This window comes from Euprymna scolopes, chromosome 46, assembly GCF_053919585.1.
Source record: "Euprymna scolopes isolate OS-2025 chromosome 46, ASM5391958v1, whole genome shotgun sequence".
Classification (NCBI taxonomy): Eukaryota; Metazoa; Mollusca; class Cephalopoda; order Sepiida; family Sepiolidae; genus Euprymna; species Euprymna scolopes.
Window position 1 is genome coordinate 77,287,680 of NC_136527.1, and position 72,089 is coordinate 77,359,768.

A 72,089-nucleotide genomic window follows, 5' to 3' on the forward strand; every position below is an offset into this window, starting at 1 on the left:
CTCATAGAACATCGGACAAAACTACATAGGAAATACATCATGACACTAGTATTCTTAAGGAAATGTGTATAAAGGCATCTTAATGGGAACACTCAAAAATAGGCAAAACCCGACAGGTCCGTGTTCATAAGAAATTTCAATTTTTGCAATGTGTCAATATTCTCTTAGTTAAGGGTTTAACTCATAGAAAATCGGACAAAACTACATAGGAAATACATCATGACACTAGTATTCTTAAGGAAATGTGTATAAATGCATAAAAATCGGGAACCCTCAAAAATAGGCAAAACCCGACAGGTCCGTGTTCATGAGAAATTTCAATTTTTGCAATGTGTCAATATTCTCTTAGTTTAGGGTTTAACTCATAGAAAATCGAACAAAACTACATAGGAAATACATAACGACACTTGTATTCTTCAGGAAATGTGTATAAAGGCATCTTAATGGGAACCCTCCAAAATAGGCAAAACCCGACATGTCCGTGTTCATAAGAAATTTCAATTTTTGCAATGTGTCAATATTCTCTTAGTTTAGGGTTTAACTCATAGAAAATCGAACAAAACTACATAGGAAATACAAAACGACAATTGTATTCTAAAGGAAATGTGTAGAAATGCATCTTAATGGGAACCCTCCAAAATAGGCAAAACCCGACAGGTCCGTGTTCATAAGAAATTTCAATTTTTGCAATGTGTCAATATTCTCTTAGTTTAGGGTTTAACTCATAGAAAATCGGACAAAACTACATAGGAAATACATCATGACACTAGTATTCTTAAGGAAATGTGTATAAATGCATCAAAATCGGGAACCCTCAAAAATAGGCAAAACCCGACAGGTCCGTGTTCATAAGAAATTTCAATTTTTGCAATGTGTCAATATTCTCTTAGTTTAGGGCTTAAATCATAGAAAATCGGACAAAACTACATAGGAAATACATCATGACACTAGTATTCTTAAGGAAATGTGTATAAATGCATCTTAATGGGAACCCTCAAAAATAGGCAAAACCCGACAGGTCCGTGTTCATAAGAAATTTCAATTTTTGCAATGTGTCAATATTCTCTTAGTTTAGGGTTTAACTCATAGAAAATAGGACAAAACCACATAGGAAATACATCATGACACTAGTATTCTTAAGGAAATGTGTATAAAGGCATCAAAATCGGGAACCCTCAAAAATAGGCAAAACCCGACAGGTCCGTGTTCATAAGAAATTTCAATTTTTGCAATGTGTCAATATTCTCTTAGTTTAGGGTTTAACTCATAGAAAATAGGACAAAACTACGTAGGAAATACATCATGACACTAGTATTCTTAAGGAAATGTGTATAAATGCATCCTAATGGGAACCCTCCAAAATAGGCAAAACCCGACATGTCCGTGTTCATAAGAAATTTCAATTTTTGCAATGTGTCAATATTCTCTTAGTTAAGGGGTTAACTCATAGAACATCGGACAAAACTACATAGGAAATACATCATGACACTAGTATTCTTAAGGAAATGTGTATAAATGCATCAAAATCGGGAACCCTCAAAAATAGGCAAAACCCGACATGTCCGTGTTCATAAGAAATTTCAATTTTTGCAATGTGTCAATATTCTCTTTGTTAAGGGTTTAACTCATAGAAAATCGGACAAAACTACATAGGAAATACATCATGACACTAGTATTCTTAAGGAAATGTGTATAAATGCATCAAAATCGGGAACCCTCAAAAATAGGCAAAACCCGACAGGTCCGTGTTCATAAGAAATTTCAATTTTTGCAATGTGTCAATATTCTCTTAGTTTAGGGTTTAAATCATAGAAAATCGGACAAAACTACATAGGAAATACATCATGACACTAGTATTCTTAAGGAAATGTGTATAAAGGCATCTTAATGGGAACCCTCAAAAATAGGCAAAACCCGACAGGTCCGTGTTCATGAGAAATTTCAATTTTTGCAATGTGTCAATATTCTCTTAGTTTAGGGTTTAACTCATAGAAAATCGAACAAAACTACATAGGAAATACAAAACGCCAATTGTATTCTTAAGGAAATGTGTATAAAGGCATCTTAATGGGAACTATCAAAAATAGGCAAAACCCGACAGGTCCGTGTTCATAAGAAATTTCAATTTTTGCAATGTGGCAATATTCTCTTAGTTTAGGGTTTAACTCATAGAAAATAGGACAAAACCACATAGGAAATACATAACGACACTAGTATTCTTAAGGAAATGTGTATAAATGCATCAAAATCGGGAACCCTCAAAAATAGGCAAAACCCGACAGGTCCGTGTTCATAAGAAATTTCAATTTTTGCAATGTGTCAATATTCTCTTAGTTTAGGGTTTAACTCATAGAAAATAGGACAAAACTACGTAGGAAATACATCATGACACTAGTATTCTTAAGGAAATGTGTATAAATGCATCTTAATGGGAACCCTCAAAAATAGGCAAAACCCGACAGGTCCGTGTTCATAAGAAATTTCAATTTTTGCAATGTGTCAATATTCTCTTAGTTAAGGGGTTAACTCATAGAACATCGGACAAAACTACATAGGAAATACATCATGACACTAGTATTCTTAAGGAAATGTGTATAAATGCATCAAAATCGGGAACCCTCAAAAATAGGCAAAACCCGACATGTCCGTGTTCATAAGAAATTTCAATTTTTGCAATGTGTCAATATTCTCTTAGTTAAGGGTTTAACTCATAGAAAATCGGACAAAACTACATAGGAAATACATCATGACACTAGTATTCTTAAGGAAATGTGTATAAATGCATAAAAATCGGGAACCCTCAAAAATAGGCAAAACCCGACAGGTCCGTGTTCATAAGAAATTTCAATTTTTGCAATGTGTCAATATTCTCTTAGTTTAGGGTTTAAATCATAGAACATCGGACAAAACTACATAGGAAATACATCATGACACTAGTATTCTTAAGGAAATGTGTATAAAGGCATCTTAATGGGAACCCTCAAAAATAGGCAAAACCCGACAGGTCCGTGTTCATGAGAAATTTCAATTTTTGCAATGTGTCAATATTCTCTTAGTTTAGGGTTTAACTCATAGAAAATCGGACAAAACTACATAGGAAATACATAACGACACTTGTATTCTTAAGGAAATGTGTATAAATGCATCTTAATGGGAACCCTCAAAAATAGGCAAAACCCGACAGGTCCGTGTTCATATGAAATTTCAATTTTTGCAATGTGTCAATATTCTCTTAGTTTAGGGTTTAACTCATAGAAAATAGGACAAAACCACATAGGAAATACATCATGACACTAGTATTCTTAAGGAAATGTGTATAAAGGCATCAAAATCGGGAACCCTCAAAAATAGGCAAAACCCGACAGGTCCGTGTTCATAAGAAATTTCAATTTTTGCAATGTGTCAATATTCTCTTAGTTTAGTGTTTAACTCATAGAAAATAGGACAAAACTACGTAGGAAATACATCATGACACTAGTATTCTTAAGGAAATGTGTATAAATGCATCCTAATGGGAACCCTCCAAAATAGGCAAAACCCGACATGTCCGTGTTCATAAGAAATTTCAATTTTTGCAATGTGTCAATATTCTCTTAGTTAAGGGGTTAACTCATAGAACATCGGACAAAACTACATAGGAAATACATCATGACACTAGTATTCTTAAGGAAATGTGTATAAATGCATCAAAATCGGGCACCCTCAAAAATAGGCAAAACCCGACATGTCCGTGTTCATAAGAAATTTCAATTTTTGCAATGTGTCAATATTCTCTTAGTTAAGGGTTTAACTCATAGAAAATCGGACAAAACTACATAGGAAATACATCATGACACTAGTATTCTTAAGGAAATGTGTATAAATGCATCAAAATCGGGAACCCTACAAAAATAGGCAAAACCCGACAGGTCCGTGTTCATAAGAAATTTCAATTTTTGCAATGTGTCAATATTCTCTTAGTTTAGGGTTTAAATCATAGAAAATCGGACAAAACTACATAGGAAATACATCATGACACTAGTATTCTTAAGGAAATGTGTATAAAGGCATCTTAATGGGAACCCTCAAAAATAGGCAAAACCCGACAGGTCCGTGTTCATGAGAAATTTCAATTTTTGCAATGTGTCAATATTCTCTTAGTTTAAGGTTTAACTCATAGAAAATCGAACAAAACTACATAGGAAATACAAAACGACAATTGTATTCTTAAGGAAATGTGTATAAAGGCATCTTAATGGGAACTATCAAAAATAGGCAAAACCCGACAGGTCCGTGTTCATAAGAAATTTCAATTTTTGCAATGTGTCAATATTCTCTTAGTTTAGGGTTTAACTCATAGAAAATAGGACAAAACCACATAGGAAATACATAACGACACTAGTATTCTTAAGGAAATGTGTATAAATGCATCAAAATCGGGAACCCTCAAAAATAGGCAAAACCCGACAGGTCCGTGTTCATAAGAAATTTCAATTTTTGCAATGTGTCAATATTCTCTTAGTTTAGGGTTTAACTCATAGAAAATAGGACAAAACTACGTAGGAATACATCATGACACTAGTATTCTTAAGGAAATGTGTATAAATGCATCTTAATGGGAACCCTCAAAAATAGGCAAAACCCGACAGGTCCGTGTTCATAAGAAATTTCAATTTTTGCAATGTGTCAATATTCTCTTAGTTAAGGGGTTAACTCATAGAACATCGGACAAAACTACATAGGAAATACATCATGACACTAGTATTCTTAAGGAAATGTGTATAAATGCATCAAAATCGGGAACCCTCAAAAATAGGCAAAACCCGACATGTCCGTGTTCATAAGAAATTTCAATTTTTGCAATGTGTCAATATTCTCTTAGTTAAGGGTTTAACTCATAGAAAATCGGACAAAACTACATAGGAAATACATCATGACACTAGTATTCTTAAGGAAATGTGTATAAATGCATAAAAATCGGGAACCCTCAAAAATAGGCAAAACCCGACAGGTCCGTGTTCATAAGAAATTTCAATTTTTGCAATGTGTCAATATTCTCTTAGTTTAGGGTTTAAATCATAGAACATCGGACAAAACTACATAGGAAATACATCATGACACTAGTATTCTTAAGGAAATGTGTATAAAGGCATCTTAATGGGAACCCTCAAAAATAGGCAAAACCCGACAGGTCCGTGTTCATGAGAAATTTCAATTTTTGCAATGTGTCAATATTCTCTTAGTTTAGGGTTTAACTCATAGAAAATCGGACAAAACTACATAGGAAATACATAACGACACTTGTATTCTTAAGGAAATGTGTATAAATGCATCTTAATGGGAACCCTCAAAAATAGGCAAAACCCGACAGGTCCGTGTTCATATGAAATTTCAATTTTTGCAATGTGTCAATATTCTCTTAGTTTAGGGTTTAACTCATAGAAAATAGGACAAAACCACATAGGAAATACATCATGACACTAGTATTCTTAAGGAAATGTGTATAAAGGCATCAAAATCGGGAACCCTCAAAAATAGGCAAAACCCGACAGGTCCGTGTTCATAAGAAATTTCAATTTTTGCAATGTGTCAATATTCTCTTAGTTTAGTGTTTAACTCATAGAAAATAGGACAAAACTACGTAGGAAATACATCATGACACTAGTATTCTTAAGGAAATGTGTATAAATGCATCCTAATGGGAACCCTCCAAAATAGGCAAAACCCGACATGTCCGTGTTCATAAGAAATTTCAATTTTTGCAATGTGTCAATATTCTCTTAGTTAAGGGGTTAACTCATAGAACATCGGACAAAACTACATAGGAAATACATCATGACACTAGTATTCTTAAGGAAATGTGTATAAATGCATCAAAATCGGGCACCCTCAAAAATAGGCAAAACCCGACATGTCCGTGTTCATAAGAAATTTCAATTTTTGCAATGTGTCAATATTCTCTTAGTTAAGGGTTTAACTCATAGAAAATCGGACAAAACTACATAGGAAATACATCATGACACTAGTATTCTTAAGGAAATGTGTATAAATGCATCAAAATCGGGAACCCTACAAAAATAGGCAAAACCCGACAGGTCCGTGTTCATAAGAAATTTCAATTTTTGCAATGTGTCAATATTCTCTTAGTTTAGGGTTTAAATCATAGAAAATCGGACAAAACTACATAGGAAATACATCATGACACTAGTATTCTTAAGGAAATGTGTATAAAGGCATCTTAATGGGAACCCTCAAAAATAGGCAAAACCCGACAGGTCCGTGTTCATGAGAAATTTCAATTTTTGCAATGTGTCAATATTCTCTTAGTTTAAGGTTTAACTCATAGAAAATCGAACAAAACTACATAGGAAATACAAAACGACAATTGTATTCTTAAGGAAATGTGTATAAAGGCATCTTAATGGGAACTATCAAAAATAGGCAAAACCCGACAGGTCCGTGTTCATAAGAAATTTCAATTTTTGCAATGTGTCAATATTCTCTTAGTTTAGGGTTTAACTCATAGAAAATAGGACAAAACCACATAGGAAATACATAACGACACTAGTATTCTTAAGGAAATGTGTATAAATGCATCAAAATCGGGAACCCTCAAAAATAGGCAAAACCCGACAGGTCCGTGTTCATAAGAAATTTCAATTTTTGCAATGTGTCAATATTCTCTTAGTTTAGGGTTTAACTCATAGAAAATAGGACAAAACTACGTAGGAATACATCATGACACTAGTATTCTTAAGGAAATGTGTATAAATGCATCTTAATGGGAACCCTCAAAAATAGGCAAAACCCGACAGGTCCGTGTTCATAAGAAATTTCAATTTTTGCAATGTGTCAATATTCTCTTAGTTAAGGGGTTAACTCATAGAACATCGGACAAAACTACATAGGAAATACATCATGACACTAGTATTCTTAAGGAAATGTGTATAAATGCATCAAAATCGGGAACCCTCAAAAATAGGCAAAACCCGACATGTCCGTGTTCATAAGAAATTTCAATTTTTGCAATGTGTCAATATTCTCTTAGTTAAGGGTTTAACTCATAGAAAATCGGACAAAACTACATAGGAAATACATCATGACACTAGTATTCTTAAGGAAATGTGTATAAATGCATAAAAATCGGGAACCCTCAAAAATAGGCAAAACCCGACAGGTCCGTGTTCATAAGAAATTTCAATTTTTGCAATGTGTCAATATTCTCTTAGTTTAGGGTTTAAATCATAGAACATCGGACAAAACTACATAGGAAATACATCATGACACTAGTATTCTTAAGGAAATGTGTATAAAGGCATCTTAATGGGAACCCTCAAAAATAGGCAAAACCCGACAGGTCCGTGTTCATGAGAAATTTCAATTTTTGCAATGTGTCAATATTCTCTTAGTTTAGGGTTTAACTCATAGAAAATCGGACAAAACTACATAGGAAATACATAACGACACTTGTATTCTTAAGGAAATGTGTATAAATGCATCTTAATGGGAACCCTCAAAAATAGGCAAAACCCGACAGGTCCGTGTTCATATGAAATTTCAATTTTTGCAATGTGTCAATATTCTCTTAGTTTAGGGTTTAACTCATAGAAAATAGGACAAAACCACATAGGAAATACATCATGACACTAGTATTCTTAAGGAAATGTGTATAAAGGCATCAAAATCGGGAACCCTCAAAAATAGGCAAAACCCGACAGGTCCGTGTTCATAAGAAATTTCAATTTTTGCAATGTGTCAATATTCTCTTAGTTTAGTGTTTAACTCATAGAAAATAGGACAAAACTACGTAGGAAATACATCATGACACTAGTATTCTTAAGGAAATGTGTATAAATGCATCCTAATGGGAACCCTCCAAAATAGGCAAAACCCGACATGTCCGTGTTCATAAGAAATTTCAATTTTTGCAATGTGTCAATATTCTCTTAGTTAAGGGGTTAACTCATAGAACATCGGACAAAACTACATAGGAAATACATCATGACACTAGTATTCTTAAGGAAATGTGTATAAATGCATCAAAATCGGGCACCCTCAAAAATAGGCAAAACCCGACATGTCCGTGTTCATAAGAAATTTCAATTTTTGCAATGTGTCAATATTCTCTTAGTTAAGGGTTTAACTCATAGAAAATCGGACAAAACTACATAGGAAATACATCATGACACTAGTATTCTTAAGGAAATGTGTATAAATGCATCAAAATCGGGAACCCTACAAAAATAGGCAAAACCCGACAGGTCCGTGTTCATAAGAAATTTCAATTTTTGCAATGTGTCAATATTCTCTTAGTTTAGGGTTTAAATCATAGAAAATCGGACAAAACTACATAGGAAATACATCATGACACTAGTATTCTTAAGGAAATGTGTATAAAGGCATCTTAATGGGAACCCTCAAAAATAGGCAAAACCCGACAGGTCCGTGTTCATGAGAAATTTCAATTTTTGCAATGTGTCAATATTCTCTTAGTTTAAGGTTTAACTCATAGAAAATCGAACAAAACTACATAGGAAATACAAAACGACAATTGTATTCTTAAGGAAATGTGTATAAAGGCATCTTAATGGGAACTATCAAAAATAGGCAAAACCCGACAGGTCCGTGTTCATAAGAAATTTCAATTTTTGCAATGTGTCAATATTCTCTTAGTTTAGGGTTTAACTCATAGAAAATAGGACAAAACCACATAGGAAATACATAACGACACTAGTATTCTTAAGGAAATGTGTATAAATGCATCAAAATCGGGAACCCTCAAAAATAGGCAAAACCCGACAGGTCCGTGTTCATAAGAAATTTCAATTTTTGCAATGTGTCAATATTCTCTTAGTTTAGGGTTTAACTCATAGAAAATAGGACAAAACTACGTAGGAATACATCATGACACTAGTATTCTTAAGGAAATGTGTATAAAGGCATCTTAATGGGAACCCTCAAAAATAGGCAAAATCCGACAGGTCCGTGTTCATAAGAAATTTCAATTTTTGCAATGTGTCAATATTCTCTTAGTTAAGGGGTTAACTCATAGAACATCGGACAAAACTACATAGGAAATACATCATGACACTAGTATTCTTAAGGAAATGTGTATAAATGCATCAAAATCGGGAACCCTCAAAAATAGGCAAAACCCGACATGTCCGTGTTCATAAGAAATTTCAATTTTTGCAATGTGTCAATATTCTCTTAGTTAAGGGTTTAACTCATAGAAAATCGGACAAAACTACATAGGAAATACATCATGACACTAGTATTCTTAAGGAAATGTGTATAAATGCATAAAAATCGGGAACCCTCAAAAATAGGCAAAACCCGACAGGTCCGTGTTCATAAGAAATTTCAATTTTTGCAATGTGTCAATATTCTCTTAGTTTAGGGTTTAAATCATAGAAAATCGGACAAAACTACATAGGAAATACATCATGACACTAGTATTCTTAAGGAAATGTGTATAAAGGCATCTTAATGGGAACCCTCAAAAATAGGCAAAACCCGACAGGTCCGTGTTCATGAGAAATTTCAATTTTTGCAATGTGTCAATATTCTCTTAGTTTAGGGTTTAACTCATAGAAAATCGGACAAAACTACATAGGAAATACATAACGACACTTGTATTCTTAAGGAAATGTGTATAAAGGCATCTTAATGGGAACCCTCAAAAATAGGCAAAACCCGACATGTCCGTGTTCATAAGAAATTTCAATTTTTGCAATGTGTCAATATTCTCTTAGTTTAGGGTTTAACTCATAGAAAATCGGACAAAACTACATAGGAAATACAAAACGACAATTGTATTCTTAAGGAAATGTGTATAAAGGCATCTTAATGGGAACCCTCCAAAATAGGCAAAACCCGACATGTCCGTGTTCATAAGAAATTTCAATTTTTGCAATGTGTCAATTTTCTCTTAGTTTAGGGTTTAACTCATAGAAAATAGGACAAAACTACATAAGAAATACATAACGACACTAGTATTCTTAAGGAAATGTGTATAAATGCATCTTAATGGGAATCCTCCAAAATAGGCAAAACCCGACATGTCCGTGTTCATAAGAAATTTCAATTTTTGCAATGTGTCAATATTCTCTTAGTTTAGGGTTTAACTCATAGAAAATAGGACAAAACCACATAGGAAATACATAACGACACTAGTATTCTTAAGGAAATGTGTATAAATGCATAAAAATCGGGAACCCTCAAAAATAGGCAAAACCCGACAGGTCCGTGTTCATAAGAAATTTCAATTTTTGCAATGTGTCAATATTCTCTTAGTTTAGGGTTTAACTCATAGAAAATAGGACAAAACTACGTAGGAAATACATCATGACACTAGTATTCTTAAGGAAATGTGTATAAATGCATCTTAATGGGAACCCTCCAAAATAGGCAAAACCCGACATGTCCGTGTTCATAAGAAATTTCAATTTTTGCAATGTGTCAATATTCTCTTAGTTTAGGGTTTAACTCATAGAAAATAGGACAAAACTACATAGGAAATACATCATGACACTAGTATTCTTAAGGAAATGTGTATAAAGGCATCTTAATGGGAACCCTCCAAAATAGGCAAAACCCGACATGTCCGTGTTCATAAGAAATTTCAATTTTTGCAATGTGTCAATATTCTCTTAGTTTAGGGTTAAGCTCATAGAAAATAGGACAAAACCACATAGGAAATACATAACGACACTAGTATTCTTAAGGAAATGTGTATAAATGCATCAAAATCGGGAACCCTCAAAAATAGGCAAAACCCGACAGGTCCGTGTTCATGAGACATTTCAATTTTTGCAATGTGTCAATATTCTCTTAGTTTAGGGTTTAACTCATAGAAAATCGGACAAAACTACAAAGGAAATACATCATGACACTAGTATTCTTAAGGAAATGTGTATAAAGGCATCTTAATGGGAACTATCAAAAATAGGCAAAACCCGACAGGTCCGTGTTCATAAGAAATTTCAATTTTTGCAATGTGTCAATATTCTCTTAGTTTAGGGTTTAACTCATAGAAAATCGGACAAAACTACATAAGAAATACATCATGACACTAGTATTCTTAAGGAAATGTGTATAAATGCATCTTAATTGGAACCCTCAAAAATAGGCAAAACCCGACAGGTCCGTGTTCATAAGAAATTTCAATTTTTGCAATGTGTCAATATTCTCTTAGTTTAGGGTTTAACTCATAGAAAATCGGACAAAACTACATAGGAAATACATCATGACACTAGTATTCTTAAGGAAATGTGTATAAAGGCATCCTTATGGGAACCCTCAAAAATAGGCAAAACCCGACAGGTCCGTGTTCATAAGAAATTTCAATTTTTGCAATGTGTCAATATTCTCTTAGTTTAGGGTTTAACTCATAGAAAATCGGACAAAACTACAAAGGAAATACATCATGACACTAGTATTCTTAAGGAAATGTGTATAAATGCATCTTAATGGGAACCCTCAAAAATAGGCAAAACCCGACAGGTCCGTGTTCATAAGAAATTTCAATTTTTGCAATGTGTCAATATTCTCTTAGTTAAGGGTTTCACTCATAGAAAATCGGACAAAACTACATAGGAAATACATCATGACACTAGTATTCTTAAGGAAATGTGTATAAATGCATCTTAATGGGAACCCTCAAAAATAGGCAAAACCCGACAGGTCCGTGTTCATAAGAAATTTCAATGTTTGCAATGTGTCAATATTCTCTTAGTTTAGGGTTTAAATCATAGAAAATCGGACAAAACTACATAGGAAATACATCATGACACTAGTATTCTTAAGGAAATGCGTATAAAGGCATCTTAATGGAACCCTCAAAAATAGGCAAAACCCGACAGGTCCGTGTTCATAAGAAATTTCAATTTTTGCAATGTGTCAATATTCTCTTAGTTTAGGGTTTAAATCATAGAAAATCGGACAAAACTACATAGGAAATACATCATGACACTAGTATTCTTAAGGAAATGTGTATAAATGCATCAAAATCGGGAACCCTCTAAAATACTCAAAACCCGACAGGTCCATGTTCATAAGAAATTTCAATTTTTGCAATGTGTCAATATTCTCTTAGGTTAGGGTTTTAATCATAGAAAATCGGACAAAACTACATAGGAAATACATCATGACACTAGTATTCTTAAGGAAATGTGTATAAATGCATCTTAATGGGAACCCTCCAAAATAGGCAAAACCCGACATGTCCGTGTTCATAAGAAATTTCAATTTTTGCAATGTGTCAATATTCTCTTAGTTTAGGGTTTAACTCATAGAAAATAGGACAAAACTACATAGGAAATACATCATGACACTAGTATTCTTAAGGAAATGTGTATAAAGGCATCTTAATGGGAACCCTCCAAAATAGGCAAAACCCGACATGTCCGTGTTCATAAGAAATTTCAATTTTTGCAATGTGTCAATATTCTCTTAGTTTAGGGTTTAACTCATAGAAAATAGGACAAAACCACATAGGAAATACATAACGACACTAGTATTCTTAAGGAAATGTGTATAAATGCATCAAAATCGGGAACCCTCAAAAATAGGCAAAACCCGACAGGTCCGTGTTCATGAGACATTTCAATTTTTGCAATGTGTCAATATTCTCTTAGTTTAGGGTTTAACTCATAGAAAATCGAACAAAACTACATAGGAAATACAAAACGACAATTGTATTCTAAAGGAAATGTGTAGAAATGCATCTTAATGGGAACCCTCCAAAATAGGCAAAACCCGACAGGTCCGTGTTCATAAGAAATTTCAATTTTTGCAATGTGTCAATATTCTCTTAGTTTAGGGTTTAACTCATAGAAAATCGGACAAAACTACATAGGAAATACATCATGACACTAGTATTCTTAAGGAAATGTGTATAAATGCATCAAAATCGGGAACCCTCAAAAATAGGCAAAACCCGACAGGTCCGTGTTCATAAGAAATTTCAATTTTTGCAATGTGTCAATATTCTCTTAGTTTAGGGCTTAAATCATAGAAAATCGGACAAAACTACATAGGAAATACATCATGACACTAGTATTCTTAAGGAAATGTGTATAAATGCATCTTAATGGGAACCCTCAAAAATAGGCAAAACCCGACAGGTCCGTGTTCATAAGAAATTTCAATTTTTGCAATGTGTCAATATTCTCTTAGTTTAGGGTTTAACTCATAGAAAATAGGACAAAACCACATAGGAAATACATCATGACACTAGTATTCTTAAGGAAATGTGTATAAAGGCATCAAAATCGGGAACCCTCAAAAATAGGCAAAACCCGACAGGTCCGTGTTCATAAGAAATTTCAATTTTTGCAATGTGTCAATATTCTCTTAGTTTAGGGTTTAACTCATAGAAAATAGGACAAAACTACGTAGGAAATACATCATGACACTAGTATTCTTAAGGAAATGTGTATAAATGCATCCTAATGGGAACCCTCCAAAATAGGCAAAACCCGACATGTCCGTGTTCATAAGAAATTTCAATTTTTGCAATGTGTCAATATTCTCTTAGTTAAGGGGTTAACTCATAGAACATCGGACAAAACTACATAGGAAATACATCATGACACTAGTATTCTTAAGGAAATGTGTATAAATGCATCAAAATCGGGAACCCTCAAAAATAGGCAAAACCCGACATGTCCGTGTTCATAAGAAATTTCAATTTTTGCAATGTGTCAATATTCTCTTTGTTAAGGGTTTAACTCATAGAAAATCGGACAAAACTACATAGGAAATACATCATGACACTAGTATTCTTAAGGAAATGTGTATAAATGCATCAAAATCGGGAACCCTCAAAAATAGGCAAAACCCGACAGGTCCGTGTTCATAAGAAATTTCAATTTTTGCAATGTGTCAATATTCTCTTAGTTTAGGGTTTAAATCATAGAAAATCGGACAAAACTACATAGGAAATACATCATGACACTAGTATTCTTAAGGAAATGTGTATAAAGGCATCTTAATGGGAACCCTCAAAAATAGGCAAAACCCGACAGGTCCGTGTTCATGAGAAATTTCAATTTTTGCAATGTGTCAATATTCTCTTAGTTTAGGGTTTAACTCATAGAAAATCGAACAAAACTACATAGGAAATACAACACGCCAATTGTATTCTTAAGGAAATGTGTATAAATGCATCTTAATGGGAACTATCAAAAATAGGCAAAACCCGACAGGTCCGTGTTCATAAGAAATTTCAATTTTTGCAATGTGGCAATATTCTCTTAGTTTAGGGTTTAACTCATAGAAAATAGGACAAAACCACATAGGAAATACATAACGACACTAGTATTCTTAAGGAAATGTGTATAAATGCATCAAAATCGGGAACCCTCAAAAATAGGCAAAACCCGACAGGTCCGTGTTCATAAGAAATTTCAATTTTTGCAATGTGTCAATATTCTCTTAGTTTAGGGTTTAACTCATAGAAAATAGGACAAAACTACGTAGGAAATACATCATGACACTAGTATTCTTAAGGAAATGTGTATAAATGCATCTTAATGGGAACCCTCAAAAATAGGCAAAACCCGACAGGTCCGTGTTCATAAGAAATTTCAATTTTTGCAATGTGTCAATATTCTCTTAGTTAAGGGGTTAACTCATAGAACATCGGACAAAACTACATAGGAAATACATCATGACACTAGTATTCTTAAGGAAATGTGTATAAATGCATCAAAATCGGGAACCCTCAAAAATAGGCAAAACCCGACATGTCCGTGTTCATAAGAAATTTCAATTTTTGCAATGTGTCAATATTCTCTTAGTTAAGGGTTTAACTCATAGAAAATCGGACAAAACTACATAGGAAATACATCATGACACTAGTATTCTTAAGGAAATGTGTATAAATGCATAAAAATCGGGAACCCTCAAAAATAGGCAAAACCCGACAGGTCCGTGTTCATAAGAAATTTCAATTTTTGCAATGTGTCAATATTCTCTTAGTTTAGGGTTTAAATCATAGAACATCGGACAAAACTACATAGGAAATACATCATGACACTAGTATTCTTAAGGAAATGTGTATAAAGGCATCTTAATGGGAACCCTCAAAAATAGGCAAAACCCGACAGGTCCGTGTTCATGAGAAATTTCAATTTTTGCAATGTGTCAATATTCTCTTAGTTTAGGGTTTAACTCATAGAAAATCGGACAAAACTACATAGGAAATACATAACGACACTTGTATTCTTAAGGAAATGTGTATAAATGCATCTTAATGGGAACCCTCAAAAATAGGCAAAACCCGACAGGTCCGTGTTCATATGAAATTTCAATTTTTGCAATGTGTCAATATTCTCTTAGTTTAGGGTTTAACTCATAGAAAATAGGACAAAACCACATAGGAAATACATCATGACACTAGTATTCTTAAGGAAATGTGTATAAAGGCATCAAAATCGGGAACCCTCAAAAATAGGCAAAACCCGACAGGTCCGTGTTCATAAGAAATTTCAATTTTTGCAATGTGTCAATATTCTCTTAGTTTAGTGTTTAACTCATAGAAAATAGGACAAAACTACGTAGGAAATACATCATGACACTAGTATTCTTAAGGAAATGTGTATAAATGCATCCTAATGGGAACCCTCCAAAATAGGCAAAACCCGACATGTCCGTGTTCATAAGAAATTTCAATGTTTGCAATGTGTCAATATTCTCTTAGTTAAGGGGTTAACTCATAGAACATCGGACAAAACTACATAGGAAATACATCATGACACTAGTATTCTTAAGGAAATGTGTATAAATGCATCAAAATCGGGCACCCTCAAAAATAGGCAAAACCCGACATGTCCGTGTTCATAAGAAATTTCAATTTTTGCAATGTGTCAATATTCTCTTAGTTAAGGGTTTAACTCATAGAAAATCGGACAAAACTACATAGGAAATACATCATGACACTAGTATTCTTAAGGAAATGTGTATAAATGCATCAAAATCGGGAACACTCAAAAATAGGCAAAACCCGACAGGTCCGTGTTCATAAGAAATTTCAATTTTTGCAATGTGTCAATATTCTCTTAGTTTAGGGTTTAAATCATAGAAAATCGGACAAAACTACATAGGAAATACATCATGACACTAGTATTCTTAAGGAAATGTGTATAAAGGCATCTTAATGGGAACCCTCAAAAATAGGCAAAACCCGACAGGTCCGTGTTCATGAGAAATTTCAATTTTTGCAATGTGTCAATATTCTCTTAGTTTAAGGTTTAACTCATAGAAAATCGAACAAAACTACATAGGAAATACAAAACGACAATTGTATTCTTAAGGAAATGTGTATAAAGGCATCTTAATGGGAACTATCAAAAATAGGCAAAACCCGACAGGTCCGTGTTCATAAGAAATTTCAATTTTTGCAATGTGTCAATATTCTCTTAGTTTAGGGTTTAACTCATAGAAAATAGGACAAAACCACATAGGAAATACATAACGACACTAGTATTCTTAAGGAAATGTGTATAAATGCATCAAAATCGGGAACCCTCAAAAATAGGCAAAACCCCACAGGTCCGTGTTCATAAGAAATTTCAATTTTTGCAATGTGTCAATATTCTCTTAGTTTAGGGTTTAACTCATAGAAAATAGGACAAAACTACGTAGGAATACATCATGACACTAGTATTCTTAAGGAAATGTGTATAAAGGCATCTTAATGGGAACCCTCAAAAATAGGCAAAATCCGACAGGTCCGTGTTCATAAGAAATTTCAATTTTTGCAATGTGTCAATATTCTCTTAGTTAAGGGGTTAACTCATAGAACATCGGACAAAACTACATAGGAAATACATCATGACACTAGTATTCTTAAGGAAATGTGTATAAATGCATCAAAATCGGGAACCCTCAAAAATAGGCAAAACCCGACATGTCCGTGTTCATAAGAAATTTCAATTTTTGCAATGTGTCAATATTCTCTTAGTTAAGGGTTTAACTCATAGAAAATCGGACAAAACTACATAGGAAATACATCATGACACTAGTATTCTTAAGGAAATGTGTATAAATGCATAAAAATCGGGAACCCTCAAAAATAGGCAAAACCCGACAGGTCCGTGTTCATAAGAAATTTCAATTTTTGCAATGTGTCAATATTCTCTTAGTTTAGGGTTTAAATCATAGAAAATCGGACAAAACTACATAGGAAATACATCATGACACTAGTATTCTTAAGGAAATGTGTATAAAGGCATCTTAATGGGAACCCTCAAAAATAGGCAAAACCCGACAGGTCCGTGTTCATGAGAAATTTCAATTTTTGCAATGTGTCAATATTCTCTTAGTTTAGGGTTTAACTCATAGAAAATCGGACAAAACTACATAGGAAATACATAACGACACTTGTATTCTTAAGGAAATGTGTATAAAGGCATCTTAATGGGAACCCTCAAAAATAGGCAAAACCCGACATGTCCGTGTTCATAAGAAATTTCAATTTTTGCAATGTGTCAATATTCTCTTAGTTTAGGGTTTAACTCATAGAAAATCGGACAAAACTACATAGGAAATACAAAACGACAATTGTATTCTTAAGGAAATGTGTATAAAGGCATCTTAATGGGAACCCTCCAAAATAGGCAAAACCCGACATGTCCGTGTTCATAAGAAATTTCAATTTTTGCAATGTGTCAATTTTCTCTTAGTTTAGGGTTTAACTCATAGAAAATAGGACAAAACTACATAAGAAATACATAACGACACTAGTATTCTTAAGGAAATGTGTATAAATGCATCTTAATGGGAATCCTCCAAAATAGGCAAAACCCGACATGTCCGTGTTCATAAGAAATTTCAATTTTTGCAATGTGTCAATATTCTCTTAGTTTAGGGTTTAACTCATAGAAAATAGGACAAAACCACATAGGAAATACATAACGACACTAGTATTCTTAAGGAAATGTGTATAAATGCATAAAAATCGGGAACCCTCAAAAATAGGCAAAACCCGACAGGTCCGTGTTCATAAGAAATTTCAATTTTTGCAATGTGTCAATATTCTCTTAGTTTAGGGTTTAACTCATAGAAAATAGGACAAAACTACGTAGGAAATACATCATGACACTAGTATTCTTAAGGAAATGTGTATAAATGCATCTTAATGGGAACCCTCCAAAATAGGCAAAACCCGACATGTCCGTGTTCATAAGAAATTTCAATTTTTGCAATGTGTCAATATTCTCTTAGTTTAGGGTTTAACTCATAGAAAATAGGACAAAACTACATAGGAAATACATCATGACACTAGTATTCTTAAGGAAATGTGTATAAAGGCATCTTAATGGGAACCCTCCAAAATAGGCAAAACCCGACATGTCCGTGTTCATAAGAAATTTCAATTTTTGCAATGTGTCAATATTCTCTTAGTTTAGGGTTAAGCTCATAGAAAATAGGACAAAACCACATAGGAAATACATAACGACACTAGTATTCTTAAGGAAATGTGTATAAATGCATCAAAATCGGGAACCCTCAAAAATAGGCAAAACCCGACAGGTCCGTGTTCATGAGACATTTCAATTTTTGCAATGTGTCAATATTCTCTTAGTTTAGGGTTTAACTCATAGAAAATCGGACAAAACTACAAAGGAAATACATCATGACACTAGTATTCTTAAGGAAATGTGTATAAAGGCATCTTAATGGGAACTATCAAAAATAGGCAAAACCCGACAGGTCCGTGTTCATAAGAAATTTCAATTTTTGCAATGTGTCAATATTCTCTTAGTTTAGGGTTTAACTCATAGAAAATCGGACAAAACTACATAAGAAATACATCATGACACTAGTATTCTTAAGGAAATGTGTATAAATGCATCTTAATTGGAACCCTCAAAAATAGGCAAAACCCGACAGGTCCGTGTTCATAAGAAATTTCAATTTTTGCAATGTGTCAATATTCTCTTAGTTTAGGGTTTAACTCATAGAAAATCGGACAAAACTACATAGGAAATACATCATGACACTAGTATTCTTAAGGAAATGTGTATAAAGGCATCCTTATGGGAACCCTCAAAAATAGGCAAAACCCGACAGGTCCGTGTTCATAAGAAATTTCAATTTTTGCAATGTGTCAATATTCTCTTAGTTTAGGGTTTAACTCATAGAAAATCGGACAAAACTACAAAGGAAATACATCATGACACTAGTATTCTTAAGGAAATGTGTATAAATGCATCTTAATGGGAACCCTCAAAAATAGGCAAAACCCGACAGGTCCGTGTTCATAAGAAATTTCAATTTTTGCAATGTGTCAATATTCTCTTAGTTAAGGGTTTCACTCATAGAAAATCGGACAAAACTACATAGGAAATACATCATGACACTAGTATTCTTAAGGAAATGTGTATAAATGCATCTTAATGGGAACCCTCAAAAATAGGCAAAACCCGACAGGTCCGTGTTCATAAGAAATTTCAATGTTTGCAATGTGTCAATATTCTCTTAGTTTAGGGTTTAAATCATAGAAAATCGGACAAAACTACATAGGAAATACATCATGACACTAGTATTCTTAAGGAAATGCGTATAAAGGCATCTTAATGGAACCCTCAAAAATAGGCAAAACCCGACAGGTCCGTGTTCATAAGAAATTTCAATTTTTGCAATGTGTCAATATTCTCTTAGTTTAGGGTTTAAATCATAGAAAATCGGACAAAACTACATAGGAAATACATCATGACACTAGTATTCTTAAGGAAATGTGTATAAATGCATCAAAATCGGGAACCCTCTAAAATACTCAAAACCCGACAGGTCCGTGTTCATAAGAAATTTCAATTTTTGCAATGTGTCAATATTCTCTTAGGTTAGGGTTTAAATCATAGAAAATCGGACAAAACTACATAGGAAATACATCATGACACTAGTATTCTTAAGGAAATGCGTATAAAGGCATCTTAATGGAACCCTCAAAAATAGGCAAAACCCGACAGGTCCGTGTTCATAAGAAATTTCAATTTTTGCAATGTGTCAATATTCTCTTAGTTTAGGGTTTAAATCATAGAAAATCGGACAAAACTACATAGGAAATACATCATGACACTAGTATTCTTAAGGAAATGTGTATAAATGCATCAAAATCGGGAACCCTCTAAAATACTCAAAACCCGACAGGTCCGTGTTCATAAGAAATTTCAATTTTTGCAATGTGTCAATATTCTCTTAGGTTAGGGTTTAAATCATAGAAAATCGGACAAAACTACATAGGAAATACATCATGACACTAGTATTCTTAAGGAAATGTGTATAAATGCATCTTAATGGGAACCCTCCAAAATAGGCAAAACCCGACATGTCCGTGTTCATAAGAAATTTCAATTTTTGCAATGTGTCAATATTCTCTTAGTTTAGGGTTTAACTCATAGAAAATAGGACAAAACTACATAGGAAATACATCATGACACTAGTATTCTTAAGGAAATGTGTATAAAGGCATCTTAATGGGAACCCTCCAAAATAGGCAAAACCCGACATGTCCGTGTTCATAAGAAATTTCAATTTTTGCAATGTGTCAATATTCTCTTAGTTTAGGGTTTAACTCATAGAAAATAGGACAAAACCACATAGGAAATACATAACGACACTAGTATTCTTAAGGAAATGTGTATAAATGCATCAAAATCGGGAACCCTCAAAAATAGGCAAAACCCGACAGGTCCGTGTTCATGAGACATTTCAATTTTTGCAATGTGTCAATATTCTCTTAGTTTAGGGTTTAACTCATAGAAAATCGGACAAAACTACAAAGGAAATACATCATGAAACTAGTATTCTTAAGGAAATGTGTATAAAGGCATCTTAATGGGAACTATCAAAAATAGGCAAAACCCGACAGGTCCGTGTTCATAAGAAATTTCAATTTTTGCAATGTGTCAATATTCTCTTAGTTTAGGGTTTAACTCATAGAAAATCGGACAAAACTACATAAGAAATACATCATGACACTAGTATTCTTAAGGAAATGTGTATAAATGCATCTTAATTGGAACCCTCAAAAATAGGCAAAACCCGACAGGTCCGTGTTCATAAGAAATTTCAATTTTTGCAATGTGTCAATATTCTCTTAGTTTAGGGTTTAACTCATAGAAAATCGGACAAAACTACATAGGAAATACATCATGACACTAGTATTCTTAAGGAAATGTGTATAAAGGTATCTTAATGGGAACCCTCAAAAATAGGCAAAACCCGACAGGTCCGTGTTCATAAGAAATTTCAATTTTTGCAATGTGTCAATATTCTCTTAGTTTAGGGTTTAACTCATAGAAAATCGGACAAAACTACAAAGGAAATACATCATGACACTAGTATTCTTAAGGAAATGTGTATAAATGCATCTTAATGGGAACCCTCAAAAATAGGCAAAACCCGACAGGTCCGTGTTCATAAGAAATTTCAATTTTTGCAATGTGTCAATATTCTCTTAGTTAAGGGTTTCACTCATAGAAAATCGGACAAAACTACATAGGAAATACATCATGACACTAGTATTCTTAAGGAAATGTGTATAAAGGCATCTTAATGGGAACCCTCAAAAATAGGCAAAACCCGACAGGTCCGTGTTCATAAGAAATTTCAATGTTTGCAATGTGTCAATATTCTCTTAGTTTAGGGCTTAAATCATAGAAAATCGGACAAAACTACATAGGAAATACATCATGACACTAGTATTCTTAAGGAAATGCGTATAAAGGCATCTTAATGGAACCCTCAAAAATAGGCAAAACCCGACAGGTCCGTGTTCATAAGAAATTTCAATTTTTGCAATGTGTCAATATTCTCTTAGTTTAGGGTTTAAATCATAGAAAATCGGACAAAACTACATAGGAAATACATCATGACACTAGTATTCTTAAGGAAATGTGTATAAATGCATCAAAATCGGGAACCCTCAAAAATAGGCAAAACCCCACAGGTCCGTGTTCATAAGAAATTTCAATTTTTGCAATGTGTCAATATTCTCTTAGTTTAGGGTTTAACTCATAGAAAATAGGACAAAACTACGTAGGAATACATCATGACACTAGTATTCTTAAGGAAATGTGTATAAAGGCATCTTAATGGGAACCCTCAAAAATAGGCAAAATCCGACAGGTCCGTGTTCATAAGAAATTTCAATTTTTGCAATGTGTCAATATTCTCTTAGTTAAGGGGTTAACTCATAGAACATCGGACAAAACTACATAGGAAATACATCATGACACTAGTATTCTTAAGGAAATGTGTATAAATGCATCAAAATCGGGAACCCTCAAAAATAGGCAAAACCCGACATGTCCGTGTTCATAAGAAATTTCAATTTTTGCAATGTGTCAATATTCTCTTAGTTAAGGGTTTAACTCATAGAAAATCGGACAAAACTACATAGGAAATACATCATGACACTAGTATTCTTAAGGAAATGTGTATAAATGCATAAAAATCGGGAACCCTCAAAAATAGGCAAAACCCGACAGGTCCGTGTTCATAAGAAATTTCAATTTTTGCAATGTGTCAATATTCTCTTAGTTTAGGGTTTAAATCATAGAAAATCGGACAAAACTACATAGGAAATACATCATGACACTAGTATTCTTAAGGAAATGTGTATAAAGGCATCTTAATGGGAACCCTCAAAAATAGGCAAAACCCGACAGGTCCGTGTTCATGAGAAATTTCAATTTTTGCAATGTGTCAATATTCTCTTAGTTTAGGGTTTAACTCATAGAAAATCGGACAAAACTACATAGGAAATACATAACGACACTTGTATTCTTAAGGAAATGTGTATAAAGGCATCTTAATGGGAACCCTCAAAAATAGGCAAAACCCGACATGTCCGTGTTCATAAGAAATTTCAATTTTTGCAATGTGTCAATATTCTCTTAGTTTAGGGTTTAACTCATAGAAAATCGGACAAAACTACATAGGAAATACAAAACGACAATTGTATTCTTAAGGAAATGTGTATAAAGGCATCTTAATGGGAACCCTCCAAAATAGGCAAAACCCGACATGTCCGTGTTCATAAGAAATTTCAATTTTTGCAATGTGTCAATTTTCTCTTAGTTTAGGGTTTAACTCATAGAAAATAGGACAAAACTACATAAGAAATACATAACGACACTAGTATTCTTAAGGAAATGTGTATAAATGCATCTTAATGGGAATCCTCCAAAATAGGCAAAACCCGACATGTCCGTGTTCATAAGAAATTTCAATTTTTGCAATGTGTCAATATTCTCTTAGTTTAGGGTTTAACTCATAGAAAATAGGACAAAACCACATAGGAAATACATAACGACACTAGTATTCTTAAGGAAATGTGTATAAATGCATAAAAATCGGGAACCCTCAAAAATAGGCAAAACCCGACAGGTCCGTGTTCATAAGAAATTTCAATTTTTGCAATGTGTCAATATTCTCTTAGTTTAGGGTTTAACTCATAGAAAATAGGACAAAACTACGTAGGAAATACATCATGACACTAGTATTCTTAAGGAAATGTGTATAAATGCATCTTAATGGGAACCCTCCAAAATAGGCAAAACCCGACATGTCCGTGTTCATAAGAAATTTCAATTTTTGCAATGTGTCAATATTCTCTTAGTTTAGGGTTTAACTCATAGAAAATAGGACAAAACTACATAGGAAATACATCATGACACTAGTATTCTTAAGGAAATGTGTATAAAGGCATCTTAATGGGAACCCTCCAAAATAGGCAAAACCCGACATGTCCGTGTTCATAAGAAATTTCAATTTTTGCAATGTGTCAATATTCTCTTAGTTTAGGGTTAAGCTCATAGAAAATAGGACAAAACCACATAGGAAATACATAACGACACTAGTATTCTTAAGGAAATGTGTATAAATGCATCAAAATCGGGAACCCTCAAAAATAGGCAAAACCCGACAGGTCCGTGTTCATGAGACATTTCAATTTTTGCAATGTGTCAATATTCTCTTAGTTTAGGGTTTAACTCATAGAAAATCGGACAAAACTACAAAGGAAATACATCATGACACTAGTATTCTTAAGGAAATGTGTATAAAGGCATCTTAATGGGAACCCTCAAAAATAGGCAAAACCCGACAGGTCCGTGTTCATAAGAAATTTCAATTTTTGCAATGTGTCAATATTCTCTTAGTTTAGGGTTTAACTCATAGAAAATCGGACAAAACTACATAAGAAATACATCATGACACTAGTATTCTTAAGGAAATGTGTATAAATGCATCTTAATTGGAACCCTCAAAAATAGGCAAAACCCGACAGGTCCGTGTTCATAAGAAATTTCAATTTTTGCAATGTGTCAATATTCTCTTAGTTTAGGGTTTAACTCATAGAAAATCGGACAAAACTACATAGGAAATACATCATGACACTAGTATTCTTAAGGAAATGTGTATAAAGGCATCCTTATGGGAACCCTCAAAAATAGGCAAAACCCGACAGGTCCGTGTTCATAAGAAATTTCAATTTTTGCAATGTGTCAATATTCTCTTAGTTTAGGGTTTAACTCATAGAAAATCGGACAAAACTACAAAGGAAATACATCATGACACTAGTATTCTTAAGGAAATGTGTATAAATGCATCTTAATGGGAACCCTCAAAAATAGGCAAAACCCGACATGTCCGTGTTCATAAGAAATTTCAATTTTTGCAATGTGTCAATATTCTCTTAGTTAAGGGTTTCACTCATAGAAAATCGGACAAAACTACATAGGAAATACATCATGACACTAGTATTCTTAAGGAAATGTGTATAAATGCATCTTAATGGGAACCCTCAAAAATAGGCAAAACCCGACAGGTCCGTGTTCATAAGAAATTTCAATGTTTGCAATGTGTCAATATTCTCTTAGTTTAGGGTTTAAATCATAGAAAATCGGACAAAACTACATAGGAAATACATCATGACACTAGTATTCTTAAGGAAATGCGTATAAAGGCATCTTAATGGAACCCTCAAAAATAGGCAAAACCCGACAGGTCCGTGTTCATAAGAAATTTCAATTTTTGCAATGTGTCAATATTCTCTTAGTTTAGGGTTTAAATCATAGAAAATCGGACAAAACTACATAGGAAATACATCATGACACTAGTATTCTTAAGGAAATGTGTATAAATGCATCAAAATCGGGAACCCTCTAAAATACTCAAAACCCGACAGGTCCGTGTTCATAAGAAATTTCAATTTTTGCAATGTGTCAATATTCTCTTAGGTTAGGGTTTAAATCATAGAAAATCGGACAAAACTACATAGGAAATACATCATGACACTAGTATTCTTAAGGAAATGTGTATAAATGCATCTTAATGGGAACCCTCCAAAATAGGCAAAACCCGACATGTCCGTGTTCATAAGAAATTTCAATTTTTGCAATGTGTCAATATTCTCTTAGTTTAGGGTTTAACTCATAGAAAATAGGACAAAACTACATAGGAAATACATCATGACACTAGTATTCTTAAGGAAATGTGTATAAAGGCATCTTAATGGGAACCCTCCAAAATAGGCAAAACCCGACATGTCCGTGTTCATAAGAAATTTCAATTTTTGCAATGTGTCAATATTCTCTTAGTTTAGGGTTTAACTCATAGAAAATAGGACAAAACCACATAGGAAATACATAACGACACTAGTATTCTTAAGGAAATGTGTATAAATGCATCAAAATCGGGAACCCTCAAAAATAGGCAAAACCCGACAGGTCCGTGTTCATGAGACATTTCAATTTTTGCAATGTGTCAATATTCTCTTAGTTTAGGGTTTAACTCATAGAAAATCGGACAAAACTACAAAGGAAATACATCATGAAACTAGTATTCTTAAGGAAATGTGTATAAAGGCATCTTAATGGGAACTATCAAAAATAGGCAAAACCCGACAGGTCCGTGTTCATAAGAAATTTCAATTTTTGCAATGTGTCAATATTCTCTTAGTTTAGGGTTTAACTCATAGAAAATCGGACAAAACTACATAAGAAATACATCATGACACTAGTATTCTTAAGGAAATGTGTATAAATGCATCTTAATTGGAACCCTCAAAAATAGGCAAAACCCGACAGGTCCGTGTTCATAAGAAATTTCAATTTTTGCAATGTGTCAATATTCTCTTAGTTTAGGGTTTAACTCATAGAAAATCGGACAAAACTACATAGGAAATACATCATGACACTAGTATTCTTAAGGAAATGTGTATAAAGGTATCTTAATGGGAACCCTCAAAAATAGGCAAAACCCGACAGGTCCGTGTTCATAAGAAATTTCAATTTTTGCAATGTGTCAATATTCTCTTAGTTTAGGGTTTAACTCATAGAAAATCGGACAAAACTACAAAGGAAATACATCATGACACTAGTATTCTTAAGGAAATGTGTATAAATGCATCTTAATGGGAACCCTCAAAAATAGGCAAAACCCGACAGGTCCGTGTTCATAAGAAATTTCAATTTTTGCAATGTGTCAATATTCTCTTAGTTAAGGGTTTCACTCATAGAAAATCGGACAAAACTACATAGGAAATACATCATGACACTAGTATTCTTAAGGAAATGTGTATAAAGGCATCTTAATGGGAACCCTCAAAAATAGGCAAAACCCGACAGGTCCGTGTTCATAAGAAATTTCAATGTTTGCAATGTGTCAATATTCTCTTAGTTTAGGGTTTAAATCATAGAAAATCGGACAAAACTACATAGGAAATACATCATGACACTAGTATTCTTAAGGAAATGCGTATAAAGGCATCTTAATGGAACCCTCAAAAATAGGCAAAACCCGACAGGTCCGTGTTCATAAGAAATTTCAATTTTTGCAATGTGTCAATATTCTCTTAGTTTAGGGTTTAAATCATAGAAAATCGGACAAAACTACATAGGAAATACATCATGACACTAGTATTCTTAAGGAAATGTGTATAAATGCATCAAAATCGGGAACCCTCTAAAATAGTCAAAACCCGACAGGTCCGTGTTCATAAGAAATTTCAATTTTTGCAATGTGTCAATATTCTCTTAGGTTAGGGTTTAAATCATAGAAAATCGGACAAAACTACATAGGAAATACATCATGACACTAGTATTCTTAAGGAAATGTGTATAAAGGCATCTTAATGGGAACCCTCAAAAATAGGCAAAACCCGACAGATCCGTGTTCATAAGAAATTTCAATTTTTGCAATGTGTCAATATTCTCTTAGTTAAGGGTTTAACTCATAGAACATCGGACAAAACTACATAGGAAATACATCATGACACTAGTATTCTTAAGGAAATGTGTATAAAGGCATCTTAATGGGAACTATCAAAAATAGGCAAAACCCGACAGGTCCGTGTTCATAAGAAATTTCAATTTTTGCAATGTGTCAATATTCTCTTAGTTTAGGGTTTAACTCATAGAAAATCGGACAAAACTACATAAGAAATACATCATGACACTAGTATTCTTAAGGAAATGTGTATAAATGCATCTTAATTGGAACCCTCAAAAATAGGCAAAACCCGACAGGTCCGTGTTCATAAGAAATTTCAATTTTTGCAATGTGTCAATATTCTCTTAGTTTAGGGTTTAACTCATAGAAAATCGGACAAAACTACATAGGAAATACATCATGACACTAGTATTCTTAAGGAAATGTGTATAAAGGCATCTTAATGGGAACCCTCAAAAATAGGCAAAACCCGACAGGTCCGTGTTCATAAGAAATTTCAATTTTTGCAATGTGTCAATATTCTCTTAGTTTAGGGTTTAACTCATAGAAAATCGGACAAAACTACAAAGGAAATACATCATGACACTAGTATTCTTAAGGAAATGTGTATAAATGCATCTTAATGGGAACCCTCAAAAATAGGCAAAACCCGACAGGTCCGTGTTCATAAGAAATTTCAATTTTTGCAATGTGTCAATATTCTCTTAGTTAAGGGTTTCACTCATAGAAAATCGGACAAAACTACATAGGAAATACATCATGACACTAGTATTCTTAAGGAAATGTGTATAAAGGCATCTTAATGGGAACCCTCAAAAATAGGCAAAACCCGACAGGTCCGTGTTCATAAGAAATTTCAATGTTTGCAATGTGTCAATATTCTCTTAGTTTAGGGTTTAAATCATAGAAAATCGGACAAAACTACATAGGAAATACATCATGACACTAGTATTCTTAAGGAAATGCGTATAAAGGCATCTTAATGGAACCCTCAAAAATAGGCAAAACCCGACAGGTCCGTGTTCATAAGAAATTTCAATTTTTGCAATGTGTCAATATTCTCTTAGTTTAGGGTTTAAATCATAGAAAATCGGACAAAACTACATAGGAAATACATCATGACACTAGTATTCTTAAGGAAATGTGTATAAATGCATCAAAATCGGGAACCCTCTAAAATAGTCAAAACCCGACAGGTCCGTGTTCATAAGAAATTTCAATTTTTGCAATGTGTCAATATTCTCTTAGGTTAGGGTTTAAATCATAGAAAATCGGACAAAACTACATAGGAAATACATCATGACACTAGTATTCTTAAGGAAATGTGTATAAAGGCATCTTAATGGGAACCCTCAAAAATAGGCAAAACCCGACAGATCCGTGTTCATAAGAAATTTCAATTTTTGCAATGTGTCAATATTCTCTTAGTTAAGGGTTTAACTCATAGAACATCGGACAAAACTACATAGGAAATACATCATGACACTAGTATTCTTAAGGAAATGTGTATAAAGGCATCTTAATGGGAACCCTCAAAAATAGGCAAAACCCGACAGGTCCGTGTTCATAAGAAATTTCAATTTTTGCAATGTGTCAATATTCTCTTAGTTAAGGGTTTAACTCATAGAAAATCGGACAAAACTACATAGGAAATACATCATGACACTAGTATTCTTAAGGAAATGTGTATAAAGGCATCTTAATGGGAACCCTCAAAAATAGGCAAAACCCGAGAGGTCCGTGTTCATAAGAAATTTCAATTTTTGCAATGTGTCAATATTCTCTTAGTTTAGGGTTTAAATCATAGAAAATCGGACAAAACTACATAGGAAATACATCATGACACTAGTATTCTTAAGGAAATGTGTATAAAGGCATCTTAATGGGAACCCTCAAAAATAGGCAAAACCCGACAGGTCCGTGTTCATGAGAAATTTCAATTTTTGCAATGTGTCAATATTCTCTTAGTTTAGGGTTTAACTCATAGAAAATCGGACAAAACTACATAGGAAATACATAACGACACTTGTATTCTTAAGGAAATGTGTATAAAGGCATCTTAATGGGAACCCTCAAAAATAGGCAAAACCCGACATGTCCGTGTTCATAAGAAATTTCAATTTTTGCAATGTGTCAATATTCTCTTAGTTTAGGGTTTAACTCATAGAAAATCGGACAAAACTACATAGGAAATACAAAACGACAATTGTATTCTTAAGGAAATGTGTATAAAGGCATCTTAATGGGAACCCTCCAAAATAGGCAAAACCCGACATGTCCGTGTTCATAAGAAATTTCAATTTTTGCAATGTGTCAATATTCTCTTAGTTTAGGGTTTAACTCATAGAAAATAGGACAAAACCACATAGGAAATACATAACGACACTAGTATTCTTAAGGAAATGTGTATAAATGCATCTTAATGGGAATCCTCCAAAATAGGCAAAACCCGACATGTCCGTGTTCATAAGAAATTTCAATTTTTGCAATGTGTCAATATTCTCTTAGTTTAGGGTTTAACTCATAGAAAATAGGACAAAACCACATAGGAAATACATAACGACACTAGTATTCTTAAGGAAATGTGTATAAATGCATCAAAATCGGGAACCCTCAAAAATAGGCAAAACCCGACAGGTCCGTGTTCATAAGAAATTTCAATTTTTGCAATGTGTCAATATTCTCTTAGTTTAGGGTTTAACTCATAGAAAATAGGACAAAACTACGTAGGAAATACATCATGACACTAGTATTCTTAAGGAAATGTGTATAAATGCATCTTAATGGGAACCCTCCAAAATAGGAAAAACCCGACATGTCCGTGTTCATAAGAAATTTCAATTTTTGCAATGTGTCAATATTCTCTTAGTTTAGGGTTTAACTCATAGAAAATAGGACAAAACTACATAGGAAATACATCATGACACTAGTATTCTTAAGGAAATGTGTATAAAGGCATCTTAATGGGAACCCTCCAAAATAGGCAAAACCCGACATGTCCGTGTTCATAAGAAATTTCAATTTTTGCAATGTGTCAATATTCTCTTAGTTTAGGGTTAAGCTCATAGAAAATAGGACAAAACCACATAGGAAATACATAACGACACTAGTATTCTTAAGGAAATGTGTATAAATGCATCAAAATCGGGAACCCTCAAAAATAGGCAAAACCCGACAGGTCCGTGTTCATGAGACATTTCAATTTTTGCAATGTGTCAATATTCTCTTAGTTTAGGGTTTAACTCATAGAAAATCGGACAAAACTACAAAGGAAATACATCATGACACTAGTATTCTTAAGGAAATGTGTATAAAGGCATCTTAATGGGAACTATCAAAAATAGGCAAAACCCGACAGGTCCGTGTTCATAAGAAATTTCAATTTTTGCAATGTGTCAATATTCTCTTAGTTTAGGGTTTAACTCATAGAAAATCGGACAAAACTACATAAGAAATACATCATGACACTAGTATTCTTAAGGAAATGTGTATAAATGCATCTTAATTGGAACCCTCAAAAATAGGCAAAACCCGACATGTCCGTGTTCATAAGAAATTTCAATTTTTGCAATGTGTCAATATTCTCTTAGTTTAGGGTTTAACTCATAGAAAATCGGACAAAACTACATAGGAAATACATCATGACACTAGTATTCTTAAGGAAATGTGTATAAAGGCATCTTAATGGGAACCCTCAAAAATAGGCAAAACCCGACAGGTCCGTGTTCATAAAAAATTTCAATTTTTGCAATGTGTCAATATTCTCTTAGTTTAGGGTTTAACTCATAGAAAATCGGACAAAACTACAAAGGAAATACATCATGACACTAGTATTCTTAAGGAAATGTGTATAAATGCATCTTAATGGGAACCCTCAAAAATAGGCAAAACCCGACAGGTCCGTGTTCATAAGAAATTTCAATTTTTGCAATGTGTCAATATTCTCTTAGTTAAGGGTTTCACTCATAGAAAATCGGACAAAACTACATAGGAAATACATCATGACACTAGTATTCTTAAGGAAATGTGTATAAAGGCATCTTAATGGGAACCCTCAAAAATAGGCAAAACCCGACAGGTCCGTGTTCATAAGAAATTTCAATGTTTGCAATGTGTCAATATTCTCTTAGTTTAGGGTTTAAATCATAGAAAATCGGACAAAACTACATAAGAAATACATCATGACACTAGTATTCTTAAGGAAATGCGTATAAAGGCATCTTAATGGAACCCTCAAAAATAGGCAAAACCCGACAGGTCCGTGTTCATAAGAAATTTCAATTTTTGCAATGTGTCAATATTCTCTTAGTTTAGGGTTTAACTCATAGAAAATCGGACAAAACTACATAGGAAATACATCATGACACTAGTATTCTTAAGGAAATGTGTATAAAGGCATCTTAATGGGAACCCTCAAAAATAGGCAAAACCCGACAGGTCCGTGTTCATAAGAAATTTCAATGTTTGCAATGTGTCAATATTCTCTTAGTTTAGGGTTTAAATCATAGAAAATCGGACAAAACTACATAGGAAATACATCATGACACTAGTATTCTTAAGGAAATGCGTATAAAGGCATCTTAATGGAACCCTCAAAAATAGGCAAAACCCGACAGGTCCGTGTTCATAAGAAATTTCAATTTTTGCAATGTGTCAATATTCTCTTAGTTTAGGGTTTAAATCATAGAAAATCGGACAAAACTACATAGGAAATACATCATGACACTAGTATTCTTAAGGAAATGTGTATAAATGCATCAAAATCGGGAACCCTCTAAAATAGTCAAAACCCGACAGGTCCGTGTTCATAAGAAATTTCAATTTTTACAATGTTACAATATTCTCTTAGGTTAGGGTTTAAATCATAGAAAATCGGACAAAACTACATAGGAAATACATCATGACACTAGTATTCTTAAGGAAATGTGTATAAATGCATCTTAATGGGAACCCTCCAAAATAGGCAAAACCCGACATGTCCGTGTTCATAAGAAATTTCAATTTTTGCAATGTGTCAATATTCTCTTAGTTTAGGGTTTAACTCATAGAAAATAGGACAAAACTACATAGGAAATACATCATGACACTAGTATTCTTAAGGAAATGTGTATAAAGGCATCTTAATGGGAACCCTCCAAAATAGGCAAAACCCGACATGTCCGTGTTCATAAGAAATTTCAATTTTTGCAATGTGTCAATATTCTCTTAGTTTAGGGTTAAGCTCATAGAAAATAGGACAAAACCACATAGGAAATACATAATGACACTAGTATTCTTAAGGAAATGTGTATAAATGCATCAAAATCGGGAACCCTCAAAAATAGGCAAAACCCGACAGGTCCGTGTTCATGAGACATTTCAATTTTTGCAATGTGTCAATATTCTCTTAGTTTAGGGTTTAACTCATAGAAAATCGGACAAAACTACAAAGGAAATACATCATGACACTAGTATTCTTAAGGAAATGTGTATAAAGGCATCTTAATGGGAACTATCAAAAATAGGCAAAACCCGACAGGTCCGTGTTCATAAGAAATTTCAATTTTTGCAATGTGTCAATATTCTCTTAGTTTAGGGTTTAACTCATAGAAAATCGGACAAAACTACATAAGAAATACATCATGACACTAGTATTCTTAAGGAAATGTGTATAAATGCATCTTAATTGGAACCCTCAAAAATAGGCAAAACCCGACAGGTCCGTGTTCATAAGAAATTTCAATTTTTGCAATGTGTCAATATTCTCTTAGTTTAGGGTTTAACTCATAGAAAATCGGACAAAACTACATAGGAAATACATCATGACACTAGTATTCTTAAGGAAATGTGTATAAAGGCATCTTAATGGGAACCCTCAAAAATAGGCAACACCCGACAGGTCCGTGTTCATAAGAAATTTCAATTTTTGCAATGTGTCAATATTCTCTTAGTTTAGGGTTTAACTCATAGAAAATCGGACAAAACTACAAAGGAAATACATCATGACACTAGTATTCTTAAGGAAATGTGTATAAATGCATCTTAATGGGAACCCTCAAAAATAGGCAAAACCCGACAGGTCCGTGTTCATAAGAAATTTCAATTTTTGCAATGTGTCAATATTCTCTTAGTTAAGGGTTTCACTCATAGAAAATCGGACAAAACTACATAGGAAATACATCATGACACTAGTATTCTTAAGGAAATGTGTATAAAGGCATCTTAATGGGAACCCTCAAAAATAGGCAAAACCCGACAGGTCCGTGTTCATAAGAAATTTCAATGTTTGCAATGTGTCAATATTCTCTTAGTTTAGGGTTTAAATCATAGAAAATCGGACAAAACTACATAGGAAATACATCATGACACTAGTATTCTTAAGGAAATGCGTATAAAGGCATCTTAATGGAACCCTCAAAAATAGGCAAAACCCGACAGGTCCGTGTTCATAAGAAATTTCAATTTTTGCAATGTGTCAATATTCTCTTAGTTTAGGGTTTAAATCATAGAAAATCGGACAAAACTACATAGGAAATACATCATGACACTAGTATTCTTAAGGAAATGTGTATAAATGCATCAAAATCGGGAACCCTCTAAAATAGTCAAAACCCGACAGGTCCGTGTTCATAAGAAATTTCAATTTTTGCAATGTGTCAATATTCTCTTAGGTTAGGGTTTAAATCATAGAAAATCGGACAAAACTACATAGGAAATACATCATGACACTAGTATTCTTAAGGAAATGTGTATAAAGGCATCTTAATGGGAACCCTCAAAAATAGGCAAAACCCGACAGATCCGTGTTCATAAGAAATTTCAATTTTTGCAATGTGTCAATATTCTCTTAGTTAAGGGTTTAACTCATAGAACATCGGACAAAACTACATAGGAAATACATCATGACACTAGTATTCTTAAGGAAATGTGTATAAAGGCATCTTAATGGGAACCCTCAAAAATAGGCAAAACCCGACAGGTCCGTGTTCATAAGAAATTTCAATTTTTGCAATGTGTCAATATTCTCTTAGTTAAGGGTTTAACTCATAGAAAATCGGACAAAACTACATAGGAAATACATCATGACACTAGTATTCTTAAGGAAATGTGTATAAAGGCATCTTAATGGGAACCCTCAAAAATAGGCAAAACCCGACAGGTCCGTGTTCATAAGAAATTTCAATTTTTGCAATGTGTCAATATTCTCTTAGTTTAGGGTTTAAATCATAGAAAATCGGACAAAACTACATAGGAAATACATCATGACACTAGTATTCTTAAGGAAATGTGTATAAAGGCATCTTAATGGGAACCCTCAAAAATAGGCAAAACCCGACAGGTCCGTGTTCATGAGAAATTTCAATTTTTGCAATGTGTCAATATTCTCTTAGTTTAGGGTTTAACTCATAGAAAATCGGACAAAACTACATAGGAAATACATAACGACACTTGTATTCTTAAGGAAATGTGTATAAAGGCATCTTAATGGGAACCCTCAAAAATAGGCAAAACCCGACATGTCCGTGTTCATAAGAAATTTCAATTTTTGCAATGTGTCAATATTCTCTTAGTTTAGGGTTTAACTCATAGAAAATCGGACAAAACTACATAGGAAATACAAAACGACAATTGTATTCTTAAGGAAATGTGTATAAAGGCATCTTAATGGGAACCCTCCAAAATAGGCAAAACCCGACATGTCCGTGTTCATAAGAAATTTCAATTTTTGCAATGTGTCAATATTCTCTTAGTTTAGGGTTTAACTCATAGAAAATAGGACAAAACCACATAGGAAATACATAACGACACTAGTATTCTTAAGGAAATGTGTATAAATGCATCTTAATGGGAATCCTCCAAAATAGGCAAAACCCGACATGTCCGTGTTCATAAGAAATTTCAATTTTTGCAATGTGTCAATATTCTCTTAGTTTAGGGTTTAACTCATAGAAAATAGGACAAAACCACATAGGAAATACATAACGACACTAGTATTCTTAAGGAAATGTGTATAAATGCATCAAAATCGGGAACCCTCAAAAATAGGCAAAACCCGACAGGTCCGTGTTCATAAGAAATTTCAATTTTTGCAATGTGTCAATATTCTCTTAGTTTAGGGTTTAACTCATAGAAAATAGGACAAAACTACGTAGGAAATACATCATGACACTAGTATTCTTAAGGAAATGTGTATAAATGCATCTTAATGGGAACCCTCCAAAATAGGCAAAACCCGACATGTCCGTGTTCATAAGAAATTTCAATTTTTGCAATGTGTCAATATTCTCTTAGTTTAGGGTTTAACTCATAGAAAATAGGACAAAACTACATAGGAAATACATCATGACACTAGTATTCTTAAGGAAATGTGTATAAAGGCATCTTAATGGGAACCCTCCAAAATAGGCAAAACCCGACATGTCCGTGTTCATAAGAAATTTCAATTTTTGCAATGTGTCAATATTCTCTTAGTTTAGGGTTAAGCTCATAGAAAATAGGACAAAACCACATAGGAAATACATAACGACACTAGTATTCTTAAGGAAATGTGTATAAATTCATCAAAATCGGGAACCCTCAAAAATAGGCAAAACCCGACAGGTCCGTGTTCATGAGACATTTCAATTTTTGCAATGTGTCAATATTCTCTTAGTTTAGGGTTTAACTCATAGAAAATCGGACAAAACTACATAAGAAATACATCATGACACTAGTATTCTTAAGGAAATGTGTATAAATGCATCTTAATTGGAACCCTCAAAAATAGGCAAAACCCGACAGGTCCGTGTTCATAAGAAATTTCAATTTTTGCAATGTGTCAATATTCTCTTAGTTTAGGGTTTAACTCATAGAAAATCGGACAAAACTACATAGGAAATACATCATGACACTAGTATTCTTAAGGAAATGTGTATAAAGGCATCTTAATGGGAACCCTCAAAAATAGGCAAAACCCGACAGGTCCGTGTTCATAAGAAATTTCAATTTTTGCAATGTGTCAATATTCTCTTAGTTTAGGGTTTAACTCATAGAAAATCGGACAAAACTACAAAGGAAATACATCATGACACTAGTATTCTTAAGGAAATGTGTATAAATGCATCTTAATGGGAACCCTCAAAAATAGGCAAAACCCGACAGGTCCGTGTTCATAAGAAATTTCAATTTTTGCAATGTGTCAATATTCTCTTAGTTAAGGGTTTCCCTCATAGAAAATCGGACAAAACTACATAGGAAATACATCATGACACTAGTATTCTTAAGGAAATGTGTATAAAGGCATCTTAATGGGAACCCTCAAAAATAGGCAAAACCCGACAGGTCCGTGTTCATAAGAAATTTCAATGTTTGCAATGTGTCAATATTCTCTTAGTTTAGGGTTTAAATCATAGAAAATCGGACAAAACTACATAGGAAATACATCATGACACTAGTATTCTTAAGGAAATGTGTATAAATGCATCAAAATCGGGAACCCTCTAAAATAGTCAAAACCCGACAGGTCCGTGTTCATAAGAAATTTCAATTTTTGCAATGTGTCAATATTCTCTTAGTTTAGGGTTTAAATCATAGAAAATCGGACAAAACTACATAGGAAATACATCATGACACTAGTATTCTTAAGGAAATGCGTATAAAGGCATCTTAATGGAACCCTCAAAAATAGGCAAAACCCGACAGGTCCGTGTTCATAAGAAATTTCAATTTTTGCAATGTGTCAATATTCTCTTAGTTTAGGGTTTAAATCATAGAAAATCGGACAAAACTACATAGGAAACACATCATGACACTAGTATTCTTAAGGAAATGTGTATAAATGCATCAAAATCGGGAACCCTCTAAAATAGTCAAAACCCGACAGGTCCGTGTTCATAAGAAATTTCAATTTTTGCAATGTGTCAATATTCTCTTAGGTTAGGGTTTAAATCATAGAAAATCGGACAAAACTACATAGGAAATACATCATGACACTAGTATTCTTAAGGAAATGTGTATAAAGGCATCTTAATGGGAACCCTCAAAAATAGGCAAAACCCGACAGATCCGTGTTCATAAGAAATTTCAATTTTTGCAATGTGTCAATATTCTCTTAGTTAAGGGTTTAACTCATAGAACATCGGACAAAACTACATAGGAAATACATCATGACACTAGTATTTTTAAGGAAATGTGTATAAAGGCATCTTAATGGGAACCCTCAAAAATAGGCAAAACCCGACAGGTCCGTGTTCATAAGAAATTTCAATTTTTGCAATGTGTCAATATTCTCTTAGTTAAGGGTTTAACTCATAGAAAATCGGACAAAACTACATAGGAAATACATCATGACACTAGTATTCTTAAGGAAATGTGTATAAAGGCATCTTAATGGGAACCCTCAAAAATAGGCAAAACCCGACAGGTCCGTGTTCATAAGAAATTTTAATTTTTGCAATGTGTCAATATTCTCTTAGTTTAGGGTTTAACTCATAGAAAATCGGACAAAACTACAAAGGAAATACATCATGACACTAGTATTCTTAAGGAAATGTGTATAAATGCATCTTAATGGGAACCCTCAAAAATAGGCAAAACCCGACAGGTCCGTGTTCATAAGAAATTTCAATTTTTGCAATGTGTCAATATTCTCTTAGTTAAGGGTTTCACTCATAGAAAATCGGACAAAACTACATAGGAAATACATCATGACACTAGTATTCTTAAGGAAATGTGTATAAAGGCATCTTAATGGGAACCCTCAAAAATAGGCAAAACCCGACAGGTCCGTGTTCATAAGAAATTTCAATTTTTGCAATGTGTCAATATTCTCTTAGTTTAGGGTTTAACTCATAGAAAATCGAACAAAACTACATAGGAAATACAAAACGACAATTGTATTCTTAAGGAAATGTGTATAAAGGCATCTTAATGGGAACCCTCCAAAATAGGCAAAACCCGACATGTCCGTGTTCATAAGAAATTTCAATTTTTGCAATGTGTCAATATTCTCTTAGTTTAGTGTTTAACTCATAGAAAATCGGACAAAACTACATAGGAAATACATCATGACACTAGTATTCTTAAGGAAATGTGTATAAAGGCATCTTAATGGGAACCCTCAAAAATAGGCAAAACCCGACAGGTCCGTGTTCATAAGAAATTTCAATTTTTGCAATGTGTCAATATTCTCTTAGTTTAGGGTTTAACTCATAGAAAATCGGACAAAACTACATAGGAAATACATCATGACACTAGTATTCTTAAGGAAATGTGTATAAAGGCATCTGAAGGGGAACCCTCAAAAATAGGCAAAACCCGACATGTCCGTGTTCATGAGAAATTTCAGTTTTTGCAATGTGTCAATATTCTCTTAGTTTAGGGTATAAATCAAAGTAAATCGGACAAAACTACATAGGAAATACATCATGACACTAGTATTCTTAAGAAAATGTGTATAAAGGCATCTTAATGGGAACCTCAAAAATAGGCAAAACCCGACATGTCCGTGTTCATGAGAAATTTCAGTTTTTGCAATGTGTCAATATTCTCTTAGTTTAGGGTATAAATCAAAGTAAATCGGACAAAACTACATAGGAAATACATCATGACACTAGTATTCTTAAGGAAATGTGTATAAAGGCATCTTAATGGGAACCCTCAAAAATAGGCAAAACCCGACAGGTCCGTGTTCATGAGAAATTTCAATTTTTGCAATGTGTCAATATTCTCTTAGTTTAGGGTATAAATCATAGAAATTCGGACAAAACTACATAGGAAATACATCATGACACTAGTATTCTTAAGGAAATGTGTATAAAGGCATCTTAATGGGAACCCTCAAAAATAGGCAAAACCCGACATGTCCGTGTTCATGAGAAATTTCAGTTTTTGCAATGTGTCAATATTCTCTTAGTTTAGGGTATAAATCAAAGTAAATCGGACAAAACTACATAGGAAATACATCATGAAACTAGTATTCTTAAGGAAATGTGTATAAAGGCATCTTAATGGGAACCCTCAAAAATAGGCAAAACCCGACATGTCCGTGTTCATGAGAAATTTCAGTTTTTGCAATGTGTCAATATTCTCTTAGTTTAGGGTATAAATCAAAGAAAATCGGACAAAACTACAAAGGAAATACATCATGACACTAGTATTCTTAAGGAAATGTGTATAAAGGCATCTTAATGGGAACCCTCAAAAATAGGCAAAACCCGACAGGTCCGTGTTCATGAGAAATTTCAGTTTTTGCAATGTGTCAATATTCTCTTAGTTTAGGGTATAAATCAAAGTAAATCGGACAAAACTACATAGGAAATACATCATGACACTAGTATTCTTAAGGAAATGTGTATAAAGGCATCTTAATGGGAACCCTCAAAAATAGGCAAAACCCGACATGTCCGTGTTCATAAGAAATTTCAATTTTTGCAATGTGTCAATATTCTCTTAGTTTAGGGTTAAGCTCATAGAAAATAGGACAAAACCACATAGGAAATACATAACGACACTAGTATTCTTAAGGAAATGTGTATAAATGCATCAAAATAGGGAACCCTCAAAAATAGGCAAAACCCGACAGGTCCGTGTTCATAAGAAATTTCAATTTTTGCAATGTGTCAATATTCTCTTAGTTAAGGGTTTCACTCATAGAAAATCGGACAAAACTACATAGGAAATACATCATGACACTAGTATTCTTAAGGAAATGTGTATAAGGGCATCTTAATGGGAACCCTCAAAAATAGGCAAAACCCGACAGGTCCGTGTTCATAAGAAATTTCAATTTTTGCAATGTGTCAATATTCTCTTAGTTTAGGGTTTAAATCATAGAAAATCGGACAAAACTACATAGGAAATACATCATGACACTAGTATTCTTAAGGAAATGTGTATAAATGCATCAAAATGGGAACCCTCAAAAATAGGCAAAACCCGACAGGTCCGTGTTCATAAGAAATTTCAATTTTTGCAATGTGTCAATATTCTCTTAGTTTAGGGTTTAACTCATAGAAAATCGGACAAAACTACATAGGAAATACATCATGACACTAGTATTCTTAAGGAAATGTGTATAAATGCATCAAAATCGGGAACCCTCAAAAATAGGCAAAACCCGACAGGTCCGTGTTCATAAGAAATTTCAATTTTTGCAATGTGTCAATATTCTCTTAGGTTAGGGTTTAAATCATAGAAAATCGGACAAAACTACATAGGAAATACATCATGACACTAGTATTCTTAAGGAAATGTGTATAAAGGCATCTTAATGGGAACCCTCAAAAATAGGCAAAACCCGACAGGTCCGTGTTCATAAGAAATTTCAATTTTTGCAATGTGTCAATATTCTCTTAGTTAAGGGTTTAACTCATAGAACATCGGACAAAACTACATAGGAAATACATCATGACACTAGTATTCTTAAGGAAATGTGTATAAAGGCATCTTACTGGGAACCCTCAAAAATAGGCAAAACCCGACAGGTCCGTGTTCATAAGAAATTTCAGTTTTTGCAATGTGTCAATATTCTCTTAGTTAAGGGTTTAACTCATAGAAAATCGGACAAAACTACATAGGAAATACATCATGACACTAGTATTCTTAAGGAAATGTGTATAAATGCATAAAAATCGGGAACCCTCAAAAATAGGCAAAACCCGACAGGTCCGTGTTCATAAGAAATTTCAATTTTTGCAATGTGTCAATATTCTCTTAGTTAAGGGTTTAACTCATAGAACATCGGACAAAACTACATAGGAAATACATCATGACACTAGTATTCTTAAGGAAATGTGTATAAAGGCATCTTAATGGGAACCCTCAAAAATAGGCAAAACCCGACAGGTCCGTGTTCATAAGAAATTTCAATTTTTGCAATGTGTCAATATTCTCTTAGTTAAGGGTTTAACTCATAGAAAATCGGACAAAACTACATAGGAAATACATCATTACACTAGTATTCTTAGGGAAATGTGTATAAATGCATCAAAATCGGGAACCCTCAAAAATAGGCAAAACCCGACAGGTCCGTGTTCATAAAAAATTTCAATTTTTGCAATGTGTCAATATTCTCTTAGGTTAGGGCTAAAATCATAGAAAATCGGACAAAACTACATAGGAAATACATCATGACACTAGTATTCTTAAGGAAATGTGTATAAAGGCATCTTAATGGGAACCCTCAAAAATAGGCAAAACCCGACAGGTCCGTGTTCATAAGAAATTTCAATTTTTGCAATGTGTCAATATTCTCTTAGTTAAGGGTTTTACTCATAGAACATCGGACAAAACTACATAGGAAATACATCATGACACTAGTATTCTTAAGGAAATGTGTATAAAGGCATCTTAATGGGAACACTCAAAAATAGGCAAAACCCGACAGGTCCGTGTTCATAAGAAATTTCAATTTTTGCAATGTGTCAATATTCTCTTAGTTAAGGGTTTAACTCATAGAAAATCGGACAAAACTACATAGGAAATACATCATGACACTAGTATTCTTAAGGAAATGTGTATAAATGCATAAAAATCGGGAACCCTCAAAAATAGGCAAAACCCGACAGGTCCGTGTTCATGAGAAATTTCAATTTTTGCAATGTGTCAATATTCTCTTAGTTTAGGGTTTAACTCATAGAAAATCGAACAAAACTACATAGGAAATACATAACGACACTTGTATTCTTCAGGAAATGTGTATAAAGGCATCTTAATGGGAACCCTCCAAAATAGGCAAAACCCGACATGTCCGTGTTCATAAGAAATTTCAATTTTTGCAATGTGTCAATATTCTCTTAGTTTAGGGTTTAACTCATAGAAAATCGAACAAAACTACATAGGAAATACAAAACGACAATTGTATTCTTAAGGAAATGTGTAGAAATGCATCTTAATGGAAACCCTCCAAAATAGGCAAAACCCGACAGGTCCGTGTTCATAAGAAATTTCAATTTTTGCAATGTGTCAATATTCTCTTAGTTTAGGGTTTAACTCATAGAAAATCGGACAAAACTACATAGGAAATACATCATGACACTAGTATTCTTAAGGAAATGTGTATAAATGCATCAAAATCGGGAACCCTCAAAAATAGGCAAAACCCGACAGGTCCGTGTTCATAAGAAATTTCAATTTTTGCAATGTGTCAATATTCTCTTAGTTTAGGGCTTAAATCATAGAAAATCGGACAAAACTACATAGGAAATACATCATGACACTAGTATTCTTAAGGAAATGTGTATAAATGCATCTTAATGGGAACCCTCAAAAATAGGCAAAACCCGACAGGTCCGTGTTCATAAGAAATTTCAATTTTTGCAATGTGTCAATATTCTCTTAGTTTAGGGTTTAACTCATAGAAAATAGGACAAAACCACATAGGAAATACATAACGACACTAGTATTCTTAAGGAAATGTGTATAAATGCATCAAAATCGGGAACCCTCAAAAATAGGCAAAACCCGACAGGTCCGTGTTCATAAGAAATTTCAATTTTTGCAATGTGTCAATATTCTCTTAGTTTAGTGTTTAACTCATAGAAAATAGGACAAAACTACGTAGGAAATACATCATGACACTAGTATTCTTAAGGAAATGTGTATAAATGCATCCTAATGGGAACCCTCCAAAATAGGCAAAACCCGACATGTCCGTGTTCATAAGAAATTTCAATTTTTGCAATGTGTCAATATTCTCTTAGTTAAGGGGTTAACTCATAGAACATCGGACAAAACTACATAGGAAATACATCATGACACTAGTATTCTTAAGGAAATGTGTATAAATGCATCAAAATCGGGAACCCTCAAAAATAGGCAAAACCCGACATGTCCGTGTTCATAAGAAATTTCAATTTTTGCAATGTGTCAATATTCTCTTAGTTAAGGGTTTAACTCATAGAAAATCGGACAAAACTACATAGGAAATACATCATGACACTAGTATTCTTAAGGAAATGTGTATAAATGCATCAAAATCGGGAACCCTCAAAAATAGGCAAAACCCGACAGGTCCGTGTTCATAAGAAATTTCAATTTTTGCAATGTGTCAATATTCTCTTAGTTTAGGGTTTAAATCATAGAAAATCGGACAAAACTACATAGGAAATACATCATGACACTAGTATTCTTAAGGAAATGTGTATAAAGGCATCTTAATGGGAACCCTCAAAAATAGGCAAAACCCGACAGGTCCGTGTTCATGAGAAATTTCAATTTTTGCAATGTGTCAATATTCTCTTAGTTTAGGGTTTAACTCATAGAAAATCGAACAAAACTACATAGGAAATACAAAACGACAATTGTATTCTTAAGGAAATGTGTATAAAGGCATCTTAATGGGAACTATCAAAAATAGGCAAAACCCGACAGGTCCGTGTTCATAAGAAATTTCAATTTTTGCAATGTGTCAATATTCTCTTAGTTTAGGGTTTAACTCATAGAAAATAGGACAAAACCACATAGGAAATACATAACGACACTAGTATTCTTAAGGAAGTGTGTATAAATGCATCAAAATAGGAACCCTCAAAAATAGGCAAAACCCGACAGGTCCGTGTTCATAAGAAATTTCAATTTTTGCAATGTGTCAATATTCTCTTAGTTTAGGGTTTAACTCATAGAAAATAGGACAAAACTACGTAGGAAATACATCATGACACTAGTATTCTTAAGGAAATGTGTATAAATGCATCTTAATGGGAACCCTCAAAAATAGGCAAAACCCGACAGGTCCGTGTTCATAAGAAATTTCAATTTTTGCAATGTGTCAATATTCTCTTAGTTAAGGGGTTAACTCATAGAACATCGGACAAAACTACATAGGAAATACATCATGACACTAGTATTCTTAAGGAAATGTGTATAAATGCATCAAAATCGGGAACCCTCAAAAATAGGCAAAACCCGACATGTCCGTGTTCATAAGAAATTTCAATTTTTGCAATGTGTCAATATTCTCTTAGTTAAGGGTTTAACTCATAGAAAATCGGACAAAACTACATAGGAAATACATCATGACACTAGTATTCTTAAGGAAATGTGTATAAAGGCATCAAAATCGGGAACCCTCAAAAATAGGCAAAACCCGACAGGTCCGTGTTCATGAGAAATTTCAATTTTTGCAATGTGTCAATATTCTCTTAGTTTAGGGTTTAACTCATAGAAAATCGGACAAAACTACATAGGAAATACATAACGACACTTGTATTCTTAAGGAAATGTGTATAAAGGCATCTTAATGGGAACCCTCAAAAATAGGCAAAACCCGACATGTCCGTGTTCATAAGAAATTTCAATTTTTGCAATGTGTCAATATTCTCTTAGTTTAGGGTTTAACTCATAGAAAATCGGACAAAACTACATAGGAAATACAAAACGACAATTGTATTCTTAAGGAAATGTGTATAAAGGCATCTTAATGGGAATCCTCCAAAATAGGCAAAACCCGACATGTCCGTGTTCATAAGAAATTTCAATTTTTGCAATGTGTCAATATTCTCTTAGTTTAGGGTTTAACTCATAGAAAATAGGACAAAACCACATAGGAAATACATAACGACACTAGTATTCTTAAGGAAATGTGTATAAATGCATCAAAATCGGGAACCCTCAAAAATAGGCAAAACCCGACAGGTCCGTGTTCATAAGAAATTTCAATTTTGCAATGTGTCAATATTCTCTTAGTTTAGGGTTTAACTCATAGAAAATAGGACAAAACTACGTAGGAAATACATCATGACACTAGTATTCTTAAGGAAATGTGTATAAATGCATCTTAATGGGAACCCTCCAAAATAGGCAAAACCCGACATGTCCGTGTTCATAAGAAATTTCAATTTTTGCAATGTGTCAATATTCTCTTAGTTTATGGTTTAACTCATAGAAAATAGGACAAAACTACATAGGAAATACATCATGACACTAGTATTCTTAAGGAAATGTGTATAAAGGCATCTTAATGGGAACCCTCCAAAATAGGCAAAACCCGACAGGTCCGTGTTCATAAGAAATTTCAATTTTTGCAATGTGTCAATATTCTCTTAGTTTAGGGTTTAAATCATAGAAAATCGGACAAAACTACATAGGAAATACATCATGACACTAGTATTCTTAAGGAAATGTGTATAAAGGCATCTTAATGGGAACCCTCAAAAATAGGCAAAACCCGACAGGTCCGTGTTCATGAGAAATTTCAATTTTTGCAATGTGTCAATATTCTCTTAGTTTAGGGTTTAACTCATAGAAAATCGAACAAAACTACATAGGAAATACAAAACGACAATTGTATTCTTAAGGAAATGTGAATAAAGGCATCTTAATGGGAACTATCAAAAATAGGCAAAACCCGACAGGTCCGTGTTCATAAGAAATTTCAATTTTTGCAATGTGTCAATATTCTCTTAGTTTAGGGTTTAACTCATAGAAAATAGGACAAAACCACATAGGAAATACATAACGACACTAGTATTCTTAAGGAAATGTGTATAAATGCATCAAAATAGGAACCCTCAAAAATAGGCAAAACCCAACAGGTCCGTGTTCATAAGAAATTTCAATTTTTGCAATGTGTCAATATTCTCTTAGTTTAGGGTTTAACTCATAGAAAATAGGACAAAACTACGTAGGAAATACATCATGACACTAGTATTCTTAAGGAAATGTGTATAAATGCATCTTAATGGGAACCCTCAAAAATAGGCAAAACCCGACAGGTCCGTGTTCATAAGAAATTTCAATTTTTGCAATGTGTCAATATTCTCTTAGTTAAGGGGTTAACTCATAGAACATCGGACAAAACTACATAGGAAATACATCATGACACTAGTATTCTTAAGGAAATGTGTATAAATGCATCAAAATCGGGAACCCTCAAAAATAGGCAAAACCCGACATGTCCGTGTTCATAAGAAATTTCAATTTTTGCAATGTGTCAATATTCTCTTAGTTAAGGGTTTAACTCATAGAAAATCGGACAAAACTACATAGGAAATACATCATGACACTAGTATTCTTAAGGAAATGTGTATAAAGGCATCAAAATCGGGAACCCTCAAAAATAGGCAAAACCCGACAGGTCCGTGTTCATAAGAAATTTCAATTTTTGCAATGTGTCAATATTCTCTTAGTTTAGGGTTTAAATAATAGAAAATCGGACAAAACTACATAGGAAATACATCATGACACTAGTATTCTTAAGGAAATGTGTATAAAGGCATCTTAATGGGAACCCTCAAAAATAGGCAAAACCCGACAGGTCCGTGTTCATGAGAAATTTCAATTTTTGCAATGTGTCAATATTCTCTTAGTTTAGGGTTTAACTCATAAAAAATCGGACAAAACTACATAGGAAATACATAACGACACTTGTATTCTTAAGGAAATGTGTATAAAGGCATCTTAATGGGAACCCTCCAAAATAGGCAAAACCCGACATGTCCGTGTTCATAAGAAATTTCAATTTTTGCAATGTGTCAATATTCTCTTAGTTTAGGGTTTAACTCATAGAAAATAGGACAAAACCACATAGGAAATACATAACGACACTAGTATTCTTAAGGAAATGTGTATAAATGCATCTTAATGGGAATCCTCCAAAATAGGCAAAACCCGACATGTCCGTGTTCATAAGAAATTTCAATTTTTGCAATGTGTCAATATTCTCTTAGTTTAGGGTTTAACTCATAGAAAATAGGACAAAACCACATAGGAAATACATAACGACACTAGTATTCTTAAGGAAATGTGTATAAATGCATCAAAATCGGGAACCCTCAAAAATAGGCAAAACCCGACAGGTCCGTGTTCATAAGAAATTTCAATTTTGCAATGTGTCAATATTCTCTTAGTTTAGGGTTTAACTCATAGAAAATAGGACAAAACTACGTAGGAAATACATCATGACACTAGTATTCTTAAGGAAATGTGTATAAATGCATCTTAATGGGAACCCTCCAAAATAGGCAAAACCCGACATGTCCGTGTTCATAAGAAATTTCAATTTTTGCAATGTGTCAATATTCTCTTAGTTTAGGGTTTAACTCATAGAAAATAGGACAAAACTACATAGGAAATACATCATGACACTAGTATTCTTAAGGAAATGTGTATAAAGGCATCTTAATGGGAACCCTCCAAAATAGGCAAAACCCGACATGTCCGTGTTCATAAGAAATTTTAATTTTTGCAATGTGTCAATATTCTCTTAGTTAAGGTTTTAACTCATAGAACATCGGACAAAACTACAAAGGAAATACATCATGACACTAGTATTCTTAAGGAAATGTGTATAAAGGCATCTTAATGGGAACCCTCAAAAATAGGCAAAACCCGACAGGTCCGTGTTCATAAGAAATTTCAATTTTTGCAATGTGTCAATATTCTCTTAGTTAAGGGTTTAACTCATAGAAAATCGGACAAAACTACATAGGAAATACATCATGACACTAGTATTCTTAAGGAAATGTGTATAAAGGCATCTTAATGGGAACCCTCAAAAATAGGCAAAACCCGACAGGTCCGTGTTCATAAGAAATTTCAATTTTTGCAATGTGTCAATATTCTCTTAGTTTAGGGTTTAACTCATAGAAAATCGGACAAAACTACAAAGGAAATACATCATGACACTAGTATTCTTAAGGAAATGTGTATAAATGCATCTTAATGGGAACCCTCAAAAATAGGCAAAACCCAGCAGGTCCGTGTTCATAAGAAATTTCAATTTTTGCAATGTGTCAATATTCTCTTAGTTAAGGGTTTCACTCATAGAAAATCGGACAAAACTACATAGGAAATACATCATGACACTAGTATTCTTAAGGAAATGTGTATAAAGGCATCTTAATGGGAACCCTCAAAAATAGGCAAAACCCGACAGGTCCGTGTTCATAAGAAATTTCAATTTTTGCAATGTGTCAATATTCTCTTAGTTTAGCGTTTAACTCATAGAAAATCGAACAAAACTACATAGGAAATACAAAACGACAATTGTATTCTTAAGGAAATGTGTATAAAGGCATCTTAATGGGAACCCTCCAAAATAGGCAAAACCCGACATGTCCGTGTTCATAAGAAATTTCAATTTTTGCAATGTGTCAATATTCTCTTAGTTTAGTGTTTAACTCATAGAAAATCGGACAAAACTACATAGGAAATACATCATGACACTAGTATTCTTAAGGAAATGTGTATAAAGGCATCTTAATGGGAACCCTCAAAAATAGGCAAAACCCGACAGGTCCGTGTTCATAAGAAATTTCAATTTTTGCAATGTGTCAATATTCTCTTAGTTTAGGGTTTAACTCATAGAAAATAGGACAAAACTACATAGGAAATACATCATGACACTAGTATTCTTAAGGAAATGTGTATAAAGGCATCTTAATGGGAACCCTCCAAAATAGGCAAAACCCGACATGTCCGTGTTCATAAGAAATTTTAATTTTTGCAATGTGTCAATATTCTCTTAGTTAAGGTTTTAACTCATAGAACATCGGACAAAACTACAAAGGAAATACATCATGACACTAGTATTCTTAAGGAAATGTGTATAAAGGCATCTTAATGGGAACCCTCAAAAATAGGCAAAACCCGACAGGTCCGTGTTCATAAGAAATTTCAATTTTTGCAATGTGTCAATATTCTCTTAGTTAAGGGTTTAACTCATAGAAAATCGGACAAAACTACATAGGAAATACATCATGACACTAGTATTCTTAAGGAAATGTGTATAAAGGCATCTTAATGGGAACCCTCAAAAATAGGCAAAACCCGACAGGTCCGTGTTCATAAGAAATTTCAATTTTTGCAATGTGTCAATATTCTCTTAGTTTAGGGTTTAACTCATAGAAAATCGGACAAAACTACAAAGGAAATACATCATGACACTAGTATTCTTAAGGAAATGTGTATAAATGCATCTTAATGGGAACCCTCAAAAATAGGCAAAACCCGACAGGTCCGTGTTCATAAGAAATTTCAATTTTTGCAATGTGTCAATATTCTCTTAGTTAAGGGTTTCACTCATAGAAAATCGGACAAAACTACATAGGAAATACATCATGACACTAGTATTCTTAAGGAAATGTGTATAAAGGCATCTTAATGGGAACCCTCAAAAATAGGCAAAACCCGACAGGTCCGTGTTCATAAGAAATTTCAATTTTTGCAATGTGTCAATATTCTCTTAGTTTAGCGTTTAACTCATAGAAAATCGAACAAAACTACATAGGAAATACAAAACGACAATTGTATTCTTAAGGAAATGTGTATAAAGGCATCTTAATGGGAACCCTCCAAAATAGGCAAAACCCGACATGTCCGTGTTCATAAGAAATTTCAATTTTTGCAATGTGTCAATATTCTCTTAGTTTAGTGTTTAACTCATAGAAAATCGGACAAAACTACATAGGAAATACATCATGACACTAGTATTCTTAAGGAAATGTGTATAAAGGCATCTTAATGGGAACCCTCAAAAATAGGCAAAACCCGACAGGTCCGTGTTCATAAGAAATTTCAATTTTTGCAATGTGTCAATATTCTCTTAGTTTAGGGTTTAACTCATAGAAAATCGGACAAAACTACATAGGAAATACATCATGACACTAGTATTCTTAAGGAAATGTGTATAAAGGCATCTGAAGGGGAACCCTCAAAAATAGGCAAAACCCGACATGTGCGTGTTCATGAGAAATTTCAGTTTTTGCAATGTGTCAATATTCTCTTAGTTTAGGGTATAAATCAAAGTAAATCGGACAAAACTACATAGGAAATACATCATGACACTAGTATTCTTAAGGAAATGTGTATAAAGGCATCTTAATGGGAACCCTCAAAAATAGGCAAAACCCGACATGTCCGTGTTCATGAGAAATTTCAGTTTTTGCAATGTGTCAATATTCTCTTAGTTTAGGGTATAAATCAAAGTAAATCGGACAAAACTACATAGGAAATACATCATGACACTAGTATTCTTAAGGAAATGTGTATAAAGGCATCTTAATGGGAACCCTCAAAAATAGGCAAAACCCGACATGTCCGTGTTCATGAGAAATTTCAGTTTTTGCAATGTGTCAATATTCTCTTAGTTTAGGGTATAAATCAAAGTAAATCGGACAAAACTACATAGGAAATACATCATGACACTAGTATTCTTAAGGAAATGTGTATAAAGGCATCTTAATGGGAACCCTCAAAAATAGGCAAAACCCGACATGTCCGTGTTCATGAGAAATTTCAGTTTTTGCAATGTGTCAATATTCTCTTAGTTTAGGGTATAAATCAAAGAAAATCGGACAAAACTACAAAGGAAATACATCATGACACTAGTATTCTTAAGGAAATGTGTATAAAGGCATCTTAATGGGAACCCTCAAAAATAGGCAAAACCCGACATGTCCGTGTTCATGAGAAATTTCAGTTTTTGCAATGTGTCAATATTCTCTTATTTTAGGGTATAAATCAAAGTAAATCGGACAAAACTACATAGGAAATACATCATGACACTAGTATTCTTAAGGAAATGTGTATAAAGGCATCTTAATGGGAACCCTCAAAAATAGGCAAAACCCGACATGTCCGTGTTCATAAGAAATTTCAATTTTTGCAATGTGTCAATATTCTCTTAGTTTAGGGTATAAATCATAGAAATTCGGACAAAACTACATAGGAAATACATCATGACACTAGTATTCTTAAGGAAATGTGTATAAAGGCATCTTAATGGGAACCCTCAAAAATAGGCAAAACCCGACATGTCCGTGTTCATGAGAAATTTCAGTTTTTGCAATGTGTCAATATTCTCTTAGTTTAGGGTATAAATCAAAGAAAATCGGACAAAACTACAAAGGAAATACATCATGACACTAGTATTCTTAAGGAAATGTGTATAAAGGCATCTTAATGGGAACCCTCAAAAATAGGCAAAACCCGACATGTCCGTGTTCATGAGAAATCTCAGTTTTTGCAATGTGTCAATATTCTCTTAGTTTAGGGTATAAATCAAAGTAAATCGGACAAAACTACATAGGAAATACATCATGACACTAGTATTCTTAAGGAAATGTGTATAAAGGCATCTTAATGGGAACCCTCAAAAATAGGCAAAACCCGACATGTCCGTGTTCATAAGAAATTTCAATTTTTGCAATGTGTCAATATTCTCTTAGTTTAGGGTATAAATCATAGAAATTCGGACAAAACTACATAGGAAATACATCATGACACTAGTATTCTTAAGGAAATGTGTATAAAGGCATCTTAATGGGAACCCTCAAAAATAGGCAAAACCCGACATGTCCGTGTTCATGAGAAATTTCAGTTTTTGCAATGTGTCAATATTCTCTTATTTTAGGGTATAAATCAAAGTAAATCGGACAAAACTACATAGGAAATACATCATGACACTAGTATTCTTAAGGAAATGTGTATAAAGGCATCTTAATGGGAACCCTCAAAAATAGGCAAAACCCGACATGTCCGTGTTCATAAGAAATTTCAATTTTTGCAATGTGTCAATATTCTCTTAGTTTAGGGTATAAATCATAGAAATTCGGACAAAACTACATAGGAAATACATCATGACACTAGTATTCTTAAGGAAATGTGTATAAAGGCATCTTAATGGGAACCCTCAAAAATAGGCAAAACCCGACATGTCCGTGTTCATGAGAAATTTCAGTTTTTGCAATGTGTCAATATTCTCTTAGTTTAGGGTATAAATCAAAGTAAATCGGACAAAACTACATAGGAAATACATCATGACACTAGTATTCTTAAGGAAATGTGTATAAAGGCATCTTAATGGGAACCCTCAAAAATAGGCAAAACCCGACATGTCCGTGTTCATGAGAAATTTCAATTTTTGCAATGTGTCAATATTCTCTTAGTTTAGGGTATAAATCATAGAAATTCGGACAAAACTACATAGGAAATACATCATGACACTAGTATTCTTAAGGAAATGTGTATAAAGGCATCTTAATGGGAACCCTCAAAAATAGGCAAAACCCGACAGGTCCGTGTTCATAAGAAATTTCAATTTTTGCAATGTGTCAATATTCTCTTAGTTTAGGGTATAAATCATAGAAATTCGGACAAAACTACATAGGAAATACATCATGGCACTAGTATTCTTAAGGAAATGTGTATAAAGGCATCTTAATGGGAACCCTCAAAAATAGGCAAAACCCGACATGTCCGTGTTCATGAGAAATTTCAATTTTTGCAATGTGTCAATATTCTCTTAGTTTAGGGTATAAATCATAGAAATTCGGACAAAACTACATAGGAAATACATCATGACACTAGTATTGTTAAGGAAATGTGTATAAAGGCATCTTAATGGGAACACTCAAAAATAGGCAAAACCCGACATGTCCGTGTTCATGAGAAATTTCAATTTTTGCAATGTGTCAATATTCTCTTAGTTTAGGGTATAAATCATAGAAATTCGGACAAAACTACATAGGAAATACATCATGGCACTAGTATTCTTAAGGAAATGTGTATAAAGGCATCTTAATGGGAACCCTCAAAAATAGGCAAAACCCGACAGGTCCGTGTTCATGAGAAATTTCAATTTTTACAATGTGTCAATAATCTCTTAGTTTAGGGTTTAACTCATAGAAAATCGGACAAAACTACATAGGAAATACATCATGACACTAGTATTCTTAAGGAAATGTGTATAAAGGCATCTTAATGGGAACCATCAAAAATAGGCAAAACCCGACAGGTCCGTGTTCATGAGAAATTTAAATTTTTGCAATGTGTCAATATTCTCTTAGTTTAGGGTTTAACTCATAGAAAATCGGACAAAACTACATAGGAAATACATCATGACACTAGTATTCTTAAGGAAATGTGTATAAAGGCATCTTAATGGGAACCCTCAAAAATAGGCAAAACCCGACATGTCCGTGTTCATGAGAAATTTCAGTTTTTGCAATGTGTCAATATTCTCTTAGTTTAGGGTATAAATCAAAGAAAATCGGACAAAACTACAAAGGAAATACATCATGACACTAGTATTCTTAAGGAAATGTGTATAAAGGCATCTTAATGGGAACCCTCAAAAATAGGCAAAACCCGACAGGTCCGTGTTCATGAGAAATCTCAGTTTTTGCAATGTGTCAATATTCTCTTAGTTTAGGGTATAAATCAAAGTAAATCGGACAAAACTACATAGGAAATACATCATGACACTAGTATTCTTAAGGAAATGTGTATAAAGGCATCTTAATGGGAACCCTCAAAAATAGGCAAAACCCGACATGTCCGTGTTCATAAGAAATTTCAATTTTTGCAATGTGTCAATATTCTCTTAGTTTAGGGTATAAATCATAGAAATTCGGACAAAACTACATAGGAAATACATCATGACACTAGTATTCTTAAGGAAATGTGTATAAAGGCATCTTAATGGGAACCCTCAAAAATAGGCAAAACCCGACATGTCCGTGTTCATGAGAAATTTCAGTTTTTGCAATGTGTCAATATTCTCTTATTTTAGGGTATAAATCAAAGTAAATCGGACAAAACTACATAGGAAATACATCATGACACTAGTATTCTTAAGGAAATGTGTATAAAGGCATCTTAATGGGAACCCTCAAAAATAGGCAAAACCCGACATGTCCGTGTTCATAAGAAATTTCAATTTTTGCAATGTGTCAATATTCTCTTAGTTTAGGGTATAAATCATAGAAATTCGGACAAAACTACATAGGAAATACATCATGACACTAGTATTCTTAAGGAAATGTGTATAAAGGCATCTTAATGGGAACCCTCAAAAATAGGCAAAACCCGACATGTCCGTGTTCATGAGAAATTTCAGTTTTTGCAATGTGTCAATATTCTCTTAGTTTAGGGTATAAATCAAAGTAAATCGGACAAAACTACATAGGAAATACATCATGACACTAGTATTCTTAAGGAAATGTGTATAAAGGCATCTTAATGGGAACCCTCAAAAATAGGCAAAACCCGACATGTCCGTGTTCATGAGAAATTTCAATTTTTGCAATGTGTCAATATTCTCTTAGTTTAGGGTATAAATCATAGAAATTCGGACAAAACTACATAGGAAATACATCATGACACTAGTATTCTTAAGGAAATGTGTATAAAGGCATCTTAATGGGAACCCTCAAAAATAGGCAAAACCCGACAGGTCCGTGTTCATAAGAAATTTCAATTTTTGCAATGTGTCAATATTCTCTTAGTTTAGGGTATAAATCATAGAAATTCGGACAAAACTACATAGGAAATACATCATGGCACTAGTATTCTTAAGGAAATGTGTATAAAGGCATCTTAATGGGAACCCTCAAAAATAGGCAAAACCCGACATGTCCGTGTTCATGAGAAATTTCAATTTTTGCAATGTGTCAATATTCTCTTAGTTTAGGGTATAAATCATAGAAATTCGGACAAAACTACATAGGAAATACATCATGACACTAGTATTGTTAAGGAAATGTGTATAAAGGCATCTTAATGGGAACACTCAAAAATAGGCAAAACCCGACATGTCCGTGTTCATGAGAAATTTCAATTTTTGCAATGTGTCAATATTCTCTTAGTTTAGGGTATAAATCATAGAAATTCGGACAAAACTACATAGGAAATACATCATGGCACTAGTATTCTTAAGGAAATGTGTATAAAGGCATCTTAATGGGAACCCTCAAAAATAGGCAAAACCCGACAGGTCCGTGTTCATGAGAAATTTCAATTTTTACAATGTGTCAATAATCTCTTAGTTTAGGGTTTAACTCATAGAAAATCGGACAAAACTACATAGGAAATACATCATGACACTAGTATTCTTAAGGAAATGTGTATAAAGGCATCTTAATGGGAACCATCAAAAATAGGCAAAACCCGACAGGTCCGTGTTCATGAGAAATTTAAATTTTTGCAATGTGTCAATATTCTCTTAGTTTAGGGTTTAACTCATAGAAAATCGGACAAAACTACATAGGAAATACATCATGACACTAGTATTCTTAAGGAAATGTGTATAAAGGCATCTTAATGGGAACCCTCAAAAATAGGCAAAACCCGACATGTCCGTGTTCATGAGAAATTTCAGTTTTTGCAATGTGTCAATATTCTCTTAGTTTAGGGTATAAATCAAAGTAAATCGGACAAAACTACATAGGAAATACATCATGACACTAGTATTCTTAAGGAAATGTGTATAAAGGCATCTTAATGGGAACCCTCAAAAATAGGCAAAACCCGACATGTCCGTGTTCATGAGAAATTTCAGTTTTTGCAATGTTTCAATATTCTCTTAGTTTAGGGCATAAATCAAAGTAAATCGGACAAAACTACGTAGGAAATACATCATGAAACTAGTTTTCTTAAGGAAATTTGTATAAAGGCATCTTAATGGGAACCCTCAAAAATAGGCAAAACCCGACAGGTCCGTGTTCATGAGAAATTTCAATTTTTGCAATGTGTCAATATTCTCTTAGTTTAGGGCTTAACTCATAGAAAATCGGACAAAACTACATAGGAAATACATCATGACACTAGTATTCTTAAGGAAATGTGTATACAGGCATCTTAATGGGAACCCTCAAAAATAGGCAAAACCCGACAGGTCCGTGTTCATAAGAAATTTCAATTTTTGCAATGTGTCAATATTTTCTTAGTTTAGGGCTTAAATCATAGAAAATCGGACAAAACTACATAGGAAATACATCATGACACTAGTATTCTTAAGGAAATGTGTATAAAGGCATCTTAATGGGAACCCTCAAAAATAGGCAAAACCCGACATGTCAGTGTTCATGAGAAATTTCAATTTTTGCAATGCGTCAATATTCTCTTAGTTTAGGGTATAAATCATAGAAATTCGGACAAAACTACATAGGAAATACATCATGACACTAGTATTCTTAAGGAAATGTGTATAAAGGCATCTTAATGGGAACCCTCAAAAATAGGCAAAACCCGACATGTCCGTGTTCATGAGAAATTTCAATTTTTGCAATGTGTCAATATTCTCTTAGTTTAGGGTATAAATCATAGAAATTCGGACAAAACTACATAGGAAATACATCATGACACTAGTATTCTTAAGGAAATGTGTATAAAGGCATCTTAATGGGAACCCTCAAAAATAGGCAAAACCCGACATGTCCGTGTTCATGAGAAATTTCAGTTTTTGCAATGTGTCAATATTCTCTTAGTTTAGGGTATAAATCAAAGTAAATCGGACAAAACTACATAGGAAATACATCATGACACTAGTATTCTTAAGGAAATGTGTATAAAGGCATCTTAATGGGAACCCTCAAAAATAGGCAAAACCCGACATGTCCGTGTTCATGAGAAATTTCAATTTTTGCAATGTGTCAATATTCTCTTAGTTTAGGGTATAAATCATAGAAATTCGGACAAAACTACATAGGAAATACATCATGACACTAGTATTCTTAAGGAAATGTGTATAAAGGCATCTTAATGGGAACCCTCAAAAATAGGCAAAACCCGACATGTCCGTGTTCATGAGAAATTTCAGTTTTTGCAATGTGTCAATATTCTCTTAGTTTAGGGTATAAATCAAAGTAAATCGGACAAAACTACATAGGAAATACATCATGACACTAGTATTCTTAAGGAAATGTGTATAAAGGCATCTTAATGGGAACCCTCAAAAATAGGCAAAACCCGACATGTCCGTGTTCATGAGAAATTTCAGTTTTTGCAATGTTTCAATATTCTCTTAGTTTAGGGTATAAATCAAAGTAAATCGGACAAAACTACATAGGAAATACATCATGACACTAGTATTCTAAAGGAAATGTGTATAAAGGCATCTTAATGGGAACCCTCAAAAATAGGCAAAACCCGACATGTCCGTGTTCATGAGAAATTTCAATTTTTGCAATGTGTCAATATTCTCTTAGTTTAGGGTTTAAATCATAGAAATTCGGACAAAACTACATAGGAAATACATCATGACACTAGTATTCTTAAGGAAATGTCTATAAAGGCATCTTAATGGGAACCCTCAAAAATAGGCAAAACCCGACAGGTCCGTGTTCATGAGAAATTTCAGTTTTTGCAATATTTCAATATTCTCTTAGTTTAGGGCATAAATCAAAGTAAATCGGACAAACCTACGTAGGAAATACATCATGACACTAGTATTCTTAAGGAAATGTGTATAAAGGCATCTTAATGGGAACCCTCAAAAATAGGCAAAACCCGACATGTCCGTGTTCATGAGAAATTTCAGTTTTTGCAATGTGTCAATATTCTCTTAGTTTAGGGTTTAACTCATAGAAAATCGGACAAAACTACATAGGAAATACATCATGACACTAGTATTCTTAAGGAAATGTGTATAAAGGCATCTTAATGGGAACCCTCAAAAATAGGAAAAACCCGACAGGTCCGTGTTCATGAGAAATTTCAATTTTTGCAATGTGTCAATATTCTCTTAGTTTAGGGCTTAAATCATAGAAAATCGGACAAAACTACATAGGAAATACATCATGACACTAGTATTCTTAAGGAAATGTGTATAAAGGCATCTTAATGGGAACCCTCAAAAATAGGCAAAACCCGACAGGTCCGTGTTCATAAGAAATTTCAATTTTTGCAATGTGTCAATATTCTCTTAGTTTAGGGCTTAAATCATAGAAAATCGGACAAAACTACATAGGAAATACATCATGACACTAGTATTCTTAAGGAAATGTGTATAAAGGCATCTTAATGGAAACCCTCAAAAATAGGCAAAACCCGACAGGTCCGTGTTCATAAGAAATTTCAATTTTTGCAATGTGTCAATATTCTCTTAGTTTAGGGTTTAACTCATAGAAAATCGGACAAAACTACATAGGAAATACATCATGACACTAGTATTCTTAAGGAAATGTGTATAAAGGCATGTTATTGGGAACCCTCAAAAATAGGCAAAACGCGACAGGTCCGTGTTCATAAGAAATTTCAATTTTTGCAATGTGTCAATATTCTCTTAGTTTAGGGCTTAAATCATAGAAAATTGGACAAAACTACATAGGAAATACATCATGACACTAGTATTCTTAAGGAAATGTGTATAAAGGCATCTTAATGGGAACCCTCAAAAATAGGCAAAACTCGACAGGTCCGTGTTCATAAGAAATTTCAATTTTTGCAATGTGTCAATATTTTCTTAGTTTAGGGCTTAAATCATAGAAAATCGGACAAAACTACATAGGAAATACATCATGACACTAGTATTCTTAAGGAAATGTGTATAAAGGCATCTTAATGGGAACCCTCAAAAATAGGCAAAACCCGACAGGTCCGTGTTCATAAGAAATTTCAATTTTTGCAATGTGTCAATATTCTCTTAGTTTAGGGTATAAATCATAGAAAATCGGACAAAACTACATAGGAAATACATCATGACACTAGTATTCTTAAGGAAATGTGTATAAAGGCATCTTAATGGGAACCCTCAAAAATAGGCAAAACCCGACAGGTCCGTGTTCATAAGAAATTTCAATTTTTGCAATGTGTCAATATTCTCTTAGTTTAGGGTTTAACTCATAGAAAATCGGACAAAACTACATAGGAAATACATCATGACACTAGTATTCTTAAGGAAATGTGTATAAAGGCATGTTAATGGGAACCCTCAAAAATAGGCAAAACGCGACAGGTCCGTGTTCATAAGAAATTTCAATTTTTGCAATGTGTCAATATTCTCTTAGTTTAGGGCTTAAATCATAGAAAATCGGACAAAACTACATAGGAAATACATCATGACACTAGTAGACTTAAGGAAATGTGTATAAAGGCATCTTAATGGGAACCCTCAAAAATAGGCAAAACCCGACAGGTCCGTGTTCATAAGAAATTTCAATTTTTGCAATGTGTCAATATTTTCTTAGTTTAGGGTTTAAATCATAGAAAATCGGACAAAACTACATAGGAAATACATCATGACACTAGTATTCTTAAGGAAATGTGTATAAAGGCATCTTAATGGGAACCCTCAAAAATAGGCAAAACCCGACAGGTCCGTGTTCATAAGAAATTTCAATTTTTGCAATGTGTCAATATTCTCTTAGTTTAGGGCTTAAATCATAGAAAATCGGACAAAACTACATAGGAAATACATCATGACACTAGTATTCTTAAGGAAATGTGTATAAAGGCATCTTAATGGGAACCCTCAAAAATAGGCAAAACCCGACAGGTCCGTGTTCATAAGAAATTTCAATTTTTGCAATGTGTCAATATTCTCTTAGTTTAGGGCTTAAATCATAGAAAATCGGACAAAACTACATAGGAAATACATCATGACACTAGTATTCTTAAGGAAATGTGTATAAAGGCATCTTAATGGGAACCCTCAAAAATAGGCAAAACCCGACAGGTCCGTGTTCATAAGAAATTTGAATTTTTGCAATGTGTCAATATTCTCTTAGTTTAGGGCTTAAATCATAGAAAATCGGACAAAACTACATAGGAAATACATCATGACACTAGTATTCTTAAGGAAATGTGTATAAAGGCATCTTAATGGGAACCCTCAAAAATAGGCAAAACCCGACAGGTCCGTGTTCATAAGAAATTTCAATTTTTGCAATGTGTCAATATTCTCTTAGTTTAGGGTTTAACTCATAGAAAATCGGACAAAACTACATGGGAAATACATCATGACACTAGTATTCTTAAGGAAATGTGTATAAAGGCATCTTAATGGGAATCCTCAAAAATAGGCAAAACGCGACAGGTCCGTGTTCATAAGAAATTTGAATTTTTGCAATGTGTCAATATTCTCTTAGTTTAGGGTTTAACTCATAGAAAATCGGACAAAACTACATAGGAAATACATCATGACACTAGTATTCTTAAGGAAATGTGTATAAAGGCATCTTAATGGGAACCCTCAAAAATAGGCAAAACCCGACAGGTCCGTGTTCATAAGAAATTTCAATTTTTGCAATGTGTCAATATTCTCTTAGTTTAGGGCTTAAATCATAGAAAATCGGACAAAACTACATAGGAAATACATCATGACACTAGTATTCTTAAGGAAATGTGTATAAAGGCATCTTAATGGGAACCCTCAAAAATAGGCAAAACCCGACAGGTCCGTGTTCATAAGAAATTTCAATTTTTGCAATGTGTCAATATTCTCTTAGTTTAGGGTTTAACTCATAGAAAATCGGACAAAACTACATAGGAAATACATCATGACACTAGTATTCTTAAGGAAATGTGTATAAAGGCATCTGAAGGGGAACCCTCAAAAATAGGCAAAACCCGACAGGTCCGTGTTCATGAGAAATTTCAATTTTTGCAATGTGTCAATATTCTCTTAGTTTAGGGTTTAACTCATAGAAAATCGGACAAAACTACATAGGAAATACATCATGACACTAGTATTCTTAAGGAAATGTGTATAAAGGCATCTTAATGGGAACCCTCAAAAATTGGCAAAACCCGACAGGTCCGTGTTCATGAGAAATTTCAATTTTTGCAATGTGTCAATATTCTCTAAGTTTAGGGTTTAACTCATAGAAAATCGGACAAAACTACATAGGAAATACATCATGACACTAGTATTCTTAAGGAAATGTGTATAAAGGCATCTTAATGGGAACCCTCAAAAATAGGCAAAACCCGACAGGTCCGTGTTCATGAGAAATTTGAATTTTTGCAATGTGTCAATATTCTCTTAGTTTAGGGTTTAACTCATAGAAAATCGGACAAAACTACATAGGAAATACATCATGAGACTAGTATTCTTAAGGAAATGTGTATAAAGGCATCTGAAGGGGAACCCTCAAAAATAGGCAAAACCCGACAGGTCCGTGTTCATGAGAAATTTCAATTTTTGCAATGTGTCAATATTCTCTTAGTTTAGGGTTTAACTCATAGAAAATCGGACAAAACTACATAGGAAATACATCATGACACTAGTATTCTTAAAGAAATGTGTATAAAGGCATCTTAATGGGAACCCTCAAAAATAGGCAAAACCCGACAGGTCCGTGTTCATGAGAAATTTCAATTTTTGCAATGTGTCAATATTCTCTTAGTTTAGGGTTTAACTCATAGAAAATCGGACAAAACTACATAAGAAATACATCATGACACTAGTATTCTTAAGGAAATGTGTATAAAGGCATCTTAATGGGAACCCTAAAAAATAGGCAAAACCCGACAGGTCCGTGTTCATGAGAAATTTCAATTTTTGCAATGTGTCAATATTCTCTTAGTTTAGGGCTTAAATCATAGAAAACTTGACAAAACTACATAGGAAATACATCATGACACTAGTATTCTTAAGGAAATGTGTATAAAGGCATCTTAATGGGAACCCTCAAAAATAGGCAAAACCCGACAGGTCCGTGTTCATAAGAAATTTCAATTTTTGCAATGTGTCAATATTCTCTTAGTTTAGGGCTTAAATCATAGAAAATCGGACAAAACTACATAGGAAATACATCATGACACTAGTATTCTTAAGGAAATGTGTATAAAAGCATCTTAATGGGAACCCTCAAAAATAGGCAAAACCTGACAGGTCCGTGTTCATAAGATATTTGTAATTTTTGCAATGTGTCAATATTCTCTTAGTTTAGGGTTTAAATCATAGAAAATTGGACAAAACTACGTAGGAAATACATCATGACACTAGTATTCTTAAGGAAATGTGTATAAAGGCATCTTAATGGGAACTCTCAAAAATAGGCAAAACCCGACAGGTCCGTGTTCATGAGAAATTTCAATTTTTGCAATGTGTCAATATTCTCTTAGTTTAGGGCTTAAATCATAGAAAATCGGACAAAACTACATAGGAAATACATCATGACACTAGTATTCTTAAGGAAATGTGTATAAAGGCATCTTAATGGGAACCCTCAAAAATAGGCAAAACCCGACAGGTCCGTGTTCATAAGAAATTTCAATTTTTGCAATGTGTCAATATTCTCTTAGTTTAGGGTTTAACTCATAGAAAATCGGACAAAACTACATAGGAAATACATCATGACACTAGTATTCTTAAGGAAATGTGTATAAAGGCATCTGAAGGGGAACCCTCAAAAATAGGCAAAACCCGACAGGTCCGTGTTCATGAGAAATTTCAATTTTTGCAATGTGTCAATATTCTCTTAGTTTAGGGTTTAACTCATAGAAAATCGGACAAAACTACATAGGAAATACATCATGACACTAGTATTCTTAAGGAAATGTGTATAAAGGCATCTTAATGGGAACCCTCAAAAATAGGCAAAACCCGACAGGTCCGTGTTCATGAGAAATTTCAATTTTTGCAATGTGTCAATATTCTCTTAGTTTAGGGTTTAACTCATAGAAAATCGGACAAAACTACATAGGAAATACATCATGACACTAGTATTCTTAAGGAAATGTGTATAAAGGCATCTTAATGGGAACCCTCAAAAATAGGCAAAACCCGACAGGTCCGTGTTCATGAGAAATTTGAATTTTTGCAATGTGTCAATATTCTCTTAGTTTAGGGTTTAACTCATAGAAAATCGGACAAAACTACATAGGAAATACATCATGACACTAGTATTCTTAAGGAAATGTGTATAAAGGCATCTGAAGGGGAACCCTCAAAAATAGGCAAAACCCGACAGGTCCGTGTTCATGAGAAATTTCAATTTTTGCAATGTGTCAATATTCTCTTAGTTTAGGGCTTAAATCATAGAAAATTTGACAAAACTACATAGGAAATACATCATGACACTAGTATTCTTAAGGAAATGTGTATAAAGGCATCTTAATGGGAACCCTCAAAAATAGGCAAAACCCGACAGGTCCGTGTTCATAAGAAATTTCAATTTTTGCAATGTGTCAATATTCTCTTAGTTTAGGGCTTAAATCATAGAAAATCGGACAAAACTACATAGGAAATACATCATGACACTAGTATTCTTAAGGAAATGTGTATAAAAGCATCTTAATGGGAACCCTCAAAAATAGGCAAAACCCGACAGGTCCGTGTTCATAAGATATTTGTAATTTTTGCAATGTGTCAATATTCTCTTAGTTTAGGGTTTAAATCATAGAAAATTGGACAAAACTACGTAGGAAATACATCATGACACTAGTATTCTTAAGGAAATGTGTATAAAGGCATCTTAATGGGAACTCTCAAAAATAGGCAAACCCGACAGGTCCGTGTTCATGAGAAATTTCAATTTTTGCAATGTGTCAATATTCTCTTAGTTTAGGGCTTAAATCATAGAAAATCGGACAAAACTACATAGGAAATACATCATGACACTAGTATTCTTAAGGAAATGTGTATAAAGGCATCTTAATGGGAACCCTCAAAAATAGGCAAAACCCGACAGGTCCGTGTTCATAAGAAATTTCAATTTTTGCAATGTGTCAATATTCTCTTAGTTTAGGGTTTAACTCATAGAAAATCGGACAAAACTACATAGGAAATACATCATGACACTAGTATTCTTAAGGAAATGTGTATAAAGGCATCTTAATGGGAACCCTCAAAATTGGCAAAACCCGACAGGTCCGTGTTCATAAGAAATTTCAATTGTTGCAATGTGTCAATATTCTCTTAGTTAAGGGCTTAAATCATAGAAAATCGGACAAAACTACATAGGAAATACATCATTACACTAGTATTCTTAAGGAAATGTGTATAAAGGCATCTTAATGGGAACTCTCAAAAATATGCAAAACCCGACAGGTCCGTGTTCATGAGAAATTTCAATTTTTGCAATGTGTCAATATTCTCTTAGTTTAGGGCTTAACTCATAGAAAATCGACAAAACTACATAGGAAATACATCATGACACTAGTATTCTTAAGGAAATGTGTATAAAGGCATCTTAATGGGAACCCTCAAAAATAGGCAAAACCCGACAGGTCCGTGTTCATGAGAAATTTCAATTTTTGCAATGTGTCAATATTCTCTTAGTTTAGGGTTTAACTCATAGAAAATCGGACAAAACTACATAGGAAATACATCATGACACTAGTATTCTTAAGGAAATGTGTATAAAGGCATCTTAATGGGAACCATCAAAAATAGGCAAAACCCGACAGGTCCGTGTTCATGAGAAATTTCAATTTTTGCAATGTGTCAATATTCTCTTAGTTTAGGGTTTCACTCATAGAAAATCGGACAAAACTACATAAGAAATACATCATGACACTAGTATTCTTAAGGAAATGTGTATAAAGGCATCTTAATAGGAACCCTCAAAAATAGGCAAAACCCGACAGGTCCGTGTTCATGAGAAATTTCAATTTTTGCAATGTGTCAATATTCTCTTAGTTTAGGGCTTAAATCATAGAAAATTTGACAAAACTACATAGGAAATACATCATGACACTAGTATTCTTAAGGAAATGTGTATAAAGGCATCTTAATGGGAACACTCAAAAATAAACAAAACCCGACAGGTCCGTGTTCATAAGAAATTTCAATTTTTGCAATGTGTCAATATTCTCTTAGTTTAGGGTTTAACTCATAGAAAATCGGACAAAACTACATAGGAAATACATCATGACACTAGTATTCTTAAGGAAATGTGTATAAAGGCATCTGAAGGGGAACCCTCAAAAATAGGCAAAACCCGACAGGTCCGTGTTCATGAGAAATTTCAATTTTTGCAATGTGTCAATATTCTCTTAGTTTAGGGTTTAACTCATAGAAAATCGGACAAAACTACATAGGAAATACATCATGACACTAGTATTCTTAAGGAAATGTGTATAAAGGCATCTTAATGGGAACCCTCAAAAATAGGCAAAACCCGACAGGTCAGTGTTCATGAGAAATTTCAATTTTTGCAATGTGTCAATATTCTCTTAGTTTAGGGCTTAAATCATAGAAAATTTGACAAAACTACATAGGAAATACATCATGACACTAGTATTCTTAAGGAAATGTGTATAAAGGCATCTTAATGGGAACCCTCAAAAATAGGCAAAACCCGACAGGTCCGTGTTCATAAGAAATTTCAATTTTTGCAATGTGTCAATATTCTCTTAGTTTAGGGCTTAAATCATAGAAAATCGGACAAAACTACATAGGAAATACATCATGACACTAGTATTCTTAAGGAAATGTGTATAAAAGCATCTTAATGGGAACCCTCAAAAATAGGCAAAACCCGACAGGTCCGTGTTCATAAGATATTTGTAATTTTTGCAATGTGTCAATATTCTCTTAGTTTAGGGTTTAAATCATAGAAAATTGGACAAAACTACGTAGGAAATACATCATGACACTAGTATTCTTAAGGAAATGTGTATAAAGGCATCTTAATGGGAACTCTCAACAATAGGCAAAACCCGACAGGTCCGTGTTCATGAGAAATTTCAATTTTTGCAATGTGTCAATATTCTGTTAGTTTAGGGTTTAACTCATAGAAAATCGGACAAAACTACATAGGAAATACATCATGACACTAGTATTCTTAAGGAAATGTGTATAAAGGCATCTTAATGGGAACCCTCAAAAATAGGCAAAACCCGACAGGTCCGTGTTCATAAGAAATTTCAATTTTTGCAATGTGTCAATATTCTCTTAGTTTAGGGTTTAACTCATAGAAAATCGGACAAAACTACATAGGAAATACATCATGACACTAGTATTCTTAAGGAAATGTGTATAAAGGCATCTTAATGGGAACCCTCAAAATTGGCAAAACCCGACAGGTCCGTGTTCATAAGAAATTTCAATTTTTGCAATGTGTCAATATTCTCTTAGTTAAGGGCTTAAATCATAGAAAATCGGACAAAACTACAAAGGAAATACATCATTACACTAGTATTCTTAAGGAAATGTGTATAAAGGCATCTTAATGGGAACTCTCAAAAATATGCAAAACCCGACAGGTCCGTGTTCATGAGAAATTTAAATTTTTGCAATGTGTCAATATTCTCTTAGTTTAGGGCTTAACTCATAGAAAATCGGACAAAACTACATAGGAAATACATCATGACACTAGTATTCTTAAGGAAATGTGTATAAAGGCATCTTAATGGGAACCCTCAAAAATAGGCAAAACCCGACAGGTCCGTGTTCATGAGAAATTTCAATTTTTGCAATGTGTCAATATTCTCTTAGTTTAGGGTTTAACTCATAGAAAATCGGACAAAACTACATAGGAAATACATCATGACACTAGTATTCTTAAGGAAATGTGTATAAAGGCATCTTAATGGGAACCATCAAAAATAGGCAAAACCCGACAGGTCCGTGTTCATGAGAAATTTCAATTTTTGCAACGTGTCAATATTCTCTTAGTTTAGGGTTTCACTCATAGAAAATCGGACAAAACTACATAAGAAATACATCATGACACTAGTATTCTTAAGGAAATGTGTATAAAGGCATCTTAATAGGAACCCTCAAAAATAGGCAAAACCCGACAGGTCCGTGTTCATGAGAAATTTCAATTTTTGCAATGTGTCAATATTCTCTTAGTTTAGGGCTTAAATCATAGAAAATTTGACAAAACTACATAGGAAATACATCATGACACTAGTATTCTTAAGGAAATGTGTATAAAGGCATCTTAATGGGAACACTCAAAAATAAACAAAACCCGACAGGTCCGTGTTCATAAGAAATTTCAATTTTTGCAATGTGTCAATATTCTCTTAGTTTAGGGTTTAACTCATAGAAAATCGGACAAAACTACATAGGAAATACATCATGACACTAGTATTCTTAAGGAAATGTGTATAAAGGCATCTGAAGGGGAACCCTCAAAAATAGGCAAAACCCGACAGGTCCGTGTTCATGAGAAATTTCAATTTTTGCAATGTGTCAATATTCTCTTAGTTTAGGGTTTAACTCATAGAAAATCGGACAAAACTACATAGGAAATACATCATGACACTAGTATTCTTAAGGAAATGTGTATAAAGGCATCTTAATGGGAACCCTCAAAAATAGGCAAAACCCGACAGGTCCGTGTTCATGAGAAATTTCAATTTTTGCAATGTGTCAATATTCTCTTAGTTTAGGGTTTAACTCATAGAAAATCGGACAAAACTACATAGGAAATACATCATGACACTAGTATTCTTAAGGAAATGTGTATAAAGGCATCTTAATGGGAACCCTCAAAAATAGGCAAAACCCGACAGGTCCGTGTTCATAAGAAATTTCAATTTTTGCAATGTGTCAATATTCTCTTAGTTTAGGGCTTAAATCATAGAAAATCGGACAAAACTACATAGGAAATACATCATGACACTAGTATTCTTAAGGAAATGTGTATAAAGGCATCTTAATGGGAACCCTCAAAAATAGGCAAAACCCGACAGGTCCGTGTTCATAAGAAATTTCAATTTTTGCAATGTGTCAATATTCTCTTAGTTTAGGGTTTAACTCATAGAAAATCGGACAAAACTACATAGGAAATACATCATGACACTAGTATTCTTAAGGAAATGTGTATAAAGGCATCTGAAGGGGAACCCTCAAAAATAGGCAAAACCCGACAGGTCCGTGTTCATGAGAAATTTCAATTTTTGCAATGTGTCAATATTCTCTTAGTTTAGGGTTTAACTCATAGAAAATCGGACAAAACTACATAGGAAATACATCATGACACTAGTATTCTTAAGGAAATGTGTATAAAGGCATCTTAATGGGAACCCTCAAAAATTGGCAAAACCCGACAGGTCCGTGTTCATGAGAAATTTCAATTTTTGCAATGTGTCAATATTCTCTAAGTTTAGGGTTTAACTCATAGAAAATCGGACAAAACTACATAGGAAATACATCATGACACTAGTATTCTTAAGGAAATGTGTATAAAGGCATCTTAATGGGAACCCTCAAAAATTGGCAAAACCCGACAGGTCCGTGTTCATGAGAAATTTCAATTTTTGCAATGTGTCAATATTCTCTAAGTTTAGGGTTTAACTCATAGAAAATCGGACAAAACTACATAGGAAATACATCATGACACTAGTATTCTTAAGGAAATGTGTATAAAGGCATCTTAATGGGAACCCTAAAAAATAGGCAAAACCCGACAGGTCCGTGTTCATGAGAAATTTCAATTTTTGCAATGTGTCAATATTCTCTTAGTTTAGGGTTTAACTCATAGAAAATCGGACAAAACTACATAGGAAATACATCATGAGACTAGTATTCTTAAGGAAATGTGTATAAAGGCATCTGAAGGGGAACCCTCAAAAATAGGCAAAACCCGACAGGTCCGTGTTCATGAGAAATTTCAATTTTTGCAATGTGTCAATATTCTCTTAGTTTAGGGTTTAACTCATAGAAAATCGGACAAAACTACATAGGAAATACATCATGACACTAGTATTCTTAAAGAAATGTGTATAAAGGCATCTTAATGGGAACCCTCAAAAATAGGCAAAACCCGACAGGTCCGTGTTCATGAGAAATTTCAATTTTTGCAATGTGTCAATATTCTCTTAGTTTAGGGTTTAACTCATAGAAAATCGGACAAAACTACATAAGAAATACATCATGACACTAGTATTCTTAAGGAAATGTGTATAAAGGCATCTTAATGGGAACCCTAAAAAATAGGCAAAACCCGACAGGTCCGTGTTCATGAGAAATTTCAATTTTTGCAATGTGTCAATATTCTCTTAGTTTAGGGCTTAAATCATAGAAAACTTGACAAAACTACATAGGAAATACATCATGACACTAGTATTCTTAAGGAAATGTGTATAAAGGCATCTTAATGGGAACCCTCAAAAATAGGCAAAACCCGACAGGTCCGTGTTCATAAGAAATTTCAATTTTTGCAATGTGTCAATATTCTCTTAGTTTAGGGCTTAAATCATAGAAAATCGGACAAAACTACATAGGAAATACATCATGACACTAGTATTCTTAAGGAAATGTGTATAAAAGCATCTTAATGGGAACCCTCAAAAATAGGCAAAACCCGACAGGTCCGTGTTCATAAGATATTTGTAATTTTTGCAATGTGTCAATATTCTCTTAGTTTAGGGTTTAAATCATAGAAAATTGGACAAAACTACGTAGGAAATACATCATGACACTAGTATTCTTAAGGAAATGTGTATAAAGGCATCTTAATGGGAACTCTCAAAAATAGGCAAAACCCGACAGGTCCGTGTTCATGAGAAATTTCAATTTTTGCAATGTGTCAATATTCTCTTAGTTTAGGGCTTAAATCATAGAAAATCGGACAAAACTACATAGGAAATACATCATGACACTAGTATTCTTAAGGAAATGTGTATAAAGGCATCTTAATGGGAACCCTCAAAAATAGGCAAAACCCGACAGGTCCGTGTTCATAAGAAATTTCAATTTTTGCAATGTGTCAATATTCTCTTAGTTTAGGGTTTAACTCATAGAAAATCGGACAAAACTACATAGGAAATACATCATGACACTAGTATTCTTAAGGAAATGTGTATAAAGGCATCTGAAGGGGAACCCTCAAAAATAGGCAAAACCCGACAGGTCCGTGTTCATGAGAAATTTCAATTTTTGCAATGTGTCAATATTCTCTTAGTTTAGGGTTTAACTCATAGAAAATCGGACAAAACTACATAGGAAATACATCATGACACTAGTATTCTTAAGGAAATGTGTATAAAGGCATCTTAATGGGAACCCTCAAAAATAGGCAAAACCCGACAGGTCCGTGTTCATGAGAAATTTCAATTTTTGCAATGTGTCAATATTCTCTTAGTTTAGGGTTTAACTCATAGAAAATCGGACAAAACTACATAGGAAATACATCATGACACTAGTATTCTTAAGGAAATGTGTATAAAGGCATCTTAATGGGAACCCTCAAAAATAGGCAAAACCCGACAGGTCCGTGTTCATGAGAAATTTGAATTTTTGCAATGTGTCAATATTCTCTTAGTTTAGGGTTTAACTCATAGAAAATCGGACAAAACTACATAGGAAATACATCATGACACTAGTATTCTTAAGGAAATGTGTATAAAGGCATCTGAAGGGGAACCCTCAAAAATAGGCAAAACCCGACAGGTCCGTGTTCATGAGAAATTTCAATTTTTGCAATGTGTCAATATTCTCTTAGTTTAGGGTTTAACTCATAGAAAATCGGACAAAACTACATAGGAAATACATCATGACACTAGTATTCTTAAAGAAATGTGTATAAAGGCATCTTAATGGGAACCCTCAAAAATAGGCAAAACCCGACAGGTCCGTGTTCATGAGAAATTTCAATTTTTGCAATGTGTCAATATTCTCTTAGTTTAGGGTTTAACTCATAGAAAATCGGACAAAACTACATAAGAAATACATCATGACACTAGTATTCTTAAGGAAATGTGTATAAAGGCATCTTAATGGGAACCCTCAAAAATAGGCAAAACCCGACAGGTCCGTGTTCATGAGAAATTTCAATTTTTGCAATGTGTCAATATTCTCTTAGTTTAGGGCTTAAATCATAGAAAATTTGACAAAACTACATAGGAAATACATCATGACACTAGTATTCTTAAGGAAATGTGTATAAAGGCATCTTAATGGGAACCCTCAAAAATAGGCAAAACCCGACAGGTCCGTGTTCATAAGAAATTTCAATTTTTGCAATGTGTCAATATTCTCTTAGTTTAGGGCTTAAATCATAGAAAATCGGACAAAACTACATAGGAAATACATCATGACACTAGTATTCTTAAGGAAATGTGTATAAAAGCATCTTAATGGGAACCCTCAAAAATAGGCAAAACCCGACAGGTCCGTGTTCATAAGATATTTGTAATTTTTGCAATGTGTCAATATTCTCTTAGTTTAGGGTTTAAATCATAGAAAATTGGACAAAACTACGTAGGAAATACATCATGACACTAGTATTCTTAAGGAAATGTGTATAAAGGCATCTTAATGGGAACTCTCAAAAATAGGCAAACCCGACAGGTCCGTGTTCATGAGAAATTTCAATTTTTGCAATGTGTCAATATTCTCTTAGTTTAGGGCTTAAATCATAGAAAATCGGACAAAACTACATAGGAAATACATCATGACACTAGTATTCTTAAGGAAATGTGTATAAAGGCATCTTAATGGGAACCCTCAAAAATAGGCAAAACCCGACAGGTCCGTGTTCATAAGAAATTTCAATTTTTGCAATGTGTCAATATTCTCTTAGTTTAGGGTTTAACTCATAGAAAATCGGACAAAACTACATAGGAAATACATCATGACACTAGTATTCTTAAGGAAATGTGTATAAAGGCATCTTAATGGGAACCCTCAAAATTGGCAAAACCCGACAGGTCCGTGTTCATAAGAAATTTCAATTGTTGCAATGTGTCAATATTCTCTTAGTTAAGGGCTTAAATCATAGAAAATCGGACAAAACTACATAGGAAATACATCATTACACTAGTATTCTTAAGGAAATGTGTATAAAGGCATCTTAATGGGAACTCTCAAAAATATGCAAAACCCGACAGGTCCGTGTTCATGAGAAATTTCAATTTTTGCAATGTGTCAATATTCTCTTAGTTTAGGGCTTAACTCATAGAAAATCGACAAAACTACATAGGAAATACATCATGACACTAGTATTCTTAAGGAAATGTGTATAAAGGCATCTTAATGGGAACCCTCAAAAATAGGCAAAACCCGACAGGTCCGTGTTCATGAGAAATTTCAATTTTTGCAATGTGTCAATATTCTCTTAGTTTAGGGTTTAACTCATAGAAAATCGGACAAAACTACATAGGAAATACATCATGACACTAGTATTCTTAAGGAAATGTGTATAAAGGCATCTTAATGGGAACCATCAAAAATAGGCAAAACCCGACAGGTCCGTGTTCATGAGAAATTTCAATTTTTGCAATGTGTCAATATTCTCTTAGTTTAGGGTTTCACTCATAGAAAATCGGACAAAACTACA